General features: G+C 41.2%; 1 protein-coding gene across 3 annotated transcripts; it reads left to right on the plus strand.

Annotated features, from left to right (window-relative positions):
• The first annotated feature begins 41,451 nt into the window (after positions 1 to 41,451).
• Positions 41,452 to 57,725, plus strand: slc2a15b (solute carrier family 2 member 15b). Of its 3 annotated transcripts, none has more exons than XM_008409737.2 (13): positions 41,452 to 41,649; positions 46,406 to 46,731; positions 47,456 to 47,554; positions 49,082 to 49,242; positions 49,373 to 49,497; positions 49,641 to 49,786; positions 50,523 to 50,655; positions 50,733 to 50,920; positions 53,103 to 53,213; positions 54,475 to 54,576; positions 54,862 to 54,937; positions 56,014 to 56,141; positions 57,351 to 57,725. In XM_008409737.2, exons 2-13 carry the CDS (start codon positions 46,687 to 46,689, stop codon positions 57,576 to 57,578), a joined length of 1,542 nt encoding a protein of 513 aa, XP_008407959.1. In that variant the 5' UTR covers positions 41,452 to 41,649; positions 46,406 to 46,686; the 3' UTR covers positions 57,579 to 57,725. The 3 variants fall into 3 exon arrangements, with proteins under 3 accessions (XP_008407959.1, XP_008407968.1, XP_008407976.1); XM_008409746.2 differs by having other exon boundaries at positions 46,423 to 46,731; XM_008409754.2 differs by lacking the exons at positions 46,406 to 46,731; positions 47,456 to 47,554.
• Positions 57,726 to 60,548: the final 2,823 nt, after the last annotated feature.

Below are 60,548 nucleotides of genomic sequence, written 5' to 3' on the forward strand. Positions count from 1 at the left end.
TTTATTTACTTTACTAAGAGATATTTGGAAATTACTTGGAGAAAATTTTACAGAACAGTCCTTTATTTTTGGTTTTCTATATGGCAAAGGAAAGAAGAAAATTGGACGATTGTTAAATTTTTTTCTTGGTCAAGCAAAGCTTGCAATTTATTTGAGTAGAAAATTCAAAGTCAATAATGGACAGAATACTGATTGTGTAAAGCTCTTTAAGGGTATGGTTAGAGCAAGAGTTATGTTAGAATTCAAATATTATCTAAAAATGGACGAACTAAATATTTTTCAGAATATTTGGGACTATGAAGGTGTTTTATTCAATATATATAATTCTGAACTTTCATTTATGGATGTGTTGATCTAAAATTGTATTGAATATTTTCTGGATCACTACTGTGTGAATAAATGAGGTTTTAAAAAATCAAAAATCTCTCTCTCTCTCTCTCTGGGTCTTCTAAACCTGCTGCTCTCTCAGGTCAGGTCACACGTTTCCATTTGTGGAGCCCAGATTTGTGGAACGGTCTGTCAGTGGAAATTAGATGAACATTTTCTCTGTCTTCTGAAAGCCCATCATTTCACCTCGAACTTTGACACCTTGTGAGAAACTGATTAAACTCATTTCTGCATTTGTTGTTTCTAGTCCACTGTATGCTTTTCTTTAAAATTGAACTATTTACTTGTGTTTTTTTTATGTGCTTTTAACCTATTTTAACCAAAGTGCTTTGGTCCCCTGCTGGTTATTTTGAGATGCTTTATAGATAAAGTTGGATTGAATTGGAAAAACTGCGTCGTCATTGTGTAATTTCACTGTGTTTGCCGTTGAAATTTTCTTCGACGATCAGAAACATGTAAGTGACAAAAAGAAAAAACAGCAAAAACAGACAAAAATCTGCAACAGGACAAGAGCGCAGTACGTTAAAAATCATATTTAGTCATTCTGACATTTGAACTTGGCTAAAGAAATTAGAAACAGGTGAAATTTAATCTGAATAAAATCCACTGCGACTTGGAAATACGACCGTAGACGTAAACCATTTGTTTCAATACAATTCTGCCTGAAAGTCTTAAATAAAATAAAAAAAATGCACAGCTGATCTGATGTGTTATAAAACAGAAGTCGCTTTTTTTGAGACCAGCTGAGAGGAGGGCAAATTAATTGTCTCATGGAAAATGTTCTTTATGTAATCACAGTCTAAAAATGAGCTTCATCAAAATTGCCTCTAAATCAACTATAAAGTACAGAATTAATGAGAAATCAGGTATCGGTTGACTGCGTCTATAAAACACTTGGTTTTAGCCCTAACAGTCAATAAATTACGAGTCCCAACTTCATTCTTCAAGCAGTTAAAAAAAAAAGAAAAACTCCAGCAGAAAACAGGTGCACAGCCTCCCAAGAAACACAAGAAGTGCAGGAGTTTCCCCCCCCGCGGAGCGCTCAGCGTGGAGCCGCTCCCTCCTCAGTGAAACCTTTTCATGGGTCTTTGGCTGTGGTAATGTGAAATCTACTCACTGCTGTTCAGCTGCAAAACAATCGTCCAGTTTGAAACAAGTATTTTAAAGCTGAGTGTTGTCTTCTTCTTCTTTTTTTTTTTTTTGTTTGGCTCCTCGCAGGTCATGGTGAAAGTAAAGTCTGAATCTATTTGGGTCGCAGGATGCGTCTCACCTGGCGGGGTTGTTCTCACGCTGCTCTGCCAGCAGGAACAGACTGGCCCTGATCATGCTGCTGTGGTTTGGGGCCTGTTCACTTGTTGTTGGCGGAGCCTGAACATAAGCATTCCTAATTCACAGAGCATGTGTTTTTCTTCTTCTTTTTTTTTCTTGAAAGCTGCACATATGTGGCAGGGAAATGAAAATGATCCTGCACCACTGCAGCTCCCCCCCCCCCCCTTCTCCTCCTCTGCCTCCTCCTCGTTTGGAGTTCAGCAGTAATCAAACCATCACCTCCGCACACCTCTTCCCTTCGCTCGAGCCGCTGATGAATCCTCGCGCTGCATTATGAATACCACAGAGCAGCAGCAGACAGTGCTTCATTTCAATGTTCCTCCTTTCTCATCTGCACTTCTCCATAAAACAGAGTAAGCAGTCGAGGCTGAAGGATTGTGTTATTTGGAAAGGCCGGAGCGGAAAAGATTATTCAGAGGCTTTGGTAATAAAAACTGCCAGAGGAGAACTGAGGAGAATTATGACAGCAATCCTTTAGTTTTCATTTGTGGAGGCTGTTTTTTTTTTTGTTTTTTTCCCCCTTTCTTTCTTTTTGGATGCAAAGGAGGACAAAGAGACCCGGAGGTGAAAAACAACAGAAAACCTAATTTGTCACGTTGAGAAGTGTAAATGCCAGCTGCATTCCTGATGATTACTCATATGGTAAATTGGAGATCAAACTGGATTTTTCGGACTTGTTACTTAATGTTTACGGACGGCTGCAATTACCTGCTCAGCCTCTTCCCAGCCTAATGTCTCAGAAATGTTTATTTTGTTGCACAGTTGCTGTTTCTCACTGTGTATTTTATGCAAACATGCCTTGAAAGTACAATAAAGGCCATGATGATTACAAAAAAAGTGGGCTTCGGTCGTGCTAATCCAGAGACCCTGAGGGTTTATCTAAGACACAAACGTGGAGGAATCTCTCTGCTGCATTCTTTCAATCCTTTCCTCATTTTCTTTTCTTTCGCTCCCTTTCTCCCGTCATGTGTCCCTTCAGATATTCGCATGTCCACACACACGCACACACAGACACACACACAAGCACTCCATTTGAGAGATGGCCCCTGTCTTTCAATTAGCCTGCAATGGCCCTCTTACAAGGCTGGCGTCTGGCGAGTTAGGCCCGCAGCAGATGCTGCTGCGGATGGGCCGTTCATCTGCAGCCTGCAGACTGTATTGAATAGTCATTAGGGTGGAGCCGACCATTCATGGCAGGAGAAGTGACTTCCTGTGGGAGGAGATGCTGCTGCTGCAGCAGGCTAGCTTCAGCCTCTTCTCTGTGAATGTTTTTTTTTTTTTTTTTCTGAGCTCTGATCTACTGGTAACCCCTTTTATGATTTATGTATAATTTTACAATAGGCGTGACTGTTTATATGGCCCTTAATTGGCTTCCTGTTAAATAGATAACAGTTTTTTTTTTTTTTAGATGATTTCATTTTACAGCTTTTTATATAATTTAAGCCCAAATGTCTGCTTGTATCTTTACTCCGGATACTTATTCGCTTATTCCAACTAACGTGATTATTCGATGGTCTATAATTAGTAATGTGTGCTGTTGTGTCAGCGTTTCCAAAGTTTCTTACATAGAGTGAATGGCTCTACAGTTACTTACTTTGATGTGATGAGATGCTTTTACTGAGTCTTGTGTTTTCTTAAGGTAATCCGAAGCGGCTCACAGAAGCTCAGTCATTTGGTGGAGTTAAAGCCGCATATAAAAATATGAGCTTTAAGCTTTTCGCCTTGTATTGTGTTTGAAGAAAGAGCGGAAGTAGTTTTTGCATTAACCGAATTGACTGCTAAAGACTTGTTGTCAGGCTGGCTGACAACACCTGCTTATAAAAACATCATAGAAGACTCCGTCACGTCTAAATTGTTTCTCTGGGAGCATTTTCGGTCCTCTGTGGAAAACGGAGTGGAAGCGATGACAGACCAGATTAAATAAACGTGTAATGCTTTCTGTAAATGGCTAAGTATTAGCCGCTAACATCACTAAACTTGGCATCTGATTCATGGCCTCCAATCAGCACTGAACCAAGGCCCTGGCCGCGCTAGCAACCCGAAAAAGCGCTTGCCCCCTCAACCTAATAATCGGTTGTGCCACATTTGGCAGCAAAAATTGCCATAAACTGGCAATGAGTCTTTCCTGTCTCTGTGGAGGAATTCATGTCCACTCTTCTATGCAAAATTGTTTTAATTCAGCCACGTTGGTTAGTTTTGAGTAGGAACAGGCTGCTTAAGGTCATGCTACAGCACCTTAATTGGATCCAGGTCCAGCGAGGACGATTGTCCTGCTACATGAAGCTGGTGTGCTGGTGGCTAAGGTCCCAAACTGATGGCTACTTCAAGATTTTCTTGCAAAAGAGCAAAATTGATGGCTTCATCAATTCATCCTGAGACAGCAAAACAGCGCCAGACCGTCACACTGTCACCGTCAGCGTAGATCGGGGTCTTCAACACCGGCTCTCAAGGGCCCCTGTCCTGCAGGTTTTAGATGAGTTTTTGTAAATAGGAAATGTGCACTTGTATCGTCTTTGGCTGCCACATTTGCAACATCTCTCTGCAACTGAGATAACAGAGACATGAGATGCTTTAGATTTCATCCTTGGTCCCATTACCGCCTCCCTGATAAGTCACAGATGTGTTCTTGGAGTAATTTTGGTTGGCAAGCTAACTCAGTGGAAGGTCCACTCCATCGCCACTGGAGTCCTTATAACTGGTTTTCTTTGAACCCTTTTCAGACTGGTGGATGTTAACGACTATGACTTCTTGAGAAGGTTTAGCCTACTTCGTTTTTGCAGACGGGTTCGCTCTAAGGAACTTGGTTCTGTCGGTAATCGGGTCGAGGTGTTACTGGTGAAACGAGGTGTTACTGTGGATATCTTTAAGATTGTTCAAATTTGTTTGATAATCAGAAAAAAACCTGAATAAAATATGTAGGTGGCTGAATATTTTTTCACGGCACTGAATGATTTCTTTGGGAGAATCTTTAGCCTAGCCCTGCTTTAGCCGTGCTCCGGATCCTCTTCTTTTGATTTTATGTTGCGTAGATTAGAAACTACACATTTGTTTGGTTGAAATCTAACAGAGAGTGTATCTTCTTTAAAAATATAGCCATAGTAGTGCAGCTGTTTTATATTACTGAAATGTAACCTGCATTTACCTTAATTGTCTGCAAGTTAAAAGTTTGTTCCAATGTGTAACTCAAGGTTAAGTAAACCTTTATTACATGTAAAAATAACACAGGAAAGCATTGTCAATACTTCATTTTTGGCACATGGACTGAAATATTTTACAGTGATTACAGATACATCTCTCCTGAAAAATGTTTTCCCAAATATATTTCTAAAACTGAGTATCAACGCAATCCTTTTACTCAGTTTTGACATTATGCTGGTTTTTGCCGTCACACCTTATTTTTCTGTAATGCAAGCGTTTTCAAATGCTGCATGCAGCTTTTAGACTTATAGTAGCAAACTAGTTCTTGAGGTTTGTTATATAATTTAGCTCTGAGAAACGTAGGGGAAAGCCAAGCAGGAGCACCGGTTCCGGCTCTGGAAGCCCCCCGTTGGTCCGCAGAGCCACGAGCCAGTCTGCCGAGTCTGTGCCCGATTTGTCAGCTCTCAGTGGGTCTGTTCATGAAGCACCTGGCAACCCTGCGCAGCAGAATACGGTGGCTGCCACGGCCATACACCAACACACACACAACCATATGCCCCCATTGTCATTCCAATGAGCTTGGACAACATTCACTTTCGCCTCCTTTCAGCGAGCGTTATCAATACAAACCCCATGTGGAGGGGCCTGGGTCAAGAGGGAGTCTCTCTACAAAGTGGCTGCTGACACACAGAAGCACACAGGGACACACACACACACACCCCAGTACCTCCCTTCGCTCCTCCTCCTCCTCTGCTAAACCCCTGTAGGCTGGACTGAGGAAATGTGAATTAGCTTCATCAATGCAGAGGTTAACATTGCGCAAAGATGATGTTGACCTCTCGTTGTATTCTTGGTTTGATGTCTTTCTTAGGGGCCAAATGCTTATGAATAAAAATGGCGAGGGGAGAGGTTGACAAAGGGATTTGTCTGACTAATGCCAAAGGAGAACCCCTCAGGGAGGCTCTGGTAAAGCCCAACGCCGCTGAATCCCCCCCTGCAGTGTTATCAATCACAGAGGGGCTCGCGCGGCGCTGTTATTGTTTTTGCCGTAATTGTGTCAGGACGGCTTTCATTTGTCTCTAATGAAAAGTGTCTGCATTCGTCATGCTAATGTGGTGACAGCGTAAATATTACACAACATATGTGTTGCCAGTTTGGGCCTCTGCGGTCATAAATAATTTATTTTCACTTAAATGGTCAATGGAAGGGCCACTTTACCCAAATGATGGAAAGAAAGAAATCCAATTTACTGCTGGCAGGTAAAGATTTTAGACTTAAGGTGTCCAGTTTTGACAGCCCAGTAAAGCTGGCGTAACAACGCGCTTTATTTACGCGCATTTAGTCAATATTTCAGATGAGAAATTATGGGAGTTTAGCATGTGACAGACAAGTAAATCTCCAGTGTCTCTTGGTATTTTTAATACAATTAAAACAAGAAACAAACATTTATTTGAAGAAAGCATAAAAGATTTCCCATAACCTAGTTGCATAAGAGACCACGCCCCAAAACTGACACTTTGTTGAAACAATTTTTGCAGCATGGCACAAAGGCAGTCACTAATGAGAGAATAAATCTGGTGATTGTTTATAATCAGGGAGGCTGCCATAAGGCCGACAAAACAACAAAAACACGTTCTGTTCCACAAGCGACAACAATCTCTTGTGTTCTGCAAATTTCTGGGTTGAATAGTAGGATTTTATTTTTTCTTTCAAAGAAAATGTCTCTAAAATATTCTAAAACCTTCTGGAATGATGTGATATAGTTTGATGGAGCCAAACTGGAAGATTCTGGCACAAATCCTTTCAGTCTGAGAGAGGTGGGGAGCTTTTGGAATCAAAACAGTTCTCCAACTCGCTCAGGTCGCAGCCTGGACTGGGCCAATACTTCCAAGTCAAGATGTGGGCTGCTAAAAGACGATTAAACTGAACTGTATTACTCTAAAGGTGTTCACACTCACACAACCAGATTATTGAAGGCTTTTTTTTTATTTTTGATGGGTTTTTCCTCAAATGCATCTTGAATTGCAAGGGGACATTTGTACTAATACATGTGGAACCGGTTTGAAATGATTTGTCAAATCTGGTGTGAGCTCAAACTTCAATTTGACAGAAGTGTGTGCATCTTTGAAAGTGAGTGAAAACATCAAATTTAACTGAAATGATATTGGATTGAAAAAAAAAATCACATTTTTCAGAAACTAATAGACTTAATTTAAATGAAAATGTTTTTTAAAGGCTAATTTTACATCTGTTTTTAGCTTGGGCGGACTTAAAATCCTTAATCTGGAAATCTGTCTGCTAATGAAGAAGCTTATTCTGACACTATAAAATAAATTTTGGTTGTCCGTGGTTCACTGATGAAAGGTGAACTGATTGGAGATTGTTCTTTGCCTTCAGCGGAAAAATATAAACATCTTGGTATTTTGTTAGGAAGTGATACTGGCATGCAGCAGCAGATGGATCGACAAATTGGAGGTCCAAAGGATCCCAATGTGGTTTTGGGATCACACAGAACCAGCTGCAGAGTTTGACTGTGAGATCTGGGATAAGTTTGAAGGTGAAATAAACATTTATTTATTTTTTTTTTAAATCTGTGACTCAAACTGTTCCAGATGTAAAATATGGGAGCTGGATGCAGCAGAATCAGCACCAATTTCACAGCATACTGATAGACTCTTCCACAAACGAGTTAATAACTATTGGTAAGAACATAAACAACAGAAAACCTGCGGCGAGGAGGGTGAGGCAACCTTTAACCCTGGTATAATTGAGAAACATGTCGGCACTGGCTGGTTACACACTTCAAACTTGATTTGTTTTACAATGAGACGCCGGGTTTTTTTTTTGTGTCACTACTCGTGAAGTGCGCAGGGGTGTGCAGGTGCTCATCTTTGTTTCTTCTTTGTGTGCAAACAAATTAAACACAGCAGCGCACTCCCACACATGATCAGCTCCACGGGGCCTGAGCTCGAGTTTATGACTTTATTAAAAGCGTCTTGTTTCATATCATGCTCTCCCGGCAAAGTACAGCACACTCCATATATCACACCGTTATTGTAGGTAATTAAGAACAAAACTTGGTGTTATGTGGGGCCTGTTGTGCATATAAGCAGAATTGACCATTTTAATTGCTAAGGAGATAAATTTTCCTGCACTTTATCTTCTGTGAATGATATTATAAGAAGAACCTGGCAAAGGCATTTATTATGCTAACAGCTCCCCTTAAAAACGAGCCGTAATGAGACACAGCAGCTATTTGCTTTACTTTAATGCCGGAGTGAGGAGAGTAAATCAAGTATCCTGCTGCAGCCCGAAAGCTTTTAAAATCATCTTTGGCTGTGTTGCAAATGAAAAATGCAGATATTCTAGAAGGAGGACATTAATTTTTGTCAGTAGGGTTCAAATAATCTGAGGTTTGAAGAGAACGAAAGAGGGGATGAGTCTACACAGATTTTGCTGAACAAGAGCCTGAATCCACTCAGCATTAACCCGAAAGGTCGGGACGGTGGGCGGAGTTGGACGTCTGACTCCACCCTCAAACTGTTTTGATTGGACAATCCTTCTTCTTTCTCTCCAAATATCCAGTTTTAGTCTCATAGTATTTTCATTTTTTACTCGTGCAGTGAAGTTAGTTTTAAGCTGGATATTTGACAAACATTCTCTCAGCGACTCACAAGAGGCAGCCATTTCTTTTCACGCTATGTGACGTCGATGAAGCCGCCGTTAGAAAGACTAAAGAACGCAATCAGCTAATTCCTGTCTACTGTAAACAAAAAAGGTTCCCAAAAAGCCCCAGTAGCTTCGAGGTGACCCAAACACGGAGAATCGACGCCGAATTGTGGTAATGCACAATGTTTGTAAACTGCCAGAAAACACCACAGAAGAAGAAGAAGATGATTTGTGGTACTGGGTGTGACATCATCACCGCTCTTGCTTGTGAGTCTGATTTTTCTCCAGCAGGTTGATAGTTCACCAGTGCATTCAAGCAGTTACTGATTAAGAATCAATTATCCAAACAATTTCTGATTCAGATATTTTTTTTTTTAAAATATTACTTTATGTAAGTTGAGCTTTATTCTCCTTTCAGCGTTACATTATGAACTGGTGTTTCAACAAATAAATGCATTCATGATGTATATTTGAATTCTGCAAAAATACATAGCTAAAGAAGAATAAAGCGGTGAATTTTTTGCAGCGGTAAAATAAAACTGATAAGGTATCAAACCAAGCGATGTGTTTAATCTTTTGCATTGGGATGTTTTCAGTTTCCAGAGTAGTGCTCTACATTGACATCTCACTACATGTTCTCCTCCACATCGTTTGCCGTTTTATTTTTAAACTTCACGTCTGCAGGGCAACTCCTGGTGGATTTGTGGTTTAAGAATGGTCAGAAGCAGAACGTCAAGGGTTTCGTCTTTCTGGGATTTTTTTTAAATAGAAAAGGCCTCTTTAATGAAGGTTAAAGTAAGGCTCCTTGCATTACAACAAAACTGCCCTATGGAAATGCTGGCAGATCTTAGATTTATTGATTAAAAAAAATGATGGAGCCATGTGGATAAACGGGTCTTAAAATTAACGTTTTGTGTTAATATTTCAGACTGGATTTCTTTTATAGAACTGACTAATCGAAACTTGACAAAATAACATGTTTAAATTAATTTAAAGCATTTGTTCAGAAAATGTGCCGACATTGTCTTTCAGTCGTATCTGTTTTCTTTTAAATCCATCATTGAAAAACAAATAATGATGCACCAATATCAGTGTTTTCAGTCATCAACCCATCTCAGGATCTGATAAAAATGACCAAGAATCGAACTTTATTGAAGTCGTTTTAGCAATTTGTTTTTTTTCTATAAAAAATGGGATAAACGCGCCAGGATTTAAAGTGTATGTGTTTAAATAGGACAACAATAAATCTTTGAGGCTAAAGTAGTTCAAGAGGTCGACTTGTTCATAGCGTGTAAGAAAATTATATTTTACATTCATATTGCAGCTTTTCAGAAGCTCGGATCATTTGGGTCCAAAGGATTTTGAGTGAGTTTTGTTGGTTAACTTGATGCTGCAGGAACAATAATAATGCAACAAAATCAAACGTGTCAATCACTCAGATTACTCAATGTTAATAGTAGTTTTTAAAAAGACACTTTTTTAAGTGAAGTAAAACATCAATACATTTATTTATTTCCTCGTTTCTCATCACTATGTATCTCTGACTGTGTTTAAGCCCCTCCCCCCATGACCCTGAAAACGATTAAACGGCCTAAACGACGGATGAATCCACGTCTTCCCACCTTAACGTGAGCGTTTGCCAGTCCTGAGTTTTCATATGTTCACACTTTTTCGGGGGTTGAAAAACAACATCCCAATCCATCCGTTACAACTTCCCGTCTGTTTGGCGTGGTTCACGGCGAGCCGAAACAAGCTGCGTCTTTCCCTCCCTCTCTTTCTCCACGCCACCAGATGAGCGTGGCCTGGAGGAGGAGGGCCGCCATCCATCCAGATCTGTGCCCGTTCCCGCCGTTTAAACCCGAGCAGGCTCGACTAATGCCTCTGCCTCACTCCTCCGTCTGCCGCTTCGCGGGCTTTGTTCGAGACGGCTCCCGCGCTTCCCCCTCTCCATCCGTCTTCTTCATATTTTTCACTGTCTAATTCTTCTCTCTTTTACCTCGATCTCTGTCCCCGTCGCCAAACCACTCTCCGCATTCCTCTCCCCCCCCTTTCATTTTCCTCCCTTTTACCTTTTGCATTTCTCTTTAGCAAATATTCCTAGCCCCCCTGCTCCCCCGTCCTCCCATTCAATTCTTGTTCTCTTGTTAAAATAAAAAAAAAAAAAGAAAAGAGAAGGAGGGGGCGAGGAGGAGGGAGCTTAGATGAGAAGTCGGTGGCGTTGAGCCGAGGAGGACACACTCCACTTAGATAAATATCCCCATCGCTCTGAGCAGAGCCAGGGAGATTTATTCATCCGCCGAGCTGGCAGAAAATTGACTTGTTTCATGGGGGCAGGCCGGTGACGCATTGCCACGAGAGGCAAGGAGACAGGATGGAGGGAGGAGAAGGAAGGATGAAGAATAATAAAGAGAGAAAGGACAGGGGGGGTGGTGGGGGGGAAAGGGCGATCTAGCAAGAAGGGAGGGAGAAAAACGATAAAGAGAGATGAGAGAGAGTGATGTCCCTCCCCTTGTAGCAGAGGATAAAGCCAGTGGGGTGGTGAAACAGTGATGAGGGAAATGGTACAGTTGACATTTATATAAGAGGATATTGATGAAGCCGAGGCGCAGGCCGACTCAATCCAGTCCTCCTCTTCCTCTTTTACCTCTTCTATCTTGTTTACTACTTTTCACTCTTCCTCTGCTTGTCTTTTTCGCCTCCATGTCTCCTTCAGCTCTCTCTGTCTTTGCCCTGACAAAGTGCTCTTATTGGACACTACATCCTCATTGAGGCAGAGGGGCCGCAACCTTGGGTGACTTAAGACGGGAGTCGCCAATGCATCACGGCGATAATCTCTTATTTTCGGCCTCCCACGTAGCGTCATCCCTTAGCAGAGGAGAGGAAAAAAAACAACAAAAAAAACTACAGCTTTCCTGTTTTTCATATCGGCTCCATGCTAACACAGCAAATAAGAGAGGAGACGAATGCTGCCTCCCCTCGGCTTTTCCAAAGAGGTGAACGGAGGAGCTGTGTGTGTGTGTGTGTGTGTTAGAGTGGGTGTGTTTGTAAGCGGGTATGTGTTCTGGGAGCACTGGGGTGTGGAGGATTTCTGCTTGTATCAGCACCTGAGCTGCACAGAGAGAGAGGTGTACAGAGGAGAAAGATGGGGAAACTGGGAGTCTGTGTGTGTGTATGTGTGTGTGTGTAGGTTGAAGGAAGGGGGGATGGATAACAGGAGGTAGAGCATAGTATAATTTAGTCACACCGAAGCTCAAGAATCACATCAGCCTTGGATGGGGACCCAGGGTGATCATTTAAATTGGGAATTAAGTCACCAGCGAACGGTTAAGTTTCCACTGAATCTGTGTTTTATTAAAGGAGAAGTCAGTCGTCTGATTGTGCAGGTGAGCCTGCAAGCGCTCCAGGTCCGGGTGATGCACTTATTCCACGGCTGGACGGGGGGGAAATGATGGAGGATTTGCTGACGGAAGCGATTCCTCACAATAAACAAGCTCTTTAAACCTAATGAACATACGGCTGTGAAGGAGGAGTGGATCGAATTATTCCTAATGCGCAGTCTGAGTGAACAAGTGGCACAAATGATTCATTCCAGACTGGAAAATGTACAATTGAACATTTAAAAGATCGTTGTTGTGTGTTTTTAAGGTTGCCTCTCCATAAATCCAGGTTCATTTTTAGTCATTTAGTTTGGAAAGTCAAACACACAATGGAGCGATATGTTTAAGACATTCCTTTCAGGTCATTTTTAGGGATTATGGTCCAAATGAGGAAAACCCAGAAACTCACTGACGAGTTTGTTCATGTTCGTTGCAACACTCCACACTCACAGCTCTGCCTCGTCACTCAGGCTCCTGACTCTGGGACCTTGACTCCAAATTAAATGCAGCCACTGAGCAACAGTGCAGTAACTTTTCTCCTTCGCCCAGGTAATCAATCAATCAATCAATCACATTTTATTTGTATAGCAAATTTCAGCAGCAAGGCATGTCAAAGTGCTTTACATAATTAAAATAAAAACAGCATGAATAAACAGTGAGAAAGAGATGTAAAAAAAAAAAAAAAAAAAAAGATAAAAACATTAAAACCCGCACCCCTTTAGGACTTCAGTTAAACGTCGTTTAACTGGGATTCTAACCCTCAGGGACTTTAGTCAAAAACACCGTTTGACAAGGACTCCAACCTCTAGGTTTTTAGTTGAAACTCCGTCAACTGGGACTCTAAACCCTGTAGGACTTTAGTTAAACATCGTTTAACTGGGATTCTAACCCTCAGGGACTTTAGTCAAAAACACCGTTTGACAAGGACTCCAACCTCTAGGTTTTTAGTTGAACGCCGTCAACTGGGACTCTAAACCCNCCGTTTGACAAGGACTCCAACCTCTAGGTTTTTAGTTGAACGCCGTCAACTGGGACTCTAAACCCCGTAGAACTTTAGTTAAACGTCGTTTAACTGGGACGTTTTCTGGGGGGCTTCACATCGTTAAAATGTAGAAAAGAAATAAAAAGAAATTAAAAACATTAAAGACATAAAAACACGGAAGACATCAAAACCCGCACTCTAACCCTAATTTAGCCATAGGCAACTCTAAACAGGTGGGTTTTAAGTTGAGATTTAAAGGCACCCAGTGTTTCAGCTGTTTTACAGTTTTCTGGAAGTTTGTTCCAAATCTGTGGTGCATAGAAACTGAATGATGCTTGGGTGCAGCTCTATCAACAGTCTGTTTCTGTAGCAATGTTGTTTTGTGGCGAAACCTTTTCATGAAGGGTTTGAGAGTCTGGTCAGACAAACGTCAAGTCAGCATTTGTCCCAACGATCGTGGAGATAAACATAAAATAATGTTTCTGTATTAAACATGCTTCGTTTTCTTTTTTAATTAACAGCGATAAATACTTGTAATGTAGCACTTGGTTTGATCTTAGTTTCACTTTTAAGAAAGAATTACAGAAATAACTTTTTGATGACATTGTGATCAATGTGCAGATGTTTTCTGAGCTTTGAAACATAATTTTTCAAAAACATATATTTTGATTCATCTTTTCAGTTAATAGGTCCAGAAATAAAAAAACGAATTGTATCTTTCTTCATATTTTTCTCTTTTCTTAATTTCCTTTTTGTTTTTATTTCCCTCTTTCCCTCTTCTATCGATTGTGTCATTTTCTTTCTGCCTCATTTATTTCCTTCCTTCATAAACTTTTGTGTTTTCCAATTCAAAACAAATGTAAAATTCAGGAAAACTAGGTCTGAAAGTCTGGATTCAAGAACCTTGAGACGACACGGAAAAGAAACTAGAAGCATGCAAATCTACAGATCAGTCTAAGTTTAAAAAAATCCATCATTAAAGTCTTATTCTATGATCTAATGCATACAATCAGATCAGTCTTAGCCAAATACAGACTAACTCAGTGAAGTTGGTCCCCACACGTTCTTCAAATTAAACTAAATTATTAGTGTCATTATAAGACAAAAACTTTCCAGAGGTCAAAAATCATCCTGCTAACAAAATTCATAAATTAACTGGGCTCTGTTTGTGCAGCTAAATGTTTTGTAGCGCGGTTGATCGACATCAAATCTTTTTATGACTGTGGACGTGGGGACGTCGACTTCGATGACCTCCGGAAATATTAACGTCTTTAAAATGATAACGGCACAAACAAAACATTTTTAACCGCACAAAAATGTTTTGACTCGAGTGTTGTTGAATCTGAAGAAGAGGAGCCATTTTCACTCAGGCCAATAATCAGCATCACTTGTCTCGCATGAGAAGCCAGAGCTCAAACCAACACACGTCTGGTTAAAACAGCCTGTGGTTTTCTGGGAGGGCTGTGAGGTGTGTGTGTGTATCGGTCCGAAAATCTGAGACCGTTTGTGCCTTTTGGAGTTGGAGTAAATGTGAGTGGCAGACGTGCAGAGGGGCGCCGTGACCTTCTCCCACTGCACTGTAACTCAATCAGAGCTCAAGGCGTGACACCGTAACCCTGCGTGGCAGGAAGCGACCCGGCTGCGGCGCTCTGCTAATGCCTCCACTAACGGGTGTGACCGCGCCGCGCTCATATCCCCCCGGAAAGTCAAGCCGGTCCGCTGCCACTCTCTTACAAATGAGCGATAAGCCCCGGTTTTATCTTTTGGTGCGATTTGCTCGGAAATGTGTGTCCAGGATGACGAGTTCACGGGTTACCAGCTCTCGGGTTACGGATTCATTAAGAGAATTAATGAGGCTTCTGTGGCAGCTGGATTAAGAGAGTATCTGCTTTCCTTGCAGGCATGCTGTCCAAAAGCCTCCATTGGAAACAATCTGCATCGACCACAATTATTTTAAACGGCTTGTAAACGGACAATGGCTGCTCTTCAGAACCTGAGCCCGGGTGTTGATTTTTCTCAGGCTGTGAGGTGGCCCGAGGTTAGGACGGCAACACTTGTAGATGTTTAGATAGGAGACGCTGCCTACATGAGCTCATCGCTGAGGCTGGATGAAGGTGGTGGGCCATGTTTCGTCAGCTGCTCAGGAGAAACGCGCAGCTTACAAACACCTGCAACCTCACTGGGTGGGTGGTGCGTTCAAGTGCCTCCGCATCACCAGAGAATCAAGTTTTCAGGTTTCTTGATGCGTCAGGAATTTTTAATACGTCTTTTTTCACTTTTACCAAAACAAGTGCTTAGCAGCAGATTTTTAAATAGTTTGCTAGAAGAAAAAAGAAGCATCTTCCTCCTTTGGATGGTTTCTGAACATGTGTGGAATATTAAAAGGTCATGGTGGAAAAGCTCAATCAGATTCACTTATTTTAAGACCATCCTAAATTCTTTTTTGTTTGTCTTAGACATTCAGGGGTAGCAGCGCCTAAAGTGGGTCCTGGAGGGCCCGCATCCTGCATGCTTTAGTTCTCTCCCTGGTTTAACGCACCTGGATGAAATGATGGTTCGTAGGAAAGCCAAAGAACATTGACTTGCTGAGGAGGTTGTTATTATCACCAGGGAGAAAACTAAAGCATGCAGGATGCCAGTTTGGGCACCGCTGCTCTACTGCATAACCAAATTGCTCTTTAGATTTCAACAGTCGACAATGGTTCAGATTTTCAGCTACAGGGCAAATTAATGTTTCCATCAATTAGGAGAGGTGAGAATAAGTTTTGAAGAAGGAACACAGTCTCGCATCATCCACAGTCCTGTGTAGCTATTAGTGTGACGCTGTTTTCTGAAATGCTCTATTAGTTTTACAAAAGAATCTCTGGGACTCGATATTCCAAGATGTTGAACTTTGGTCCCATCAGTTTCACACGATGTTTTTCCAAAATGCTTGAGGATCATCAAGGTGTTCTTATAGTAATTATGGTAAGTTTCCTGTATTTTTCTTATTGTTAAATCTTGAACCCCTCAATTTTTTGATGCACGGCATTTGGAAAGTATGTTAAAAAGTTACTTTTTGGTTATTTTCTGACGAGAGCACCAAATGTTTGCTGGGCCTATACATGGTGGTTCTTTCAATTATAACCACTTTCTGACAGAAATGATGGGCTAGTCTGGTAAACAACAGCCCTTTGTTCAAGGCTTCGCTTCATGCGTAGAATCTGGACCCTCGACTATCAAGAAACTATTGCTTGCTGGAAGCATGGACTCTGTTAAAGTCTTAAATGTTACCCAGTCACTAACATTTGTCCGGGAAGCAATGCACCAGTTCAACATTGTGAAGGAATCCAAGTCAATTGGGAAAAGCCCAGACTGTGCTGTGAAGGGAGATGAGAAATAAGCAGCATAGCAAAGGAAGGCAATGGCCAGGCTAACGCTGAGCTAATCGACAGTGCTGTAACACAGAATGACACACACAAAAAAACAGAGCATGCGTAAAGAAGTCATGCGACATAAATGCAATAGTTAACACTGCCATGTTTTGGTTTGAGAGAGTGAAGCGCCACAAAACACATGCAGATTACAGAGAGCAACAACGCTATCCTTTCAACAAGACACAGTTTGTATGCACACATTGTTGAGAATAAATAACTCTGTTTTCCTTCTTTTTGCTAGTTGCAAAGCTAAAACTAAACATGTTAGGAAACTCCCTCAAAGCTAAGATTATAGGATATGACACACTAGTTTGAATACAATGTTTTGATGTAACGAATCGCAATCAACCATTTTCAGCCAATTGTTTGTGACAAAGTGAAACCTAAATACCAAATAATTTCTGATCAGCCACTAACAGCTGCAGCGCACTCGACTAAGTTGAAACGGCCCGAATCATCTGCGTGTTGCATTTAAAAATAGATAATCAGATCTTTGTTTTTATGCATGTGGTGGAACAGGTGCAGAGTTTAAACAAGAGTGGCAACATCCGAGTGCTTTCTGTGAGTCGGAAATCGTGAGAGGGGATGAGGTCGCCCCTGAGAGCCGAACGACCCAGAAACGGGTCGTAAACCGGAGGTGCCGTGGATTAAAAGAGATTTCAAAAAATTCACGTATGAAGGTGATGGAGACGGTTTGGGTCATTGAGACGAGCCTTCGTGAGCTATTTCAGTCTGCTGTGGGGGGTTTTTTTCTTCACCCCCCCAAGTTCCTTCATATACAATATATGAATCGGATTACATGAAGCAGAACAGAGACAGAAACGTGAAAGTGTGCAGGCATGCAGTAAACACATTGGCACACATGCAGTTTTCAGAGATGTGCCCCCTGATGCTCATGTTTGTTATCAGAGCTTGTGTTGGGGAAAGGGCTTAGTTGCAAGGTCAGAGGTCAAGACACTGGGATTTCATAGCCAACAGAGCTTGGGCCTCTTGTGAGAGAGCGTGGCCTTGCAGAGGTGCAAAAACAAAGAATAGAAACCCTGGACAAACAGAGAGGAATAACAAACGACAACATCAGAGTGAAACATGAAATCGACCGCTCCGTCTGCCAGTGAGTCGTGGTGGTGGGGGGGGGGGAAAGTCCTGGAATAGAGCAAAACAAGAAACCAGGAGGAAAAAAAAGAGAAAAGCTCAACACAGTAGTAAAAATGCAAATAATATTTACTGTCCTTATTTCTTTGTCCCCGCTCTTTTCTGGATTTGCATCCTCGAGTCCCGCCATTTGTCTTGGCTGGTAAAAACAATTTAATATTAGAATAAATTACAAATGGAAGACTGTTGCCTGGGATAGATTTTTCTTGCGGGAAGTTCAGACTCCGCCAACATTAATGTCTCCTGCCACCGTAGGAGGCATAAATCTCTTCTTTTTTTTCCTCCTCTCCCCTCCTTTTTGCCTTGAATCATATAAGGATATTGAATTACTCCCCTGCTCTGCGCACATAGAGGCATTGTGCATTACATTGACTGATAAGCTGTCACCAGCAGTTTAACTTAGAGACATTCAAAGAGTAATATACCAGTTGAGGATAAACTAACCCCGGTCCCCTCAGACTAAGCTATGACGCTGTCACAGTGAAAAATACGGCGGGGGCATTTCATATAACATGCAGCATCTGGCATCTGAAAATGGAGGAAAAACACCTCTGAACAATGCTTGGTTTATGGCTGTTTTCATGCCGGCTGACAGTTTTACCCTTGAAAAGGCCCGGATCAGGAAACTAAACTGGCTGATATACACTCATCACTGTGGCTGTAGAGGTTTTTGTTTTCTTAAAAATAAAAAAAAGGCAAAATCTACTCAAAACGATACAACAAATCCTTAAAAACATCATCAGTGGCTTGTTGTTGAGCCTGCGTGTGAACCCCCCCCTCCCTCCCCGCCTGCCCCGCTCTCTTTTACAAACCTCTTTACCATATTTATGAGAGCAGCTAAAGGGCCTTTTTCACGCTACAATCTGGGAACAACCATTAACGCTTGGAGTCGGACCAATGAGAGCGGGGCCGCCTCTCGCTCATCGAAGCTGGCATGAGAGCGGGGCCGATCCATCACAACGGGTTTGGTGGCGACGGGGCTCGTGGTTCTGGTTTGCCCCGGTGCTTCAGGGTGGTCTGTCCAATTCAACATCTGCACAAGAGACTCCGGCAGAGCAGCTGTGCTCAAAGCTGCTCTGGCTTGTGTTTGCAGCGTCGTCGGAGTGGAGACAATATATCCGCATTAATAATGCATTTCTTAGACTGATACAAATGGAGGAAGGGGGAGCGGATTACAGTGGCCCGTTTTCCAGAGCCTTCAGATTTATTGTGTTGGAAATCGATAGTTGCACGAGAGCAAAGGTTGACTGATTGCAACGGTCGCTCCAAAGGTTTCCAGACTCGGCTTGATGAGTGCCCACATGCCCCGAAGAACAAGTCAAATAACCAAGATTCATCAAACCCCATCACTCAATTAGAACCTTTAAAAAGAGAAATGTTCCTTTTTCTTTTACAACTCAAAACAAGGTACGTTCGTGGATGCCCGTTTCACTGCTACTTAATGTTGGCTGGTCGTTTTTGGAGGGATGTTATGTGATGGACAGAGAAAAGTAAGGCTGCTTATAAATGTGACGTCCATTTGTGTCCAGCTCCCCTTTACTCTGACGCCCTTCAAGAAAATCCAGTGAAACCAGCTGCCTTAAGAAATCATCTAATTGAGAAGTCAATTTAATCTCAGAATAAATGCAACTCAGAGGTTTCCTTCCAAACACTGGATACGTTTGTAGGCCACACCTGGTCTAAGTGTTGGAGATTGGATAACTTTCACACAGTGGATGCTGTCCAAACTTTGCCTGAACAAAGGCACTGAAAATGAGAATTTGACAATTCTCCCATCCAATTGAAGCCGAAGCAGAGCTGCAGAAAGCCAGGATTGGTTAGTTTATGAGATGAACCACAACCACACCAGATTTTCCATTTTCCTGCCAGGAACATTTAAAGAAAACTACAGATTTTTATGCGACAGCATGTGAAGAGAGTAAAACTGTGAAAAGTTGACTTTCAGACAGTTTTAAAGAAACAAATCTAAAGAATGTAACGTTCATGTGCATTTTACTCCTTTTACTCTGAACCACCAACCAAAATCCTGTAAAATGATCTACCTTTATAAATCATGTAACGAGTACGGAGAGTTGTGATTTGAAAACTTTAACGTCTTCCCTACAATATGGACACTTTTTACGGTTTACATTTGGCCTGTCCTTGTTTTAAAGAAACATATGTTGAGAAGGTGACATGTTTTTTTTTTATCCTGTATTGACCCCATCTATAATTGAAGTCACACATGATCCCAAAAAAGTTTAACCCACCGTTTTTTGTGTGGATGTCTTTTCAGCTCTCACTTGTCTCCCATAATTTCAAGTTGCTCAGTTATGAGGCACCAACATCTTTTCTTTGTTCAACCAGAATTTGCTCAGGTGCTGGTGATGTGTGGAAGGAAAGCTCACCTTTTTAATATTTCTTCAAAGAGCTACCAGCCTTTAAATCCAAGGCACGGCTCGACATGGAGACGTTTAAAGTCAAGGCTGTAAAAATTCAACATAGCGAAAAAAGGCCCACCGCTAACCGAGAGGCCGAGGGAGGACATAAACGAGACGGATGTCTGTCCCCTTTAATGCAACATAAAAACTGAGCTGGAGAGAATAAAACACCTCATTGTAATGAAATGCATTTACTGGAGCACAGGCTTGAAATCAGGCAGAAGTGAGAGCAAACGTCAAAAGAGATCTCCCGCCGAGCAGAGCGGCAGAATTAAGAGGTCTGATATCTAATCCATTTCCTGTGAAACCGGCGGTGTACGGGACATCAAAGAGAGTTAAAGGGATTCGGCGAGGGCGGTAGGAGTGGCGAGGCGGTGAAATATTGCACATTTGGTTTCTTTTCTCCCCCGGCTCTGGGCCTTTGGAATAATTAGAGCCTAATTCTGTCTAATTAACGGACTCAATTACTCCTGAAGAAAGCTCATCAAAAAGATGGCGGGAAAGCAGAGAGGAGAATGGTAGGGGTTTTTTTTTCTTTAATTAATGAACTGAGTTGAATAACGGCCATGGAATTAAACATTTCCCCCAATGTGTATGAATTGCAAATTGGAGCAACATTTTTTTTCCCTCCCCTTTCTCAGAGACAGGAGCCCAGGGGCTAACACTGCTGTCAAGTAGCTCTCTAAAAAGTCAAAGCGCCGATGCAGCACTAACAAATTACCGAAGATTACGGTCTTTAGCACATGTGGAGGTCCTAACGAATAGCGATGAATTAATACGCCGTCTGTGTCTGAGCGCTCCCATTGGCTGCGAGTTTCAGCGATCCTGGAAGAGCCAATAAAGCAGACTCCAAACTTTATGGAACAGTTTCCTTCCAGTCGAACAGGCTGCCTGTCGATTGCATATTTCACATCCTTGAGACGATGATATAAGTCTTGTTAAATTACTCAGCTGAGATGGAACCGGGCGCACATGAGTGTTTTCAGGGGTTGAAAACTTTTTATGTGCTATCAAGGCTGTGAAAGTGTGTGTGTGTGTGCGCGCGCGCGCAAAGTGCTGTGCTGTGCTCAGCAGGTTTACAGGCCCAAGGGTCGGCTAAGCTAACTCACTGCCTCAGCAGTCCTTAGTTCAGCTTCTTCAAACATTCGCTGAGGCACTGGGAAACCAACTTAAAGGCCTAATATTATCACCCATATGTAGAGGAGGAGAGCAACACAACAGCACGGGAGACATTTGCTGCTATCCTCGGTGTAATGTAGGCTTTCTGCCGACCAACACATCTTCTGCTGCACAGTCATAATACATGTGGGTCATTACAGCTAATAACAGCCAACACTAAACTGTTTCACTCACACATTGCACTTCTGCTAGGCTCGTTTTGAACTTGAAAAATTGCCTTGGATGGAAAAAGCGTCTTCAAGTGTGCAAACATACATCTGATTATCGCAACGAAGAAGAGGTAAAGTTTCTATTTTGAAAAAGTGAGAAATGACGCTGGAGCGCGATTGGTCAGAACAAGGCGAATGCAGATTTGAGCAGGTAGATTATTGTGAGTCTGAGTTAGAGAGAAAAACCTTGAATCGCATGTTTACTTTAAAAGAAATTACATGCCGTTTTATGCTGCTTGAGATAAACCTATTTTTTTATATGCATGCATGTATATGGATGCTTTTAATAAAACAAATAAAGAAAAAATTCAACTAAAATTGCACTTTTGTCTTTTCTTCACCATTTTGGTGTCATATTTGGGATATTTTACCTTCACGGTCATGCAAGAAAAGAATTATTTAAAAAACGAAACATGAAATATATTTTGGAATATACTTCCTGTGGTGTTGTATTGAGAGTTTGAGAACAGAGGTTTAATGATATGGGAATAAATAAATATGCAGACAGATGTTATGCTTCATCTTGTTGAAAACATTTTCACCAAAAGTAATTACAGGCCAGTATTTAAAAAAGTAAATAAAAATTTTGGTTTATCTTCATGATACACAAAAACACACATTTAAAGTTACTAACTTTGAATGTATAAGTTAATAACTTTAAAATTAGGCCATATGACAACACAGAAAGAAATAATATCAAAATACATATATAATATAAACGTGTTACAATTGTACTCCAATCCAACTGAAATCTTCAGGATGACGCAAACTACACTATTTATTTAGTTCTAACTTTAAGTAATTTTTAAAGCAATCGTAGATAAAGAAAATGGTCCTTTAATAGACATCTCACCCTCAGTTTTTTTTATGTTGAAAACTTTTTGATCACTTCAGAAAATAAACTTTGAATATTTACTTTTTTCATCACCTGCCAGCACTTGCCTACCTATAGTTGTCACATGTATAATGTGAGCTTTTAATTTTACCAACATGCTTCGTCTGACTGGAAATAATATTGATATTATGGAACGTCCTGGTCTTTATGCTATATATAGAGAATCTGTGGTGAGAGCTGAAGATGAGGGTGATGGGCCAGAGGCGTTCCTACCTCAGTCACTTGGATAAATCATCAAAGAACCAGAGGAAATGTGCCAAAAGCTCCTAAGCAATTATAAAAAGGGTCTGATTATTGGAATGCCTGTAAATTGATTATTGCAAGGGTATCAAAAATGTTTAAACATGCCAGACACCCCAACATATTAAAAAAAACATATTAAGAAAAAATTCTGCTACTTTCTTGCCGTTTCTTTGTCTTTTGTCTGAGAAACAAACCTCTTGAATTACTGCAAATAATTTCTAATATCAATCTATCAGGGCTAAGAATATCAGCTGATTGCAAACAACAACACTAGAAAAACTAGGAAAAACTGTGCAAATGCAACCGCTACTTATCCGTTCCCTTTCACGTCATACCTCAGTGCTATTTGAGGTACGAGTTAAAAAACTCATATTTATTATCGTCCTGTTTCTTATGCTACCATAAAGAAACATTCAAAGCACGCACACACACACACACACACACACACACACACACAGAAACACACACAAATGAAGAAAGAGAGTGATGCAGGTCTGAGAGGCATTTTCCGAAGGTTTCTTCATTTGGTGTTAGATGTGCCATGACATGCCTTGTTTACAATTGGAATTGGGGGGAAAAGGACTTCGAGATCATCCAATTAAAGTTGTACCCCTCCAGAGACCCAATGCCCTTCCTCTCCTCAGCTTATTGGGTTGCACCCACTGAGAAAAGGCATTTGACTGCATTAACGGTAAATGAGGCCAACTTCATTTTCTTCATTAAAGTGCCATTCTGAAAATGAAAAAAAAAAAAAAAACCCTTGACAATATTCAGTTGTCTGCGCTTCTAAATTTGTCCTCGTAATTTGATATTTCCCATGTTTTTTTGTTTTTTTTAGGGAGGAGTTGTGATGGTAATTGAACACATTTATAAAATCCAAAAGCAGATATTGTTACGGTTCGACAGGCAATATAAAAAACCATGCGTGACAGCATGCTATTTCCACACCGTCTCCAGTGATCGTCGTTTAGAAGCACCTACTGTGTTTTTAATATCCTGTAAATCTAATTAAGAAGCAATACTGCGGTTTTGAGGTTGTGTGCAAACAAGTATTGGCCCCCGACACCAAGACGAATGTGGAAACTCGCATTAGAAACAACCAACCCACAACCCAGATAATTATTCAGGTCAAGGCATTAAAATCAATAACAAAGAAGTTTATGAGTTGAATCGCTGGTTTTTGCTCCCTTTGTTTGAAATTTGGGACCCATACTGCTGATCTCTCTTATTTTAAAGCTGTTTTCAGGTACTAAGTGGGGCTGAAATAAAAACCGTTGTTCAACCTAAACACGTTTAAATCCCTGGAAAAAAAAAAAGAAAAAAAAAAAGAAAACAATACAGATGGCTGGGGCATCCCATCTGTTAAAGAAATGGTGCAATCTTAATCCTGAGGGTTGTTTCTCTTTTAGACCGAGTCGCATGTGGCAGGGAATAAACAGTATCTCGGCTTATAAAAGGCTTCGCTGGTTTTACCATTTGTAATTAGCAAAAATAGACACCGGTAATTTGCCCTCTCCTATAAACCCACGAGACGCGATCAGTTGGTCGCATTAGTCTGAAAAGTTCAAGACGAGGGAGACGGCGCCACACGTCTCCAGTTTACTCACCAAGTTTTCACTGAACTTATCAAGGACCTGTTACTGGGAAAGATGAGCTACATATATACACTTTGTTTTCTTATTTTATTCCACTGAACCTAAACGGATCTGATTGGCAGCACAGCATAAAAAGACAAACAAACATTCTCATGACTATTATTTTCCATGCATGAATTTGAGGGAAGAATTCAGAACCTTTTATGGGTTGAACGTGTAATTCATTTATTTGTAAGAATATTTAAGTCAGTTTTTTTTTTTATTTTATATCTGGCCAACTTCCAGCCCTTCTCGATATCAGGATCCCATATTTAGGTGAAAAGAAAAAAAAAAAATTGGAGAATTAAAAGTATTTTAAAATTGTTGTATCTTAGCACATGCCTCTTTAATGAGCTCTAACAAATCAAATCAGTTGACTTTTAGCATGGGAGCACGAGAAAATGTTAACTTAGAAACTATTAGGCTGCTTTAAAAATTATTTTTTGGTCGAACTTGAATTCAAGTTTTACAACATAACTAAATAAAATTCCCAATAGTCTGCTGTGGCATTTGGTTGTGTTGTGCCTCAAACATGATAAGCAGCAACCCTCACCAGGCCAGACAGTGTTAAAGACATAAGAGTTTGTATGAAGCCTACATGAAGAGTATTTTTACTTATGCATCTATAATTCCAGCAAAGCCTCAGAAGTTATCAGAATTATAAATCTAGGTAAAAAAAATATTTAAATAAGTTCAGAGTTAAAGCATTTTAGAATCAGAAGTACAAAATCCTGCTGGAGCTTTTTTTTAAATGGGCTAAAATCTCTATTCAGCTGATTTCATGGTATGTAGGTGCTTGAAAAAATAAACTCACAGTTTCATATTCTACCTAAATACAACATCTGAAATTCTGTTGGTCTAAATCACAAGTCTGGTTCTCCCTTACAAAACTTCCCGGAGGTGGCCCCGTAATTATTGGGATTTTAAAAAAATGAAGGTTTTTGTTTGATTTAACACAAAAGCAAAGACACATATAAATGAGCTCACCAAGTCTCTCCAGAGGGGTCATGTTCCATTGTAAGGGGGGGGGAGAGGCATCCATCTTTTAGTAAGCACAGCTGAACCATTAACCTCATTAGTATAATGGTCACACATGACTGGAATGCAGCTTCCATGCTTCACGACGGCAAATTGATGCTGAAACACTCCTAATGTTGCTTTGATACATCTAGACAGGAGCAACATCAGTGTTCAAAGTAGCTGCTGATGGGGATCTGAGAGCTAATCTACAGATATGCACCTGATTGTCTGGTTTCATGTCTTTGCCGTACAGATTATGCGAAGTGATATTTTAGATTTCCTCTGCAACTTTGCTCCAGCGTTTAGAGTCGGGCAAAGAGGCCTACAAAGACAGTGTGTCCACAGCGCGGCGTGCGGGCTCTCTGCCATGACGAGGCAGCGTGTGGCTCAGACTGCGTCCCAGTGTCCTGCAGGCACCCTGTTAAAAATGTCACTGCAGGGAACGAAATGGCCGCCCCGGGGCATCACGGCCCCCTTTTTTCCACGGAGATAGAGCACAAATTGCTTCCTGGCAGTCGCGATGGCTCTCCAAATGTTAGATTTCAGAATCATTTCCTCGGCGCAGTGGCCTCAGAGAAAATAAATAAAGAATATGTTTGTAAATATAAATACATTCAGAGGCGGCAAAATGTGTCCGATAGGGCAGTAAATGATAACACGGCGGGGGAGCTGTGTGAAATGTGTGTTTTATCCTTTTGGAAGGCAATGACCTCTATCCCTCCTGACATTTTCTCACCGCCCATCCCCAGTCGACTACGGTAGGGTTAGCGTGTGCGCTTGTGTGTGCGCCTAACAGCTTTACAAGAAGCAAACACAACATGCCCCCAAGAAGTAGCCTTTTCAGCCCGAGCCATAAAAACCACCAGCTTCGGCAGGCTTTGGAATCATTCACGACGAAACATCAGCAATTCGGCATTAAGTGCGTTTGATAAATCACTTTTATGAGAAATGCTTGGAAAACAAACCGGGGATAAACTGCAGTGGGCAACGGCGGGTGAATTGAAAGAGAAAAATGTCTCCACCACATTTGGATAGACGTGTTCATTAGTCTTGTTTACTAACATATGCCACGGGAATGAAGCAGAGACGCTCCTCCGGTGAAAAACCGTGGCTTAAAGATGTTGAAGCGCTCAAATTCAGAGCAGACGAGCAAGACAAAACCATAAAAAAGCAAATGTGAGGTGATAACAGGAGAGAGCGCGGCGGAAGGATAGGTAGGGAAAGTTGTTCCACCATTCCTCCTGTTTGGCCTTTTGCCAAGGCTCCAGTTTGGGTTGGATCCCTGAAGCATTAGCATCACACATTCAAGCTGTTCCAACAGCCTGAGCGCTAACGGGCTAATGGGCTAATGGCTAATGGAGAGACTGCATCATGGGCACCGGCTCCGTCTCACCAAACCTCCACGACAACAGGCACATAACAACAACATGGCTGCAAAAACTGCACCATCGTTAATGAACCTCAGAAAAGACCACGGTTAGCCGCATAAAACTGCGCTGCGAGCAGCTGCCTGGCCGTTTCAGCTATGCTACAAAAGTCCATCAAAACAACATTAATTATTACTTCACTTGAATTTGTCGACTAATTTACATTTTTATTTGCTTTAACTTAATTCAGGGTGTCAAACAACGAGTTTGACCAAAACCTTTACGCACGACGAGGCTCAGGATAGCTAGCTATTTTGCTACGTGAAACTGTGTTGCGAGCATCAACACAGTTTGATCCATTTAACACTGATAAATGGATAACTTCTCAACTTCTCCTTTGGCTTTTTGATTTGCTATAACGTCATGCTTACCTTTGAACCGTAGAAACAAAATTCTTGGACATTATGAGTCTCCATGTAAAGATTTACACAATTAATCAGAATATCAATAATGACCGGTCCGTTTGATTGGAACTGCTTTATATAATTCACTTGTCATAACTCCACATTTATGTTATTTTCTTACACATAGATGTAGGCGTTGGATCCTTAAAAACTTAAAAAATAAACATGTTCGCAGATAAAAAGACTATTGCAGTCAATAAATTAATTCATTCACTGACTGATTGGTTAACTTTATCAACTTCTTTGTTTTAATATTGTAATTGTAAATAAGAAATATTTTGTAAACCCTGTGATCAAAATATATAGACATGGTGAAGAGAAGTTAAAATAAAAGAAATGTGCTGCAAGTTTTTAAGCAAACATTTCTCTCGTGTTTCAAAGCTTCATCAAAACCAATTGACTTGTGCTGAGAATTGGTTCATTTTTAATTTTCTGCATATTTATTCACATGTTATGTAGTGACTTATAAACCCTCATGCCTAGTTTAAAATAAATGGAGTGTATTCTCCCAGCAATTTCGGATTTGGATCATTTTTGCACGTTAACTGGTCTTTTGCAGAGCGATGGATAAAAATGTGGCAACATCTGCTTCTACAACTTTTAAAGGGGCTAATCTCATTTTACCAGTCATTGTTTGTTTTCATCCAGAACTGGAGGATAACCTGAAGAAATTGACTCTGACTTCATACACAAGCATATTTATTTGCCTTGCCAACTCCAATGTTATGGAGAAAATCAGAGGTGAAACATATTTAAATTTTCTGGTGGTTTGTAGTAACCCAAGCATAACGGAGGTAAGGATTTTCCTCGCCTCTGGGAGTCTTACGAGTCAGAAGAGCAGACCTGACCAGTGGTCAGCTTAACTTTAGATCCTTCAGCCACATTCTTCTTTGTTCCTATTTATGTCGCAACAGTTGGACAATCATCTATTGACAGCAAGAATGGCCCATTTTTAATTCAATTTGGTCAAACTGCAGTCAAGGTACTTAAAAAAAATAAATACTCTGAATGAAAATAACCAACTATTCTGCGGCTATCATACTGGAAGCTGCTTATATAATCAATCAGCAACACCAGGAATAAAGTGGATAAACAAAATATTTATCGAGGCTAAAAAGGTTTGTCGCTTTAACGTTTCACTTATGCTAGAAAAGTTAAAACTATGGTGAGAAATGGTTTTCACAAGTTTAGGTTTAAAAGCAGTTAGGCATACATTTCCTAAAACAAACGTCCAGTACAGATTTAAATGTCATTTCATAAAGGAATATGTGGGTCAATTTGCAAACTGTATCTATGCACTGCATGTCAAAAATCTAATCAGATTTCAAGTAGCAAAGCTGCTAATCCTTTTGTCTGTAGCAGTTTAATATCACATGCTAGGGGAAGCGGAAACGCTGATATTTGTGCAAAAGTTAAACGTCGGACTCATAAAAATAATGTTTTCAGTTTAAAGTTTGGAATAAAAGCTTTCACCGAAACTATGAGCTTGATTAATCCTCTCATGTCATTAACAACAATTACTTTTATCTGTATGCAGCTATTAATTCATATATGAAATTACCTAAATCCAACTCCACCTCATTAATTCCTCCTCCATATATGAGGGTAACTGTAGTCGAAGAAGACGAAGTCTTCGCCTTTTAACTCGTTCGTCTCTTTGTTTACTCAGAGGCTCCTCTCACTGGTCTGCAGGAACTGGGTGGACTGGTTAAGTTGTCAGAGGTGTAAACTACTGCTATCTAGTGGTGTGAGAATCCATTGCACTGCAGGCCAATGTAGTTTCTCTGACCAGACTCAAAAGCCATGTCCGTTTGAGGGCAAAACAGACGCATCATCTCGCAGTTGCTTCACTAACATTTTTTCTGCTTTAGTTAATGTCTCAAATCTAAACTCTTGCTTTGATTTCCTCTAAAGTTGTGGGTGAACATGTGTTTTTATGCGTGTAAAGCAAAGCAGATGCACACGAGAATAATGGCAAATGATAGAAAAAAAAATATGCTGCTAGTTTTTCCACACATTTGGATGCAGTGCTTAACCAAGTCACTTCTTAAAAAGCCTCAACAGGGGAACCAGTTTGGTTTTCCACAACCAGAGAGCCAGTTTGTTGTTGTTAACACCTCATCCAGGAAATGCTTGATCTGCTGCCAGTTTTATTGTTTTTGTGAAAGATTGCAGTGCCTTTAACATCTGCACAGACCACATTATTTATCCGAGTGTCACCACAAACAGATGCCCTAATATCAGCAGCTTTAATTATCCTAAATAACAAGCGCGTTTGTTAACGTTCTACAAATCCCAACCAGCGGATCTGACAGAAGTAGATAAAGAAGCTGCTAAACACGGCAGATTAATCAAAAATTCCCGGTGGTATTAAAATACAGTTTGATTCGTTGTTTTTAAGAAGCGTCTCTAAGTACAGCTCCATGAGAAGGATTGACCAACTTAAACTCGGTTGTATAAAAACAGTAGGAAGATAACAGACTCATTTTGTTCTTTTAAACTAGGGAGAAAAGGAAACATGATGGTATTGTGATTGGTTGTTGGGCTCCCTGAGCCCGCCCCCCGGTCCTGACCGACAGCCGGTGCAAGGAACAAAACAGTTTTCCAAATTGCATCATTGCCACTAAATATGCCACTAAATATGGGGGGGAAGCTTTAAAGTAAAATATAATATTTTATTGCTGCAGGGCAACAATGACGGCAAAAAGTAAACCTGTAATTGAAGCTAATTTATTAGACAGGAACATTTAAATGCCCTACAAAATAAGTATAGCAAATGTTTTTGAAGATGTGTTTTACATTTTATGTTAATCAGAAAGTTGGAGAAATTTTAAATATGATGTGACACCATTTCTGATCTCATTCTTCAAAATGGGAAAGATAGGAGAACATACAATTAAAGTAAGGCAGACATGTTGATCTGCAAAAGACAAGAAAATAGGCTACACAGCTAATCTTACTAATAGTTTAGAAAGTTTTCTTCTTATTTTTCAGGACGGATCTGTTGAAAATGTGATCTGTTTAGCCAGTTTGTTAGCCTGGTTCTTGCACACATCACTCGATTCTGATCTCCCTTTAATACTCCATCTGGGATTTCTTCCATTGAAGCAGATTTCTGCGGTAGAATTTCAACCGTGCCAGAAAAACATGAGTCAATTTTAATTGTTTTCTGCCTGTAGTTTTAGCGACGGCAGCAGAGGAAGTGAATGAAGCCGTTCTGTCCGTGTTGACCACACTTCCAACAATTGAATTAAAGTTGACAGCCATGTTTGGCATTTCTCCCTATTTTCTCTCTTTTATAAAGTACCTTGAAAAGACATTTGCTGTGAGTTGGAGCTTTATACATGAACCGAACTGAATTGAAGGATGGTTGTTTCCGATAAGCTTCTTTGCGTCTAGCTGGTGCATTACATACATCACTGACAAACGTTAGCATTTGGGTAAAATGTAAAACTTCAACAGAGTCCACGCCTCCAGGAAACAGTCATTTCTCAATATCGTAGAGTCCAGAACCTCTGTACCGAGTGAAGGGTAGAACAGGGTAGTCATTCAGACATCAATGGTAATGTTTTGATCTTTCCACCATATTTTACGTTGCTGTGTGCAATTGACAAAACACTGTGCAGTATCGAGCAATGTTCCCAGATTAAATATGTTGTTTGAAAGCACCTAGAGAGATACTTAAACAACTACCTCTCTGTATCGTCTCTTTTTCATAATGAATAACCACATTATCCCAAGCTAAATAAATAAACTTTAACCACCTCCGTCGTCTCTTGTACCCTCAGATCTTGCAACCACCAGATCCCCACCCATTGTGACAGGCCCTCTGCCCCCCGTCCTGTCCCTTCCCTCTCCCCTCTCTATTCTCCAACTGAAGTGTGGCGGGGATGAATGATGAGGCAGTGTTTGGGTTAACGACAGAGACGGGGTGTTAAACCTGAAGTGTTTAATTAACCCCACAATGGGTCCGCCTGTCAGCCCGCACCCATTCCCTCTTGATTGAGACTTCACTCTCAGTGCACATATGCATACACACACACACGCGCGCGACAGCAAGTGTGGACAAACTCGCAAGGTGCACATGCCCTCAGAGACACACATCATGGCAGGTGCACACAAAGTGAAGGAGCCTGGGTGGGGGGCAGACAAGGAGAGGGGAGTAAAGTGATAATACTCCGCCACAAACGCAAGATTGCTTTTTTTTTTCCCCTCCCTCTCCTTCTCTAAAGTCCATTTTCTGGGTCACTGCATTGCATTCATTACTGTCTTTGAAGACATTTAGCTGAGAAGGAATAATGCTTCTCTTTCACTCTGCGCTGAGAGAGAGCGGAGAGTTGTGAGCACTGGAGTCAGGGCCAGGGGCCTGGGAGGGAGGAGGGTGGCGATGCGGTAATACGGGACATCTTTATCTGGTTTTAATTTCAGTCATAAATATTGAATGCTTTATTTGCTCATCTGCAGCTGCCTCCGCTATGTCAGGGTTTGTGTCTCTTGTCTTTTTTTATTTTCTTATCAACCCCCACCCCCACCGCCACCACCCAAACCCAGCCCCTCTCTGCTGTAGCACACGCCATGTTTCTTATGCTGTAGCTCGGGGCCAAAGCAATAGGATTAGGTAACGATTTTCCCATTTTCAAATGAACTCTAAAATGGACTTCAGCCGATTGAAATACTAAAAACCCAGCCTGCGGACACTCGTCAGACGAAGTGAATATGAATAAAGCATGATTTAAAACTCTCCCGTCGCAGATCTACATCAACAGACAAGCAGGACGGAGGCTATCGGCCGCTTTCCGAGAGGCTGACACTGACATAGCGGGTTTTATGGGACTCATCTCATCCCCTGGGTGAATCGATAGGTGCCATATGACAGCAGCTCACCCATCAAGTGACTCGGTGACTGGGTAGGGGTGCTGCTGGAAATTTGCTTAAAGCCTACACCAATTAACTTCAAAATGACAGATTCAGGCGGCCAATGAGCGAGCGCTTTGCATCCCCAACTCCGTCGGGTGCAGAAGGGGGAACCTCAGCTGTTAGACGGATGGCGGCACCTCCTCCTACTCCTCCTCCTGCTGCTGCTGCGTGTTTTCGCACGCGCACGCTCGCGTGCACGGCCGTGCGTTTTGCGGGTGCGTGCTGGTGAGTAAATCTGCAGCGATTCAGGCTCCTTAATGATGATGTCAATCTGTGAAAATGCACGCACACATTGGAGCTGTCAGGGCCTCATCAATCAGAGAGGGGTTTGTCAAAGGAGCCCGGGCCCAGATTAACGAGGCGGGGACAATGATGGCGACACATTTGCATAGAGAATTACCCTCATCTTTAGGAAAGTGATAGCGCCAAGAAGCAGAGGCGGACAATGGGGATGTTTGCAAGCACTGTTGCAGCATTTTCCAAACCAAACAAAATCCATTGATCTTGGTTTCTGTGTTTAATCCGAAGCATAATTAGAACATTGATTTCAATATATGTTACGGGCTGTGACAAATGGGTTTCGCCACTTGCAACGCGAGCACACTACACCGATGCGCTTTGCACTTTTTCACCAGCACAGTGCGTTCCTCCTTCTGTCCTTTTGCTTTTCTGCCCAAATGAGACAGTGATGAATCAAGTGGGCTTTAGCTCACTTTTTATTAACTCCACCAAGAATACACACCGAGTCCATCTTCACCAGCAGCTCCGGCGAGCGCTCCTCCCTCTCCACCTCTCTCCATTGTCAGGCGGACGACACAATGGTTAAAGCTACACATTAACTCGGCCCGTTGTTCAGAAACATTCGGCTCTTCTGCCATCTGCCTGAATGGTTTCCCCCCCTCGCTCTCTCTCGACAGTCAGGACTGTAAGGGGTCAAGTCACCTGTGGGGAGAGGACCAGAGTACATATAGGCCTAATGTTCAAACTTCGACACAGTGTTTGTGTGGGGATACGAAGCAGACAGAGAAAGGGAGAACTGTTTCTACCGAGGAGGTGATTTAATGATGGTTCTAGAGACAGTGCGCGTTTGTTAGCAGCCGATTTGCATTTGCACCTGTTTTTTTTGTCGAGTAGAGAAAGCGCTCGCACTGTTTGTTTCATTGTGTTTGTCCTCTTTTTTTTTGCCACCAAGGAGACAAGTGAAAGTGTGTGCCGCCCAGCGTCTGTGTGAGTCCGACGGCAGGGGGCCTTCCTCGCTGAGCCGGAGTCGGACAGTTAAGGTGTCACCGTCATGATGGAGAGGGTCCGCCTTCGCAGGAGGCCAGCAGCTGCCAGGTTTTCAGCAGCTTGTGCCGACGACTCCCCCATAAGTTAGTGGTCAGGGGTTTGGGTTAATGTGTGGGGAAAAGGCTGAAAATGTCCAAATTTAGGGGTCAAACGTCAAAGGTGACAGAACGGAGGGTCACGCTCTCATTATTGGGCACTTAAGTGAAAGCGTCCACTCCAAATGAATTTTATTTGTAACCTTGCAAGGTTAATTTACCCACGTTTTAAAACACACTTGTGTTGTTGCTTATGTAACTTAGATTTTGTCATCTAAAAATTATACTACAGTATATTTCTACTTGTGGATGAAATTTAAAACTCCACATAAGATCTTCTTGCGCAGAAAATGCATTCTGTGTTTAGATCAGCTTATTGGTCTAATTATTTAGAGCTTCTTTACTCTTATTTTTTTCTAGTTTTGTAACAGTAAACTAACTGAGCAAGTGGAAACAAAGTTCATACTTGCAGCAGATTTAGGTTTAAAGTTATATCAGACACCTGAGTCCTGACAGGCTGACAGGGAATCTGTGGAGGGAGCTAAAGATTAGGGTGATGGTGAGGAGGCCTCCCAACCTCAAACACTCATCACCAAAAATAAATTGTCCAAAGAGACGCAATTTTCAAAATTTTCTAAATGGTATTTTTTCTTTTGAAAAATAATCCAAAAATAAGTACGTGATTCAGGATCATTCACTCTCTTGCAATGTTTTAACTGTGCAGATACCCTAGAGACAATTCTTGGTTTGATAAAGCATTTTGAATCTGAATAATTTTAAGCTTAATTGGATTATTACGCGGTGACATAGTCTACTTTTAAAGGTCTATAAGTTTAAAAACTTTGAAGAGAACCAAAAACTTTCAACAGAAATCACTTAATTCCTGCTTCAATTTCACAAAGTATATTTTGTTTTAGCTTAAATCTTTTTATTTATCTTGCAAGTGTTATTCTGATCCACTGACACGCATTCGTCTTTAAAGCAGCTCTGGGTTTAAGAGCTTTAAATTACTTGTTCAAATCTTCCTCTTTTGTTGGTATAAACCAAAAGTGCTGCAGCTGCAGTATGTCTGTGTGTATTTTAACATTTTATGTTTTCACCCGAGTACATGCATGAAGTGTGAAGTATTTAAAAATAAGGGGAAAAGAAGCACTGTTTGTTATTTTGAAAGAAATGTGCTATAAGTTTGTGATTGTACATCTGGTTTGTTCTGGCTGCAACAAAATAAGAGAGAGCAAGACTTTTGGCAGATAATGTAAAGGCTGCATGTTCTGTTCCGATATAGTCTTGTACAGTATATTATCAATCTTGTGTTTTATATTGTATATTGTTTTTAAGAACCCTAAGAACTGTTGTGTATGTGAATCTTTATACCCGATATTATTGTATACTACAATAGTCATTCTTTATTTTATCCTAGTTTTCCCATCTTTCTCAATTAGCACACTGGGTTTGGTAATGTTTGCATAAAAAACTCAAGAGTTTCTTTATTCTCCTGCTTACAAAGACACAGATTTATGACTTTGGGAACATAATTCAAAGATTAGTTTCAGAAAAAAATATTTTTTTATGTTTTTGCTTAACTGGTAGCGTGTGGACAAAAAGTCATGGATCCATGTAGAAAAGACAACTTGTAAATGTAATGTAATAACTCACATTTACAATTTAATGTCTCCTAATTTTCCCACTTAATGTTTTGCATACTTGTGTTTTACTTTACCTTAAATGTGAAGCAATGTAGAAGCCTCCTAATATAGAAAGTGCAACCCTCCTTAATCTCCCACAGATCTAATAAGACTCTAGAAAATCGGACACAATAACAAAGATGGAACTAGATAATTAAACATTTATGCTGAATTACTGCTGAAGGATTAAAATAACACAAAAACCCTTTTTTTTACCTCAAAGAAAACCCCTGAAATGCTTTTCCGAACTGACCTTTAAGTCTACTTAGAGAACTGTGTTTCCACAAGCTGTATTTAAGGCCAGTAAATAAATAAATAGCCTCATTAATCACCTCCAGATCAGAGAAGACACTTGAACACCCTGACAGTTGACTTGGCATCCCCCTCTTATTACACCGTCACAGACCAATAAACAGCCTCGCCAGCTCCACTCCACCAATCAAACATCTGCCATCTGCGGGTCGTTAGGGACGACGGCGAATCAGATCCTTCACTCACACGATGGAGGGGGGGTGAGCGGGCGCCGTGCCCGAACCCCCCTCCTAATCTCACCAATGGGAATGCAGCTCTCCTTGTAATCCAATTAAAGGAGCGTAAGCGGTTTGTTAGACACTGTGTGTTAATGTAAGCACTATCCAATATACTCTGGGCTGATAACGGCGTGGCTGGGGAGACACTCTGGTCCAGGGAACAGAGGAGTGGTATACAGCTGGAGGGGCTGCTGTGCTAATATCAGGATCAGCACATTTTTATGGTATTTGCTTTGGCCTTTTGGAGTCTCATTTGTACCATCTCAAATTGGGCTTGTGAAGGCAGGGCGATAACCACGCAGAGTGATAATCTGCTTACCTCGGCTCTTTCTCCTCATCAGGCATAGCGATGCATGCAGAGATGGATGGAGAGATAAAAGGCAGGGAATCGTGCCAACAAACCCATTAAACAGGCACACAAGCAGGATTACACCTTGGGTGTTTTGACAGTAAAAGTTTACTTTCATACTAGGAATGGTCAGTAAAAGGACTGTGAAGGATTAGGACAGGCTGACGGATATCGTCCAATCTCTCTTTTCTTCCTTCAGCTTTGTAAACTGGTCCCGATTCTGCTGGGAGGAAATAATCACTTTTTAAAAATGAAAACCATGGGAAAGTTAAGTAATAATGTCTGGTTAATATCACCGTTCTCATTCACCCAGTGATTGCTTGAGAAAGACACAGACCACCTCGTCTTTGTGTGGATTCAGCGGGTGTAGGACATTTATATAATTGTTGTTTTAAAAGAAAATAATAAAACTGTATTCTATTATCACACAGAAAAAAAACAAAACATTTTAATCGCTGCAAGTGCAAGCAGAAGTCAGTGAAAACAAAGCGGTGATAAACTTCAATAAAGCTAAATAAATCCGTCTTGAAATTAGTTGGATTTTCAACGGTAAAATTTACACGTCCTCATTTTTGTTGCACGCTTTTCTGGGGCTGAAACGATCAATTGCATTAAACATGATGAATCGATTACTGATTTTGCAAAATTGCCTTTTGCTGTCCAATTTTTTTTTGGTTAATCAAAAATAAAAAAAAAGTCAACAGCTCAGTTCTTCACGGTATTAATGTCGAGTGAAGCAGAAAGCGCTGATCTTTTCACATGTTTATGTTTGATTTATGTTATGAGTTTTTTTAGCTGCAAATGATCAAGCGTTCACTAAAGCGATGCTGTTGTATTTTAGACTAAAAAAATATTTTGGTTTTTAAAGAGCATCTTTCGATGTACTCTAATATTGTAAAAAAAAAAAAAAAAAAGATTTAAGCGTAAAATCAACAGAATGTGCAATTTTTTTAATCTGATTAATCGTTAGAATAATTGATAGATTGATCATTTACTAAAATAATTATGAGTTGCAGCTCTACACTTTTCTCTTCCACTCAACTTTCCATTTTGAGTTTGCACACGGCACTTCATGAACAGCTGTTTTTCTTTAGAAATGACCTCATTTAGCTCGCCCTCATCAGCGACGGCCTGCTGAATAAATGCCAAGTCAGCAGTCGTCCCCATGATTGTGCAGGCTGCCACGTTAATATAACATCAACATTCATTTACTGTTGGTCTTACCAAGAGCATTGGCATTTCTATGCTTTTCTAGGCTCAAATCTTTAGACATTTGTGGCATTTTTATAACATCTTTCGATTTATAAATACTACTTAGTTAGTATTACATTTTAAAATTAAATTACCTTGGAAATTATATCCAGTTACCAAACTATCAAAGCAAAAGATAATGAAAGTTGGGATTTTTCTACTCCAAATCCTAAATGGTGAACTGCATATCAGATCAAGTATGACTTTAAACGTGTCTTTGTTTTCACTGCAGCCAGTGGGAAATAACACACATTGCTTAGCAGCTAATATTCTGTAAATTCATCTTTAGTTGGATGCAGAGGTGGGTAGAGTACCCAAAGGTTTTCAAGTGAGTACTAGTAAGTAATGAAGTACTTAAGGATATTTTTACCCAAGTAGAAGTAGAAAGGAATCACCCAGAAATTTACTCCAGTAAGAGTAAACAAGTATTTGGTATAAAAAGGATACTTTACTGAGTAACTCAGTTGTCCATGAGATACAACTAATCATACAAATACTTCAAAAAAAGAAAAATAACCACCCATTTTTATTCGCATAGTTTCACAAACTGTGTTTTGAAGCATTGTACAATAATTCAGTYCCAYTTTGACTTGTCTGTATATTGTGCTTTTCCTGCTAATCTCAATCTTATATGGCCTTAATCCAGTGAAAGCACTGAAAATACAGGTATTGTGTGTCATTTTACAGATAAATGTTTCATATTTCTCAGTGTCTTTAGAATGTCCATTCCACGCACAAAAATCCATCAACGCTCCGACCACTAAATATTTAACATTATGAATCAGAGATGGTCAAAAATATCCTGTAAATGTGCTTTCAACCTAAGCTGTGAATCACATACAAACTTCTCGTTACCAAGCAGCTGCAGCCTGCATTAATGTTTTCTTACAACACATGAAGGTCCCATACGACCGTTTTGTCTTGTTAGTTTTGTTTTAATTTCTTTGTGGCACCCCCTTGTATTGTGCAGCACAGGGCACAAAGCCACATCATCCATATCAAAACCAACACTGTTGATGACCGTCATGTACACCAAATATCACAATACAATGAATTTGGCAAACCAGTTTTGAAATAGTAATTACATTAATTGGCACAAACTGGAGAAACCGTACGTGCTAGCTTGGTCTTTCTAAGGTCTTTGACCTAAATCCTCTCTCACATTTTAACTTTAATAGCATTTTTTTTCCACAGTGGGAAATTCTAACAAGTCTGGTGACGATACTGTTCAAACATAAATAAATAATACGTCATGGTATGATACGTTGTCTTTTAGCCCACCCCCTAAAGTATCATCTGCACATCTCTGTGTGCAGGTTCCTTCACTGTATGCACCGATTGATATTCAGCACCTCTCGCTCCGTGTAAATGTACGACGCATCTAAATGGCATGTTCTAGCAGCATTTAATAACTGTAGACTCCTATCGTCTGCAGTCATTGCAGATGTTGAGATGAGTGTTTTCCCAGTTCCCCATTTCCTCGCACGTGAACACGCCGCTACTGACGTGGGGGAGACTTAATCATATCTCCTTTTTCTTTCCCCCCACCACCCTAAACACCCCCCCCCCCTCTCTCTCTCTCTCTTTCCCAGATGCACCGAATTGAACTTAATTAGATGCTACATCACCTCAGCGAGGGGCTGCATGGCAAATCTTATTAAGAAAAAGCACTGCGTTATTCCAACGCTCGCTGATTCCTTTACATCCTGGCATCTGTGGGAGAAAAACCCCACTGAGGCGTATTCTCCAGCTCCTGTAACTAATGACGGCGTTGCCCAGATCTGACAGTGAGCTGTGTCTGTATATTGTGCTTAATATCATAATAATAATGAGAGCAAATTAGAACAATCAATTTCCATGGCCGGTTGTTGATTGGAGGAGGAGGCGAAAGTGACAGGAGGTGATCCATCATCCTCGGCCAGTCGCATTAAGGAGAAGGCGGCGGAGCAGGTGGGCCGGGCTGGAGTCCAGCCGCAGCCAATGAGAGGGAGCGGGAAGGGAGGAGGGGGATCCATAACACCCAAATCAAGCACTAATGTAGCTGTGAGAAGGGTAAAACAGAGAGCAGAGGAGGACCGAGGGAAGAGGGGATGACATCTATGAGACGTATGACTTATTTAAGTGGACTCTGGAGTGTGTGTCACATTTCTCCATTTAAATACATCCAGACTCTAACCTTTGAAGTAATCCCCCCCACCCCCACCCCCTTTTGTCAGGCTTTAATCACTCCATATTGAGGTGGCGCTCTCATTCCACAAGGGGTCACTAAAACCTCATTTCCTCAGCCTCCCGCAGAGGCGAGCGCTCCGTCTGGCAAAGCGTTCACCGGCCCAGTGAAGCGTTCAGATCACAGAATCATGAGCCTTTAGTCGCTGAATTTTCTGCCATCAGCTGCTGACCTTACCGAGAGCATGAGCAGCTGATAATGGCTGCCATGACAATTGTGTAAATAATGAGCGCGACTGATGACAGTCGGTTCACTTCATGGGTTTTAAATGTTCGAACTGAACCCTGTGACCCAACACACAGCTCGTTTTTTGTTTTTTCCCAGTGACAACAGTGGAACCAACACTGTAAAAAAACACTAAATCTCACCTAGTATTTTTGTATGCAGTACAAATATCTTAGCACACTTTGAAATAAGACAAAGCTAACTTACAAGTAACTTTTCTTAAAGATTAGAGCTTGTCATAAGTCAATAATTTCTTAATATTGATCTTTTTAAAAAGTACAATATCCACCGGCAGATTATTTCACTTATAACAAGAGATTTTTTCCCCCATGTTAAAAGTGAAATAAACTAATGAATACTTGACTTGTAAGTTAGTTTCGTCTTATTCCGAATGCATTAAGATTTTTGCTCTAGCAATTAGACAAAAATACTTGGTAATATTTAGTGTTGTTGCACTAAAGTCAACAACGATGACAAACAGACAACAACAATAATAAGAAGAAAAAGAAGAACATATCCAGAACTAAACACCCACAAGCAAATCTATATATACTCATAAAGATGCATTTTGCAATGTAGATTTTTGGGGCTGCTGCTTCTTTGCAGATGTTTGTAGCTTGTCGTTGCGCCTGTGTCCACATACGACTAAAACAAGACTAAACGTCCCGGATTCATCCTGGTCTCGCTCAACGATCCTCACTTTTATCACTCATTGCATTAAACAGATTCCCACCTTTTGTCGGCGTCTCTCTCAGCCCGTTTCTCTCTTTCCGTCTCTAATCTTATTTCTGCTAAACGATGACATGGGGCGAGCATATTAGATTTCATCAGCAGCCATCAATCACGGCCGCACTTAACACGATCAGCCCCCCAGTTTATTCAGAGCGAACAATAGGGGACAGGCGCGTCCCGCCTGCAACAGAGTAAATGAGGAATTTAAATACTGCACAAGAGACTCCTCAGGCTCGGAGGGGGCTGACTGATTAAAGGCCGCAATATCTGCTTTTCTAGGCAGATGATCTGTCAAGTGGATGCAAGAGGAGGTTTATTGAAATAATAGGCTGCTAATGTGAGGTTATTCTGACCCAGCAGCTCGAGCACGCTGGGGAGACACGTCCATGGAAATGCACACATTCCCATGAAACGCAGACACACATGAAGAACCCACACACACACACCGCTTCCCCGAACCGTCTTCCCTCTCCTCCCCCTGTCTACTATTGATGGGTAATTTATCAAATGACACCTTATCCACTGCTGAGAGGAAATTAAATCATGTAGTTCCAGATCCTGATTATAATCTTAAGATGTCCCTCTTGTAAGTTATGGAAAAATTATGTTCTTGCAGCGAACATCCCTGATTCCTTCTCTGGATTTTCAGCCTAGTCAGGCGGTGAAGACGGTCACCAAGATTGCAAATTGTGTGTGAGATGGAAAACGGATCAACTAGACAAACAAAATTATTATAATAATAATAAATCAGTGCAAGCAGTCCAAAACACACAAAGTGTTAGTTCTGCTAACAATCATGCATTATGGATTTTAAAAAGTTCAGTGCAGTTTTTTTTTTTCTGAAATACGAAGGTATTGGTTTCCCAGATGGGAGATGAAGTCATTCAGCAAGTTCTGGGTCTGAACAGATTCTACTCCGAGTGGGATGCACAGGAAACACCCAAAGGGGGAGAAAAGAAGTTACAGGAATGAACCAACCTGACGTCACAATCTTAACTGCAGCTGCTTGTATACAGGTCTTGTTCCTTCAGTCATGATTCAGTTCACAAAGTAAGAGAACTGAAGGTCAAATTTATCTCTAAAGCTCGTGGTCTAAAGTGCTGTATAGATAAAATAACATAAAATAAAGGTCAAAAGACAGTTAAGACAAGAAAACAAATTAAAAAACAAAGTAAAAAGCAACATATTCCGGCCATGACTTGTATCTCATAAATGTAAATGAGATTCAAGATGGATGACGCCATCTTGAACCGCCCACATGCGGAAGTAAAAAAAAAAACCTTCGACAAACAGCGTTGTAATGGCAATGGTAGGGAAACTCAATACATTACCCAAATACTAAGGCAAAGACGGCAGGTGAGAAAATTCTCCAATGAGTCCTACATCAGGTCTGAAAGGTTATTTGAGGGACACAAAAGAGAAATCAACATTAGCGCCCAAGTCAGTAGCCAGAAGAAAATGAGGGGCACAGAGTCTCATTGGATGCGAGTGTGAACGCTGTATTGGACGCATTTTGCACATACAAAACGGGTGAGTAATGACTTAAATAAAACCGGCTTGTAAAAAAATTGCGTTCAAGAAAATGCTTAAAAATAAACATTAGTATAAAAAAGGTGCTTAAATGTAAATATCACAGTTACAGCAGCAGAGAGCTAGCATTGGAATTTACACACATAAAATCAAGCATAACTACCTTCACTTAATAACCTTTGATTTGACTATCAATAAGTGTGATGACAAAAAAATGGATGTTTTACCACCAGCTACCTTTACACAGACGAACATGTGGTCGTCTATGGCAGGTTCATTGTGGACATGAGTTCGGCTGCAGGCCTTGATCCATTTCCAGCATCATTCCAGACTCCGTTCGGGTTTTGGAAATTAAATAAATCGTATTCCGCTCGCTGGGTATCGGCTGTCAGGATTGTATTTTCACAACTGACAACATTGGACCATAATTCTTCTACAATTTTCCTCAATATCTCTACGACGACGGACCCCGGAAATGTTGACGGTGCTTGTAGTAAGGGACAAACTGCGAACGGTGATTGGTCAGTTGCTGACAAACCCGCAAGAATGATTGGCAGGTGGAGTCATGTCAATTTGGTCTCTAATTTAAAAACAGAGTAGCATGTTTGAGTTCTGTAGGTACATTGTAGATGAAGATGCAACCGGTCTATTGCTAACATTTTTAGAGGCTATGATTTTTGTGATGATCTTCTAATTATCTCTCTATTTCACCGTATATTTAGAGAGCAATATCAGGCCTTCTATTGTCTTTATTCAACATGGTTTATAAGTACAGATGAGTTATTGTTACTGAAAAATCTCTGAGCAGCTCCTCTGCCTGACAGTTTGAGAAGTTACTTTGAGGAAATGTGCAAGAAATGCAAACGTCCTGGTCCTTTACAACATGCAGAACTTCTTAATGCAGGACCCTTTGCATAATGCCAAGGAAATGCCTAATTAGACTTGACGATCTGATGTCACGTAAAAACCGTGAATCCAGAACAATACGTCCATTTCTTAGTGAAGAGGAGAGACTGCTCACAGACAAAGACCAGTTGGCATAATAATTATTACATACCAAGAAGGTGAAGTGTAATCAATTAGAATATTGAAAAAGTACACTGATATTCATAACTTATGATGTACACACTTTACATTACAGCAGCTGTTGCAGGAGGCAAAAAATAAATAAAAATGATGAAGGGCTGTGCTCTGCTCCTTTTTACACTTTGGGATTAATATACCATGGAGTGGTGAACTGTGTGTACTTTAGGTCTTTTTTATAGACCTGACAAGATGACCACAAGCCCATCATGACTGCTCAAAGGTTAAATGGGTCTTGTTGATGGATGAAAATATCAGTTTGATCCTCCTTCATTAAAAAGTAATCAAAGCGTTCCCCTAAATTCCACGTTCTGGTATTTTTCTTTTTAGGAATTTTATCAGACGACAGCAGCAGGTGTTGACAACAATCACTGTAAGCAAAGTCGATAATTCACAGCACAATTGATGTTTTACACTTAACCAGCGTGAGCTTTAACACCTTAAAGAAAAGTCATGTGAATCCAACATTTTTGAATCTCGCAGTTCAGACCTGGGTTTATCTGAGCGTATACTTTACAGACAGTAAAATATACGCTCCTCTGGGAGGGAGGGCCACCGCTGCTGGTACGTTGTATAAAACTTCTCAGCAACAAAAGCTGTGGAAAACCTGAACAGTTCACACGTTTTTGGGAAAAACCTTTCACCGGGAACATTATTGCAAAGTCGCTCCATTAATCCTAAAGTTAAAACCAAAACGACGCCCCAGATTTCCGTAGCGGCTGAAGTTTTCACACGGTCTGATGAGTTAAACAACTCTGTCAAATGACAGCACCTGTTGCAAGAAGCTACTTGCAAATGCAAAAGTCAGAAAGAAAGAACCTGAATTCTGACAAGCAGATCGATTAGAGCCAAGCAAATGTTTATTGAGCAATACAAAAAAATGTGCCTTTTTGCAACCAGGGGGAGTAATTACCTAAATGAGCAACAGGTGTGGCAATAAACAATGAGGACCAGGTGTGAGAGGAGAGCAGGAAGCAAGAAAAACTAAAGAACAACCAGAGAAAAGTTGGAAAAGACTGAAGGGATTGATCAGGATAAAACCACGAGAACCAAAATGATTGCAACAAACGTAAAACTCACGGCTGTAAATTCAAATAAATGTGAAGAAAACCCAAAGACCATGTTGAATGCAGTTTCATGTGTGCACCACACTGTATTTGATTTGAAGTCACATATTTGAATCAGAAGGATAAACTTCAGTGCAGTGCAAGAATCATGTAGGAGGCAGTAGAGACTATTGCCAAAGTCTCCTCAGAGTCAAGAGCGACAAATGAACACAGAGCTCGTCAGGTTGGTGATGTGCTGACGCTTCATTTACAGTAGCGGTTCTCAACGTGGGCGGTACCTCCCCCCAGGGGGCGTTCAGAGGACGGCAGGGGGCGCTGGCGGACATTTTTACAAAAGGGGGGCGCTGGGATGCCTTTGGGGGGCGTTTGGTCGAAGGTAAACTTTACACCTTAAATGCATAACAATGCCAGTTTAGACTTTGAGCAACTTGGTAAAACTGTATTGTGTAACATTAAATCAGTTTTGGCTGCAACTGTATCGATGGCAGTTCATCTCCTATTCAGTGTTTGTTAGCTTCTGTTGGCTTCTTGGCGCAGCTCCGTTCTCCTGCTGTAGCTAAAATCACGATACTCTCACTGTGTATCCCTCTGAAAAATGAACCTATTTAAATAAAGAAATAAAGAAATCCCTCCATGGGTGATACCACGGTAGAGAGCGTTTTTATAGCGTTAACACCTGTGCTGTAAGTGGTCCGGTATGAAACGGTGGTGATAGAACAACGGTACCACAGCACTTTAAAATTTCAATAATCAGAATGCAGAAATTGTTTCCGTTGTTTTAAAAGGTTTATGTCAGTCTGCCTTTTCCCCATCGATACGCTTCCCGACCGCCCTGCACCTTAGGGGCTTAAAAAAAAGAGACGAGCACATTGAGCAAAACTCTGAAACAGGAGAAACTGGACATTAAACGGAGCGACGAACTAGATGTGAAAAACAGAGAATCCGACGCTGAACAGTGAAAAATTAACACATGATGTGAAACACATGAGGATTAGGCGGCGCAGCAGGTGATGAGTGAAAATTAATGGTGGTCAATAAACGATAAAATAAATCTAGCAACAGGAAAGAAACTAAAGTGGACATAGTAATAAACCAAGAGAGGATAATATTAATCAAAGGAAACTAAATGGAAATGAATGAAGAACAAAATGCAAGAATAAACTAAGAAACTAAAGTAAATACAGAGGAATAAACTGGTATGGCAAGATCTTTTGAGCAATAATTAATACAGAGGACTGTATGGCAAGAATAAACAGACACTATTTCCAGATAAAAGGTAWAATAWTGTTGARGTGCCATGGGTTTGTTGAGACCACATCTAGTACTGAGAATAAATATATCTTACAGACCATAACAGTAAATAACTGATCACTTATGTATGTTTTTAATTAGATTTGATATGTTTGTTTATTCAATATTATTTTTCATGTCAGTGTTATTGTCATGGTGGTGTTCAGTGACTCCATGACACTTTCAATTTGACTCATTAGGATTTGATTAAGAACCAGATTTGTTCTTTGTAATTTCTGTCCTGTAAAACTATTAATCTATAATCAATATACAGGTCTATATAAAGATATAATCCATGTTTCTGTCTCATATTTGTATGGCATTAAAAGGATCTGGAACTTTTGTTTTTCCACTGAAAGCTCTGGTTTTCACATTAAATGCCATGTGAGTGAAGTTTTATGGATGATACTCTGATGTCCCATTCTCCTGAAGGCAGCACAGAGCTGCACCACCAGAAACCCACAGAAACACTGAAGAGAAGAAGAGCTATGATTAATGCAGTTACAGTTCTATCCATGTTTTAATGTTGCAGAGCTCAGTTGTTTTGCAAATAGTTCAAAGTTTAAACTTGCATTGCTGTACATCTTTTATCTGCTCATTTTGTGCAAGATTTAACAACTAGAAAATGGCACAAAATAAGAATATTTTTTCCACTCTGATTGGCTGCTGTTAAGCCTACCAATTTTAACTTGAATGTTCATTTCATTTTTCGTAGGCGCCTGTATTATTTTTATATTATTATACGTATTATTTTTGATAATAAATACAGAAGCAAGCATAAAAATCAAAACATCTACAATAGTGATAGTTATATTAATGATAAAATAATGGTCAGTGCAAAGTAGCCTGCAAATTCTTTGGTGGGGGGCGGTGAGGGACCTGGATAAAGGCTAGGCCCTTTATCCAGGTTTATCCTTTATTTACCCTTTATCCAAACGCTGGCCCAAAAAAGGTTGAGAAACTCTGATTTACAGGTTTTAGTCTTGGGTGGAGGAAACCCAACATTTAGGTGAAATAAAGTATAATTTCAGAGAAAAATGTGCTTTTTCTAACAAAAAAACAAAATATCACAGTAGCACTTTAACATAACAGATTAATTCAGTAATACACATATGTTGTAATGAATAATAATGACACTTTATGTGGAATCGACTTATCTGGTAATTCACACAGCATCCCACTTTAATTTAATCTGACTCAGAGTTCATCGTTTGCTAACTTTTGACAGTTTCTTCGGCATCTTTTCTTGCTGATTCTCCTCCTTAAATGTTTATTAAAAACGCCAAGCCTTTCCATCATTGGCTGTTTGTTACCAGCTGGCGTTGCTCTTCAGGATGACCCACAGGGCTCATGTGATCTCTAATGGACCGGATCCGGTGGAACCAATTCACGGCTGGTTTGGGAATGGATCAGGAGTTTGATAATAAGTCGGCCGATTCCGCCCTTCGTCGGGAAGCGCCTCCTCTGCGCCACATGAGCGATGGGAGGAATCTACAAATGGGACACGGAGCGAGGAGTTTTCACGAGACCCTTTGATGAGCTGCTCCTCGTCTCCGTCGAGCTGATTATAGCGGAGGAGGAATTATTCATGACATAAATGGCAGAGGAGTTGTTAAAGGAAAATGCTGCAAAAATCAGTGGGGTGAGTTCACTCTTATTCGTCCCTCTAACCTCGTATTTTCTCAAAAAAAAAAAAGTAAGTCGTTTGTTGTGTGACAGAGGTTCTACCATCTTGTATGTAACACAACCAGAGAGGAAGGCTGGAGTCGTGAGGCGAGAGGTTGAATGTTAGATAAAGTAAAACCTACTTGGGTTGATGCTGACTGCTCAGCGTTGTCTCCTCTGAACTATTCGGAGCTCGAAACTTCCTCAATTTAGAGCCAAATTAGATTAATTTGAAGAACTGAGCAGCTTTTGTTCTCTCAGCCTACTTTTCCCTCATTCACACTCATACTAGTGTCATTCCGCAACATCTGAAGGAACGGACATGTGAAGTTGGAAAAAAGTTAGAATCTTGCAGATTTTGACCTATTTTTGTCTATTTTCAAAATCTAAAGAGAGCGTCACATGCGGCCTTTGCTTCTGTGAGGGCAAAAGTTTTAACTTCAGAAAAGATTTCATGTCATGTTTTTAGGCTGAGTGTGATTGAGACGTAAACAGAAACTTTTTAAGCTCACAAGTGTTTGTGTGATCTTGGAAATAACACAAAATTTTGTTGGTTCACAGTTTAATAATTGCAAAGGTCAGATGTTAGTTTGGCAGCCACATGATGCTGTAAAAGTTCTCTCCATGTTGGAAAATGTGCAGCACAGGTCACAGTGGGTCTGTTTTGTTCCTCATTTGCTTCTTTGCTCTCCTCTCCGCAGCATCTCACATGGTCACTGCTGGCGGTGGCTTTCCTGGCCTCGTTCGGCAGCTCCCTGCTCTACGGCTTCAATTTGGCCGTCGTCAACTCGCCTGCAGAGGTGGGCTTCTCCACCGTCTGCATCGTCCTCACAACACTCAAAACTTTCACTGGATCTTTGAGTCAGTGGATTTTAATTTAGTGGTTTATCAAGGCCCTGAAAAGTGCAGCCAATCAGGATGACTTTATGCTGCCCCTGACTGCAATTCAACAGTGTTACAGATTTGGACTGGCAGCAGAGGAAGATGTGGGGGACATCCAGTCATTAAACTGGCTAAATGCTGCATTTTTTTATTTTTTATTTTTTGCAGGGAACAGGATAAAATATTTTTTGAGGGCTACGAAAGAGAAAACGGTGACCTCAAATGTTATAATGCAAAAAATATTCTTTCAAGTGCAAATATCTTACTTAAAATAAGACAAATTACAAGTAACTTTTCAGCAAGGTATGAGTTTGTTTTTAATCAATAATTCCTTAACAATGACTTCATTTATACCATGCTTAAAAAGTGGCAGTGGAATTAGTGCTTTTTCAACAATACTAATGAATTATCAACTTAAAACAAGCTCTTATTTCTTGCTGAAAAGTTACTTGTAAGTTATTTTCGTCTTATTTCAAGTGTCTTATTTTGAACTAGAATCTAGACAAAAACGATTTGAGTTTCTGCAGTATAAAACTGTATGCCTTCCTTTTGGCAAGACGAACAATGGTGTACAGAGCCTTTTTGTAATTTTACACAAATCAGACTTTATTCTTCCTTTAATTTTTCTCTTTTTGTTTTCATTTTTTCAACCATACATAAACTTTTAAGATTTTGACCAAAGGTCTTGGCTTCACTATTACAACTCGTCCCTGTAATCAAATAAAAGTACAATGTTTTGATCATCTTCCGTAACGCGGATTGTAACGTGCTCCTCATGTGGCTGCGTCAGCGTGTCATTGATGCTCCTCAGCTCCTAATCCATCATTTGTTCTGTTCTGCTCCTTCTCCGTCCGATTTGCTGCATCTAAGCTGTGAACATTCCTGTTTGGACGCGGATGACCCCGTTCCGAAGCAGGACTAGTTTACAACGCCCTGCTAAACTTGGAGAATCATGATGTCGTCTTTTAATTTAAAATCCTGACTTTCTTTAAAAAGGAAAAAAAGCTGGTATTGATATCGATTAGAGGTCATTGTGCATCTTATGACACATTTCTTATTTTATGGACTGAACAGAAAACATGTTATGCTATATAACATATCCTCTATCTAATGATCTGCTGATTTGTCTTGTGTTCATATTGATGCCACATAAATGGTTTGAATCTCTGGAGTAAAACTAGACTGAGTTTCATTTCTCCTCAGTGCAGTTTCAGCTAAAACTGAATAAAATCTGAGGAATGCTGGAGGGCGACATAATAAATTTTAGACAAGAGTGAAAGATTTTGAACTTTATTTTTTTTTTACCCATCACATTATGCTCCACCCAAATTTGGCAGCTTTGTTTCAGAAATGAATTAGACTTGTGTTCGATTCTTTATTAAACCGTGTATTCTTTTGCTTCAGTGCTGTTTGGAGTGCTTTAAAAATGATTTCTCTTCCCCCAGTACATCAAAGCCTTCTACAACGAGACGCTAACCGAGCGACATCACTGGATCCCGGACGAGCATTTCTTGACAATCTTGTACTCCCTCACTGTGTCCATCTTTGCCATCGGCGGGATGACCGGTGCTCTGCTGGTGGGCAAACTTGTCACTAAATATGGAAGGTCAGAGTGGATGTGGATGGATTACTTGCCTGTTTTGCCTGTAAAAACGACTCTTTCTTTCGCTGACGGTCTTTGAAGACCTCTGAATAATTACGAGCGATGAGCTGTGACGGGTGATGTGTTTGAACAGAAAAGGGACTCTGGTGCGGTCCACCGTGCTGGTGTTCATCGGAGGGTCTCTGATGGGCTTCAGCAGATGGTTCAGGAATCCCTTCATGGTCATCGCAGGACGCTTCATCACAGGGGTCCATTCAGGTAGGCCTACCCCAATCAAAAACAGAAGATATTTACCGTATTTTTCGGACTACAAGCCACTACTTTTGAAATCCTGAGAAATCGCTCTCTTCATGAGCACATGGTGTGACGCATCGATCCGATGTTTTCTGTTTTTTCTTCAGGGATCTCTCTCAGCGTGGTGCCGATGTACCTCGGAGAGATCGCCCCCAAGAACCTACGCGGGTTTCTGGGCCTTGTTCCCAGCATCCACATCTGTCTGGGAGTCTTCAGTGCTCAGATTCTTGGGCTCTCTGAGCTGTTGGGAAAGGTACCAAATGTTGTGCACTGTGTCTGAGTCAGCCTGCCTTGTTATTCTTTTTCCTAATATTCTTATTCCTATCGGAACGTTTTAAAAACTGGGATTAAAAACAATCAAACCCGGTGTTCCGTAGCTTCTACATGTCCAACACACCTGAATCACCTCCTCTGTTGGCAGTCAGGTTCTCCAGAGTCCTGCTAATAGCCCATTAATAGACTCTGGTGTGTTGAAGTAGAAACCTATCTAAAGGTCGCAGAACTCCGGCCCTCCAGATCCGGCAAATAAAAGAATAAATTTGTCGTTAGTTTTCTTGAAACTTACTTGAAGAAATTCCGAACTTTGCAAATGACAGGAAAAGCTAAACAAACCCATCCAGATAATGAATTCACACCACTGAAACAAACAAGTATGTGGGCTTGCGTGTTTACATATCACTTAAAAATGTGCTTAAGTTGCTTGGTGAAGCATGTAAACAAACGGATCTATAATTAGATAATGTTCAAGTTTGAGCTCGTCCCTGGGGAGTTTTACAACATGTGGCCAAGCAAAAATATTGGTTTATGCTTTCAGACCTTTCAATCTGAGCCCTAATGTGAGCAGTTATTGAGTAGCTGCATGGAAAAAAGTCTTTTTTTCATTTGTCAGTGTGTTTAATTTTTATGTATTTCTTACGGAAACAACAGTATAGTTAAAAAAACTTAGCAAAAAGTTTTTTGTTTTTGTTTTTTGGCGTTTCTTCACACAGGAAGAACATTGGCCGCTGCTCCTCTCCCTCGTATTGTTTCCTACTTTGGTCCAGCTGATGCTGTTGCCATGGTTTCCAGAGAGTCCACGGTACCTGCTGATCGAGAAAGGAAATGTCCACGCGACCGTTTCAGGTCAGAGACGGCACTTCTTTTCTCTGTCGTTTCAGTTTCGTGTGCTGTAAAACTCAGAAGCTGCGTCTGTTCTCCAGCCCTCAAGTGTTTCCGCAAAAAAGGAAACATCCAGGCCGAGGTGGAGGAGATGCAGGAGGAACAGCGGTCGCTCTCCTCCATCAAGACCCTCTCTGTCCGCCGTCTGCTCATGGACCGCTCCGTCCGCTGGCAGGTCCTCACCATCGTGGTGGTCAACATCGGGATGCAGCTGTCTGGGATCGATGCAGTGAGTGGGGAACAGAGCAGCGGCTCCGTTGTGTTTTTTGTTTTCATTTTGGATGAAGTGCAGCGCTCTGTGCGCTTCACGCAAAAAAACAAAAACAAAACGAGAACTCAATACTGCTGCGGATCCCAGCTGGGCTCCTTCCTTCTGTCCATACATCACAGAGTCGCACAGTACTACTACACCCGCCGAATAACTAAGCTGAGGGCGACACGATCACGCCTCATTATCTTTCTCACTGCAACCTCACCTAACAAGGTCCGCCCAAAGTGGAGCCCATCTTTGTGCTCATTGCTTCGTGTGGATGGGAGCTCCAGGCGTGCTGGCTCACGGTGGCATCGTTTCCCAGCAGGGCGGGGGCCTCCTGCTGGGCCGCTCGGTCCCAGCTGCTCCACGCAGGAACTCTGCAAGGCTTCACAAACGCAGATTAAAAACACCAGGCTAAAACTCTGAAAACATGTATTTCAGTTAATGATTTATTATCTGCTCTTATCTAAAGTTAGGACGGAAACTATCAGCCTATCTTACTCATTGCGTGGAACCGGACTGGGAATGAATGTAACTTTAAAATATTTGAAATGTTGAATTAGACCCATTGATCATTAAAATCAGCATCACTCAGAAAAATGTTAGCATTTTCTGGAGCATACAGGTTCATGCTAACACAATGCTGGGATGGAAATAGTGGGAGTTACTGCTGCTTATCAAGAGCTTCATTTCAGACTCTTCAGGCCTCAGTTAAAAATGCTAAATGAACAGAAAGCAAAAAGCAAACGGCAGAACATTTCTCAAAGTTAAATCCGAATGAACCCAACACTTCAGCCAACAGTTGCATAAATCTGGACGAGGTCCGCTGGGGTTTGTCTCTACCAGCTTTTCACATCTCAACACTGAAATAAGTCACATCAGTCAGCCAGGCTGGAGAGTTTTCAGGTATCACCACATATCCTCCATTAAGTTTTGGTCTTGATGCATAGATATACTGTGAACCACTAAGTTGTAGCTCTGGCTGGTTTGAGGCGTGGTTCCCCAGCTGCAAGTTGAACAGCTGCTCTTGTCTGAAGCAGATCTTCCTCTATGATTGCCCTGTAATGACCTCTGACCCCTAACACTGCCCCTGTTAAGCGTCATCACAGCATGATGCTGCCACCATGAGGTTTTAGGGTTGTGGGGATTTGCTAAGGCTGTTCATTTTCTGCCTAAAAATCATTTTTGCTACCTTCCTAAAATAATGGCCTGAGTCATTTTGTGCCAAATGTTTTTTTTATTATTATCTTAAAACATCTTTTGGCATAAAAGATGTGGCAATTGTATATTTTCTTTATGGTAACAAAGGCCATTATTGTAGGAAGTTGCAGAAAAGTTTGATTTTGACCTCAGACCAAAATTTTGATGGACAATTTGGCAGCTTTTCTGATGAATGATCTCTTTGCCCAGACGTGTGAATTTACCAGGAATTTCTCAACAACTTTATTTACTAAAGTTGTGGTCGTTTGTTGCACTGGATTATATTTGGATCATATTTGGAGATAAAACAGTAAAATAGATGCATGTCATACATTTTATGACATGCATTTGTCATAAAAATATGACATGCAACAACAAACACAGATTTGAACTTTTTCTGAACTTGACCCAAATCGGATCATCAACAGCAAAATGGTGCGGAACCCGTCAGGAATAAACATACAAAAGAATAGCTGGGGAAAAAAAAAAAAAAAGATTTTGCAAATGAACCACATGACGTTTTCTTTAAAAAGCACATGAGGAAATGTTATTTCACTGTAACCAGACACACGTGTCTGCATGTTTTCAAAGTTGTTATGTTGATGAAATGCGATGTGTTTGGTTACTAAATCAACGAGACAGGGGTTGAACTGCGCCGATCACATTTCTGTCCTCACCTCATCAATGATGGATGCCGCTCCGGTAAAATGTGATTGATGAGAACGCACAAATTAATTTCAAGGGGAGCACTTGTCAGCAATCCATGCTCATGAAACGCAGAACCTCAAACACATAAGTGATGGTGGGACTAATGAAAGCGATCGGCATAATGAATCAAGCGAAAGCGCAAAATAACAAGACGGGAGTTTTGGCTCCTTAGAAAACGAGATAATCTAATTCTGAGTTTCTAATCCGTCGGATTCATTCTGATAAACTTTTTTTTTTTTCTGAATTTCAGATCTGGTTCTACACAAATGAAATATTCAGGAATGCGGGAATCCCAGAACCTCACATTCAGTACACGACGGTGGGAACTGGAGCCATAGAGGTCCTCGCTGGGATGCTGGGGGTGAGCGGACGTTTTGATGCGGCGTTTATCGGTTTGTGATCGGCTTTATTGAACCGCAGATTATTTCAAATAATTCTTCATCAAGTGTACAGACATTAGCTTGATTTAAACTCCACTAGAAAATGCTTTAAAATTGTGTTTTTAATACCTTTCATTGTGTTTTTGTTAGTAATGTCTTCTTCATTGTTCTTTTGTTTTTTTTTTCTGTAGCAAAAAGTCTCAGTTTTATGATCTGATCTGATCTCAGTGTTGGATCCAGATCCAGATAAAGCAGGATGGAGTTACTGGTGCCAGTGTTTTCTAGTGCTTAAAAACTGCTAAAATCTTCAATTGTATCATTTCATTGTTTCAAAAACGTTTAACTAGATGCCATAAAAGGTGAAGGAGTGACAGAGTTTTTCTCCGGCCATTTGGAATGTAGAATAATGTGACGTTGTCCACGTGTTTCTGCACACTGCAAGTCAGCTGGCTGAAAGAAGGTTAATCCACTTTGTTCTGATTACACTAAAGACAAATGATGAATAAAAACCCAATGACAGTCGTGATGAGGAAACTAAAGAAGCACCACCCACCAATACTGCAAGATGAAAGAAAGCAATGAGCAGCGTCTCTTAGACTGTCAGCTGACATGAAACCCTGTTAATTAACTGCAGATTGATTTTAGTTTGTTATTATTGTACTATACAGGTTCAACAACAAGGTTTAAAAACTGTTACTCAACTGAGAGTCAACAGATATGGAGTGGGTCTGATTATCGTCTATTGATTTCATCTAATAGCTCTTTCAAATCCCGTTTTGTTGTTAAAATGTTATTTTTCAGACAATCAAACTTTGTTTTATTCTTTATTTAAAACGGATAAGGTGGAAGAAGTTGAGACAAACCGAGCTGTAATTGCTGGTAAAATGTCTAAACGTTTATTTTTGTGGCTGAATAAGTCTAGGTGAGCCACAGTTTAGAGAATAAATGACATTCTTCTGAAAATGGTCTGATGCTGTAGAAAATGAATGGAAAAGAGCAGCCAAAGTCCAAAGAAAAGGCTTTAAATGCCTTATTTTTCCAAAACGTTAAGAAAAGATCATCAGTGCCACCGTAAAAAAATTGACTTCTTAAAAGTAAACACAGAGAAATTCAAGAGTTAACTCAAGACTTTTGCACACTAATGCGGACATTAAAACACAGAAGATGAATGGTGGAAATGTTTCTGCACGTTGTATTTGTCTACAGTTGCAGCCACTCACCACYTCCTCTTACATTGTTTAGTGTTTCACCATCGAGCGTGTGGGCAGACGACCTCTGATTATCGGTGGGTTCCTCTTCATGGGTCTCTGCTGTGCGGGAATCACCGTGTCCGTCCTCCTCCAGGTACGTCTGCAGTGACTGCGTCTTAAAAAAACCTGTGTGCTCTTCACTAAACAGGAATATTGGARTCAGTAAGTTGAGATATCTATAATTTGCCTCTTCCCCTGTCTTGTTTGTGCCTGTAAACAATAACGATACAAGCAAGAAGGTAATTATGTGTCATATTAAGTAAATGTCAAGGAGCACCACATGGTACAAATTATGTTTCTGGTATCTTATAATCAAAATGATTGAGTGCAATTAAATGGATAGTCATTAGAAAGTGCGCAAATTTCCGTGGCTTTGCAGGCGCAGTTTCCCTTCATGAGCTACATCAGTGTGGGCTGCGTTGTGGGGATCATCGCTGGCTTCTGCATAGGCCCAGGTAATATCAAAACTCCATCATATCCTCCGATTTTTACTTCACAGGAGAAGGAGAAAACACTCCCAGACCTCAATCTGAACCCTCTCCGTCAGCAGAGGCAGCCCTTGAGTTTAAGGTGACACTGCTCCCTACTGGAAGCTYGAGGAACAGCAGGAGCTCAGCCTCCGCTCCCCGCCTCCTCCCTGCGAGAGCATGAAGAGATATTGTATTTCATTACTCTTGTAAATTAGGAAATCTGCGCTGCCACACTACATCCATTCCTGTAGCCATTTAGATGAGACGAGGGAAGAGAATTACGAGGCGTTAGTTTACCACCACATCAAGCGGACCCGTGAGGATGATGAATCGGGCCAAATCTGGTGTACGTAGCGTCATTCATCAACGCGGCAAAAATCTATACCCCAGAACAAGAAGGAGGATCTCTGTTCCTGCAATTAGACCTTTAATGGCTCATTGTTCACAAGCTTCCCTGTGATGAATACGGTTTCTTTCGGAGGAAACCTTGCTCTCACGTAGAGCATGTTGACAAATGATGGCCCATAGTTATTCATCTGACAGTACTAAACCTCTCTGTCTGCTGTTAGCAGCCACAGATAATGAGGACATCATTCTGGAAGATGATCATTAGAGCTTTGGCTAAGGCACAATCTAACAATGAGAAATGTTTAAAGCAGAGCCACCCTCTGATGTCACCCAGACACTTGTAGACGTCCCGGCTAACGCTGCCGTCTTTTCACACTTACTGCCCGCCTCTTCTAGACGATGTCGGCCATCTTCCTGCCTGCAATAGCAGACACTAAATGAAATACATGGGTGTAACTTAATAGCACTTTGGCTTTTGTTACCATTTATTAATTTTGAGCGAAGGCTAGTAGACAGGCCAGAGAGGGAATATCGATAAACTACTTGATGAATGAAGTTGCTGGTGTTAATTTCATAACAGCACCGGGTAATTAAACTGGATTTGTGCGATGACTGGATGCTCTGTCGGATCGAGCCTATAAATTTCACCAAAAAGACACAGCAGTTCTGGTTTTTACTTTAACACGGCCACTTTTTTCGTCTTGTCTTTCCAGCCGGCGTTCCATTCCTGATCACAGCCGAGCTCTTCAAGCAGTCGCACCGACCGTCCGCCTACACCGTGGCCGGCTGCCTCAACTGGCTGTCCAACTTCACCATCGGCTTCGTCTTTCCCTTCCTCGAGGTCAGAAACCGAGTCTGAACTTTAACAATGCAAAGGTCTTTCAGTTCTCCTCGGATCCAGTCATGGTTTGAAACTTCTCTATTCCGGAGGACAAGATTCAGATGACTTATTGTTAGCCAGAATGGTCTGTCGTGTTTTTTTTTTTATGTATGTATATACAGATCTTGTTATTGAAGAACCAGAAACTTCTGTGCATTGTACTGGGATTTTACGTGAAAGATGAACACAAATTAGCACTTTTAGTGAACTGGAAGGAGACAGATCTATGTAATTTTTTAGAAATATGTTCATATCTGAAACACGYGRYATCCGACTGTTTCCGTGAAAGCCTCAGAGGTTKGTTAGAGAACATCAGTGAACAAACAGCATCATGAAGACCGAGTAGGAGCARAGACAGGTTAGGGAGAAAGATGTGGAGAAATTTAAGGCAGAAATTTTCAAGTTTAAAACATGAAGCTTTTAACATCTCACTCGGCTCTGTTCATCAAAAAGTGGAGAAAGCACAGCTCATCTGCAAACGATGTCAGACCACCTAAACCGAGAATATCACAGTCCACTGGTGCTTATRTGTTTTTCTCAACCAGAAGAAGAGTTCAAGAGTCTCTGTGTCTTGGTAGGATGGAGTGAAAGGTGCAGATTAGGGCCTCATTTGTAGTAACGAAGGCCTTTGCCTTCACCGATCCGTCTCTGCTSCGACCATGACCTACAGCTGAGAGACATAAATACTTTCCTGACSAACACAAAGTTAATCAGTCACTTTAAAAGTGACAGAAATGAGGTTGTTCTGAAAGACAGCTTCGAGTAAGTGAGCTGCTCCCGTGCATCAAAAGGACTCGGCTGAAGTGGGGACCATAAATCTCCTCTGGCCAACGAACTCCTTCAGATCCAGAAGAATTGGGTGGGTGGATGGATAGACGGATTTGTTTTTGTGGGTCTCCAAAGAGCAGGTTTTTAACTTTCTGTTGATTCATAGATCCTAACCTTCCTGGTTGTACTTTTTGTTTGTTTGTTTTTACTGTAAACTTATAATTTCCAAATGTCATTTAGGTTGACAAAATTGATGCGATGTCATGCAACACAAACCTGGTTTGAACATCTAAAAATGACTATCAAACACATTTTTGAAAAATTAGCTAAGCAAAAATTGCTACATTATTTAAAGTCAGCTTCTGTACCCTTTTGGATTACTTTGCGTTGTCCCCTCGTTAGGACGCAACGGGCCCGTACTGCTACCTGATCTTCTGCACGATCTGCTGGGGCGTGGCTGCCTACACCATCTGGGTCATTCCTGAGACCAAGAACAAAACCTTCCTGGAGATCAGCCAGATGTTCGCAACCAAAAGCAGCGTCCAGAAGGAGGAGCCGACTCCAAACAGTCACCTGAAACTGGCGCTGATGAACGGCTACGGATCACTCGGGCTCCATGACGAAAAGTGAAAGAGGAAAATAACTTCCTGTAAAAAAACAACAAAAAAACAAAGAGTACGATGACAAACTGCGGCCGCGAGACTGACTGCTTTACTTGAACAAGTCTAATAGAAATAAATGTACACAAAGTATAATAAAATATTGGCTTCGTTGAGATGATTTTGTTTATTGTTTGTTGTTAAATGTTGGTGTCCATGACGWGGAGCAGAGGCCACACGGTCATGTGCCTCGGCTCAACTGTTCGTCACATTCGGATCGATTTCCSACGGTCGCTTGGCTCTTTTGTTGGAACTGTGGAGACTTCACAGTTTCCTCTCAGATGTTTTCAGCCATTTGATTCTTTCAACACCACATGATGGCTCTATTGTTGAGAGTTAGGCTCGTTTGACCTATTATTATTTAGCTACCTGTAAGCAGGACTTCATGTTAATATGCAGTGTTGATGATTGATAAATCACTGGAAACTAAAACCAGTGAGTCCTCAGATTTGTTTTGAACAATAAGTCAGTAAAACTAGAGTGTAAAACTGGGTTGGCCCTTGAACTTTGTCACATTTTATTGGATTTCAACTGGGATTTTCTGGTGTCGCTGAGCTTACAGTAGAGCCCCATTGTTAGTTTGAAGAAAGACAATGCATCATTCTTTAATTTTTGTACACATTAAAAAAAATAAAACAGAAAAGTCTTCTGTTTTTTTCAGCTTAGACTGGCTAGAGCACATTTTGAACTGTAATCTTTAAGTCTTGCCACACATTAAGTCAGTACTAAAACGTATTAATACGATTAGTAGCTCTAGTGGTGGTCAGTATTGTCCTGCTGGAAGTTAACAGGTTTTTCACCCATGTCACCACTGCATTTAGCTCCTCCTCATCGAATCTGACCAGCATTCCCACAGCATAATGTTGCCGCCGCCATGTTTCAAGGTAGTGGAGAAGATTGTGTGTTCACCTTTTTGAAAAGGTGTCAAAAAGCTCGGTTTTTGGTACAATTTCACCAGACACTTTTCTTCATGTGCGCTGTGTTCACTATTTGATTGATGAAACCACAAATGGGACTTCTCAAGGCTTTCCTTCAAAAATGGTGTTCTTGTTGCCACTCCTTCACTAAGGCAGCGTTTATAAAGTGCAGAATTAATACTCATCATGCCGACAGATTGCGCTGCCTGAAAAACAGAAAGTAAATTATTGTAATTCCACTTTCCTAAGGTTTCCTAAAGTTGGCAATTTGACAAGACTATTRCATAAAGATCCAATGAAATCTATAAAAATCTGTGGCTGTAACATGAGAAAACATGACAAAGCTTAAAAGTTATGACTATTTTCTCAATTATTGGACAGTTAAGGATAAGCCAGAACAGTTTATTAATTATTTGACCCCTTAAGCAGGTGTTTTATATGTGCTGTGTTTTCTTCCTCCTGCTTGCTGTGTCCTACATGGCTTGCATAACTTACTACGGCCTTCTTTCTTGCAACTCTTCCATAAAGGCCAATTTTGTGGACCCATCACCATGACAACAGATTCCCACCTGAGCTGAGGAACTATGCATCTCCTGTAGAGTTACCACGGGCCTCTTGGTTTCTCCTCCAGCCGATGCCCCTCTTACCCGCCTGTCTATCTTCTGTGATTTCTGCGCCATACCAAGGAGTCTTCTCGATCCCCTCCGATCTGGTCTGAACTGCTTGCGTGTGCGATCGAGAGTGCGGAGCGAGTTTCAGTTACGGTTGTCACCGCCGTCCTCACGGCTCTGGTGCTGTGTGAAGGTTGAGGGCCCCGCCACCACATGCGACACACGGCACAGCAATTCACGACTCACACTGCATGAGCGATGCGGAAGGCCTCTCCGCTCCCTTCTCATCTCTTCCCTCTGCCTCTAGGCTGGCTGATCCATCTGTCAGCGCCTGCAGAAGGGCCCCGCAACCCCCAGCTGGGGCAGAATGGATAAATGCTGTCACATCTCTCGGCGTCCTCATAAAAACAAAAAGAGTTGAACTTCGGCGTGTGCGGGTTTGCAGCGAGGGTTTTACATGCTGCAGTGGTCTCGACACTTCAGACACGACCGCCTGTCTTATAAAGAGGCGAGGCGGGCYCGTGATGGAGGGTCAACCTTTGGAGCTGCTGCTGAAARACAAATGGACGGCCGAGTCCCCGGTCCCAGCAGAGGACCAACAGCMAGGGCTGAGTGGCCTGTTCATATGTAACATCACTCTCAAACAAAGGTCTCCTTGTCACAGAGACTACAGTATATTTCTGCGGATAATGCCACAGCATACACATACACACACGCATACACACACACACAGTCAGGCTGTGCCTCAGGCTGGCAGAAGCTATAAATCAAACAAATAGCATCACACCCTGACGAAGGAAGCATTCCAACAGATAAAATGCTCTCCCACACAACAAAGCCACACTCACTGCGTAATTAATTGCAACAAATTACCTCTTCCTCTCCCTGTCGGCCCCCACCTCGCCTCTCTTACCACACTGACAGGAGCACCACGCGCTCCTGAAACGCCAGAGTGCGGATGCGCACCGAGCTCGTGCGCGATCAGGAGGCATGCTAAAGGTTTATCACGCACACGCGCGCGCACACACACACACACACACACACAAACAGGGATGCGCAGCTCGCACAAGCTGCTCGGCCTGCACCCTTCATAAGTGCTTTAATGTGGCTTATTGCAGAGCGCGGTCCCCTTAGCCGTGGAAATATTCGCTTGACGGATGTGCTTTGTCGCAGGCGCTCCCCGGCGGAGGGCGGCTGTCAGGGAGGAGATGATAACATTAACAGGGAGGCAAGGCGATGACAAATGCCTGTTATCAGCGAACGAGGCCGGTGACAAATCGAACGGCAGCGGCCCAGGCAGCCCCGGCGCGGCGTAATAAAAAAGAAGATGGATGGCACACCCAGGCGGGGCCCGCGTTAATGCGATTTCCACTGCTCTGCCTGACTCCCAATTAAGGCTGGGAGGGGGTGGGG

Source organism: Poecilia reticulata, linkage group LG1 (assembly GCF_000633615.1).
Source record: "Poecilia reticulata strain Guanapo linkage group LG1, Guppy_female_1.0+MT, whole genome shotgun sequence".
Taxonomy (NCBI): Eukaryota; Metazoa; Chordata; class Actinopteri; order Cyprinodontiformes; family Poeciliidae; genus Poecilia; species Poecilia reticulata.

Excerpts from the sequence above, each read along its gene's own strand:
- slc2a15b (XM_008409737.2), top strand. The coding sequence starts at position 46,687 with ATGGCAGAGGAGTTGTTAAAGGAAAATGCTGCAAAAATCAGTGGG. Across the intron at positions 46,732-47,455 it reads ATGCTGCAAAAATCAGTGGG|CATCTCACATGGTCACTGCT; the intron begins GTGAGTTCACTC and ends TCCTCTCCGCAG. Across the intron at positions 54,938-56,013 it reads TGGCTTCTGCATAGGCCCAG|CCGGCGTTCCATTCCTGATC; the intron begins GTAATATCAAAA and ends TTGTCTTTCCAG.